The sequence below is a fragment of the Lissotriton helveticus genome, chromosome 10, assembly GCF_964261635.1.
Source record: "Lissotriton helveticus chromosome 10, aLisHel1.1, whole genome shotgun sequence".
Classification (NCBI taxonomy): domain Eukaryota; kingdom Metazoa; phylum Chordata; class Amphibia; order Caudata; family Salamandridae; genus Lissotriton; species Lissotriton helveticus.
The window spans coordinates 887,658,894-887,730,982 of NC_136071.1; positions in this window are offsets into that span (position 1 = coordinate 887,658,894).

Here is a 72,089-nt window from a genome sequence, read left to right on the forward strand (position 1 = left end):
TGATAGCAGGAACTGGCGTGCCTTGCAACACGCAAGCCATATTTGGTCGGTGTTTGTTGCATGAACCGTGTAACTGTATGTGCCTACACATTAGTGAATGATCTGGCGTCTCAGTGCATTCCTCTCCATTCAGATAAACTTCTTGATCATCTTTGAAACATCTGTATGTGTATGGAAGCGACCAGACCTCATGAAGAAAAGCACTACCTAAAGGTTCATAACGACCTATTGGTATATATTTCATACAATTTGAAAACTTATATAAAGCAAAAGGCAGCGTTATTAAACCGTGGATAAGGCACGTTGCCAAAAAACCCGCAATCCTCTGCTGATGATGTCACTGAGCATGTCATGAATGATGTAATATGTGACATCATCAGCAGTGGATTACGGGTAATAGTATCTCTAGTTTACTCCCCTATAGCTGTCTTTCTTTTAACATAAGTGTCTGTTTCCTTCCCTTATACTTACTGTTTTTGGTTCGCTTCCGGTTCGCGTACCGGCGAGCGAACTGGGAAGCGAACTAAGAGAAATAGAGGTTGGCACAGTTCCAAATATTGTACCAATTTTTTAATAACGGGGAGGTAGTTCTGAAAAGAACTTTTTTTTTTATTGTTTTTGTTGTTTTATATTTTTTTTATTATTTTTCGGAATTTTTTTTTACTTTTTTTGAATTTTTCTGAACAGTTTTATATTTTTTTGGGTTTTTCTTGGAGGGGGCAATGAAAACGATTCATTGTAAAGGGCTCAACAGGAGCAACAAAACAAAAAAAGAAGTATTTATTATTTTGGGCGTTTCGTACAAACTTGCATATAATAGTCAATAGCTCTGTTGATCAGAGTGATGCTTCTTTCTCCGTAGGAAATGAATCCATCGCAAAATACGCAGATGTGTTTTACTTCACCAAATTTCATTTGTATATTTGGCACCATCTCCCTGCCCTCTGGTCCCGTTACTTCCGGTACAACAGATCTTCTGGCCATAATAGGGAGATTATCTAGGTCGTTCCGAAACTGTGCAGCACTGTAGTTGTTAGGATGCCACCTAGTCATATGGCGATGCATTGTGTAGTTTCCGAAACTGTATTTTTTCTCGGTTCCTCTGGACAGTCTATCTTGACATATAAGGCAAGTTACGTATCTTGCATTTACTTTTTTCTGACCTTTGGGAATTTTAAAAAATTGCCAAATGAAGTTTTCTTTCCGGTGAGACGTCCTGGGCTGCTCAGGCAAAAACTGCCTCTCTTCGTGCTCGTCGTCCTGTTCCTCTTCTTCCTCTTCTTGTTGAATTATAACTTGAGCAGGTGGTCCACTCTTCCTTGGATGTGGTGGAGGTGGTGGGGAAGCACCAGCTGAAGCTACTAAAGAAGCCATTGCTCAGTGATCACAAAGGGTCTTTCTCTCACAATGATGAAAGTCAGAGTGAGGAAAGAAGGAGGGATTTTCATCATTTGGGAAAAACAAGAGTTCTCAACCAATCAAAAGTGTTCATTTTAGATTATATGACCTAGTCTTACATCATTAGGAAACCAAAAGTGAAATGAACCAATGAAAAGTGTTATTACCAAGTCACATGACTTGCTGTGTTTACGTTAAGCGCTTTGCAGGGCCTCCCGGTTTGCTTCCAGAAACCTGCGCTTTGCGACTCGCTTCGCGTACCAGTTCGCTAACGTAGCACGTCATATGACGTATCACGCGACAACGTGAAACGTCATGCGGACGGGAGGCGTCACGATGTTGTTTTCTAACGCGGCACTTGCGGTAAAGAAACGTTTACCGGCTCGCGGTCTATTTCGCGGCATCAAGGTCAGCTAACGGGAAGCTTCCCGATTCGCGAAGCGGGAACGAAGAAAAAAAAATATTTAAAAAAAAAATTATTCATAAACATATAAAATATATTTTTGGATTTAAAGAAGAATACATTTTACAGCTACAGATATTAGCTGTTAAAAAACCAATGAAATTCACAGAAAAAACCATAGGTTATAGACCATATATAGTTAGGAATTAGCATTTACAAAACCTTGAAAATTCACTGAAAAAACCATAGGTTATAGACCATATATAGTTAGGAATTAGCATTTAGAAAACCTTATTTTACTCACACAAAACCATTGAAATTCCATATATAGTTAGTTGCACTAACTATATATCGCGCACCCGCAATCCACTGCTGATGATGTCACATATTACATCATTCATGACATGGTCAGTGACATCACTGATGACATCACTGATGACATCTCAAATGACATCACTGATGACATCATCTAGTGTCTGTGTGTTTTTGTAAAGTTTAAATACGTTTTACATATTGAAGAATGAGTGGATGTATGGAAGACTGAGTGTGTGTGTGGCTGGCTGGGAGGTGTGTGACTCTGTGCATATCAATGTGTACTTGTATCAGTGATTGTATAAGAGAGTAAGTATGTGTTAGTATATGTGTGAAAAGTATGGTGTTCTGTGTTTAACTATAGATGAGGAAATCGAAGTGTGATTGATTCTTCACAGGACTGACTAGGTGTATGAGTGCATATGATAGTGTTCTAATAATAACTGACTGTATGTATGAGTAATTGTATGGGTGAATGAGTGAATGTGTGTGTAGACGTACGAATCAGTGAGTGCGTATGTAGTAACTGGTATTGGTGTGTCATGATGTCATCAGTGATGTCATTTGAGATGTCATCAGTGATGTCATTTCAGATGTCATTAGTGATGTCATCAGTGATGTCACTGAAGTATGGTGTTCTGTGTTTAACTGTATAGATGAAGAAATGGAAGTGTGATTGATTCTTTACAGGACTGACTTGGTGTGTGAGTAACTCCATGGATGAGTGGCAGTGTGTGACTGTCTGCATAGGTGTATGAGTGCATATGATAGTATTGTAATAATGAGTGACTGTATGTATGAGTGATTGTATGGGTGAATGAGTGAATGTGTGTGTAGACGTAGGAATCAGTGAGTGCGTTTGTAGTAACTGGTATTGGTGTGTCATGATGTCATCAGTGATGTCATTTGAGATGTCATCAGTGATGTCATCAGTGATGTCATTTGAGATGTCATCAGTGATGTCATCAGTGATGTCACTGACCATGTCATGAATGATGTAATATGTGACATCATCAGCAGTGGATTGCGGGTGCGCGATATATAGTTAGTGCAACTAACTATATATGGAATTTCAATGGTTTTGTGTGAGTAAAATAAGGTTTTCTAAATGCTAATTCCTAACTATATATGGTCTATAACCTATGGTTTTTTCAGTGAATATATATATATATATATATATATATAATAGCAATGCGCTCCAGCGCTTTTAGGAGGGCTCACCGCGGCATCCAACCATCGGGTTTAAAGTTAGCACCCAAGCAAGTTCATTGCCTCCCTCCGACCATTAACGGAGTCCGACTCGTTTCGGGGCTGAAAACGCCCCTTCCTCATGGACAAACACAGATGCACACCTTATTCACCTTAGTGATTCAAATGCAGTTTATTTGAATCGTAGACGCCCTAAGTGGGTGTGGTTATTGACAAGGTCGAGTCCCCAGGGATGCTGGTTACTGAAGTCCTTAAGGTGAATTGATTATATCCCTTGAGTAGGCGGCATGTCACTGTGTATAACATTCAATCCTTTGTTTACATCCTACTTAAGGATGTGCTGTGTTATGTCTTACCTAATGTATGTATGAATATGTGGAAGAATGTAGAGACAGTGATTCACCTTACTTTAATGATGCTCATCTAATGGTATGCCAGTCACGGATCTATGATGTTACAACGCGTTATTTTACAACGCAGACCGTTACATCGCAATTTTTACAACGCAGGATCCATTACAACGCATGGCATTACAACGCATGGCATTACATCGCAGATGCTATTACAACGCATGGCATTACATCGTAAGTATAGGTAAGTATACCTTTTTAAAAAAAATGTAATTGTTTTAATTTAATTAAATTATTTTAATTAAAATAATAGTAATTATTTATTTAAATTAATTTTAATAAAAAATGTAATTAATTTTATTTAATTAATATAATTAAATTAATTTAATTTAAATATTTTTTTGATTGTAATTAAAATAAATTATTTAAAATAATGTATTTAATTTAATTATTTTAATTAAGAAATGTAATTAATATAATATAATTAATTTTATTTAACTTAAAAACACCCCTGTACCCCAAAACCCAAACCCTGCCCTGAAACCTAAAAACACCCCTGTACCCCAAAACCCAAACCCTGCCCTGAAACCTAAAAACACTCCTGTACCCCAAAACCCAAACCCTGCCCTGAAACCTAAAAACACCCCTGTACCCCAAAACCCAAACCCTACCCTGAAACCTAAAAACACCCCTGTACCCCAAAACCCAAAACCTACCCTGAAACCTAAAAACACCCCTGTACCCCAAAACCCAAACCCTGCCCTGAAACCTAAAAACACCCCTGTACCCCAAAACCCAAACCCTGCCCTGAAACCTAAAAACACCCCTGTACCCCAAAACCCAAACCCTACCCTGAAACCTAAAAACACCCCTGTACCCCAAAACCCAAACCCTACCCTGAAACCTAAAAACACCCCTGTACCCCAAAACCCAAACCCTACCCTGAAACCTAAAAACACCCCTGTACCCCAAAACCCAAACCCTGCCCTAAAACCTCAGTACACCTATACATATACTCCTATACTCATATTTATTTAAAAAATTACTTAAATTAATAAATTTAATTTATAATATTTAAAAACATAAATAAATATTTTTATTTATTTTTATTTATAATTAATATTAATTAAATCATTTATATAATATTAAATAAAATTAAAATAAATTATATACTTACCAATACTTACGATGTAATGGTATGCGTTGTAATAGCATCTGCGATGTAATGCCATGCGTTGTAATGCCATGCGTTGTAATGGATCCTGCGTTGTAATAGCTGCGTTGTAACAGCATTACGACGTAAAAGTTGCGTTGTAAGTGATACACACCGCCAGTCACAGTATGCTATATAGCCTATTGTGTTTCTGGTGCCGTAAACACTACAATGGGGACACACGCATTAGTCACTTCCTTGTCCGGACATGTACTGAACCACGCCCAGAGCCCCAGAGTCATTGTGGCTATCCCCGCCCTGTTTCTTCAGATGCCACGCCATGCCACTCCGATTACTTTCCTACGTTGGCCCCATATAGCTACCTGTCGCAGGCGTACTCGCTGTTGGTGGGCAGGTCAGTGGTCTAGTTGTCAACATGTCATGGCCACTCCCTGAGGGCAGGTTTGCACACACACCACACCTATCCGTACATGTGTCACAGGCCATGTGACCAGGCAAATATAATGGATCGACAACGTCACATCCTTTATTGCCGGTGGTGACTGGATGGCGGACGCTCAACGGGTCTGAATCGTAAAGAGTCCATGAAAAGTTGTGCAGAGGGTTAGTCGCACCCTGAGCTGTATGGCCGTCACAGGCCTAGCACCACGTGGTGCGGACTTGAGTTGCACACCGTTAGTGCCACCCAAAGATGATGTGGCCTTCAGGGGCCTACTACCACGTGGCACAGACTTGAGTTGCACAGGGTTAGTACCACCTGAAGCTGATGTGGCTGTCAAGGGCCTACCACCACGTGGCGCGGACTTGAGTTGCACAGGGTTAGTCGCACCCTAAGTTGTATGGCCGTCAGTGGCCTACCACCACGTGGCGCTGACTTGCGTTGCATAGGGTTAGCGGCACCAGAAGCTAATGTGGTCTCTGCCATTGATGACTCAGGACTCAGGGACATGTGTGGGTACTGCTGGGCCGCGGAGCCGGTCCACATAATGTGCACCAAGCCATGGTGGTGGGACCGGGCCTTGGAGCTTTCACAGGCACGTGGAGTGCCCACTGGTACATTCCGGTGGCAGCAGGTAATTATTTTGTCATGGATGCGCAGGGGCGGCGGTGTCTCTCTCTCACTCTCTCTCTCTCCTCCCTCTCTCTCTCACTCCCACTCTCTTCCTTCCTTTCCTTCTATCTGTCTCACTCTCTCTCCCTTCTCCCTTTCTCACTCCCTTCCTTTCCTTCCCTCTCTTTTTCTCTCTGGCTTTTTTTCCTTTTCTCTTTCTCTGTGTCTCACTCCTTTGATATGCGCATTACACATGTCCTTATTTTGTGCTTTATTTTCCAGGCTGTGTCTTTCGCCTTGTTGTTTTGTGTTGTTTGTTAAATTTCAATAACGTTTTTTGTTGTTACTTAAGTGCTGTGTGACTCTGTCTTGTTCTTATTACTGTTACTTGGTGGTGTCCACCAGGGTGTTACATTTTGGGGGCAATTACCGCGGGAATACTGGTGATGTCTGCAGTTTGCACCAGCTTTTGAATAGTGTGTTAGATTTATCTCAACTTTAGTTGCGTTAAAGTGCTGATAATGAGATGCAGAGTGGGTGTTCCCCTGCAAAAACACACGAGGTGCACTTCTGCGATTTATTCTAAATACCAAAATCCTGTATTGAATTGCACTGTGGTAGTGGGTGCATTTACAGTGTACACACAAAATCAATGACGAAATCTCATTGTATTTATATTGATTGGGAATAGTGGGTCAGGTGCTGGATCTTGACAGGGTACACTGCCCAGTTCGTTTATTTTTCTGTACACGAAAAAAACACATCAATCAATCAATCAATCAAGACATTTCTAGAGCGCGCTACTCACCCGTGAGGGTCTCAAGGTGCTGGAGGGGGTGCTGCTACTGCTCGAAAAGCCAGGTCTTGAGGTGTTTCCTGAAGGTGAGGTGGTCCTGGGTCATTCGTAGGTGTGCGGGGAGGGAGTTCCATGTTTTGGCTGCCAGGTAAGAGAACGATCTTCCTCCGGCGGTGGTTCTGCGAATCCGTGGGATGGTGGCGAGGGCGAGGCTGGCGGATCGGAGCTGGCGGGTGGGAGTGTAGAACGAGAAGCGGTTGTTGAGGTATTCGGGGCCCATGTCGTGGAGTGCTTTGTGTGCGTGGGTAAGGAGCCTGAATGTGAACCTCTTGTTGACAGGGAGCCAGTGGAGGTTTCTCAGGTGGGCGGATATGTGGCTGTGGCGAGGGATGTCGAGGATTAGTCATGCGGGGGCGTTTTGTATGCGTTGTAGTCGTTTCTGAAGTTTGGCAGTGGTCCCTGCGTATAGGGCGTTTCCGTAGTCCAGTCGGCTGGTGACGAGGGCCTGGGTGACCGTCTTTCTGGTTTCAGTGGGGATCCACCGGAAGATCTTTCGGAGCATGCGCAGGGTGTTGAAGCATGATGACGAGACGGCGTTGACTTGTTTGGTCATCGTGAGGGTGGAGTTCAGGATGAATCCCAGGTTGCGTGCGTGGTCCGATGGTGTCGGCGCGGAGCCCAGTGCTGAGGGCCACCAGGAGTCATCCCAGATGGATGGGGATTGTCCGAGGATGAGGACCTCTGTCTTCTCTGAGTTCAGCTTCAGACGGCTGAGCTTCATCCATTCTGCGACGTCTTTCATTCCTTCCTGTAGGTTGGTTTTGGCGGTGGCTGGGTCTTTGGTGAGGGAGAGTATCAGTTGGGTGTCGCCGGCGTAGGATATGATGTTGATGTTGTGTTTGCGTGCGATGGCGGCGAGGGGGCTCATGTAGATATTGAAGAGGGTTGGGCTGAGCGAGGAGCCTTGGGGTACGCCGCAGATGATCTCAGTGGCTTCTGAGCGGAAGGGAGGGAGACAGACTCTCTGGGTTCTGTCGGAGAGGAAGGAGGTGATCCAGTCCAGGGCCTTTCCTTGGATCCCAGTGTTGAGGAGGCGGGTTATTAGGGTGCGATGGCATACGGTATCGAAGGCTGCTGAGAGGTCCAGGAGGATGAGGGCGGTTGTTTCTCCGTTGTCCATCAGGGTCCTGATGTCGTCGGTGGCCATGATGAGGGCAGTCTCGGTGCTGTGGTTAGCTCAAAATCCGGACTGGGATGGGTCGAACGAGTTGTTTGTCTCGAGGAAGGCAGTCAGCTGTTTATTGACGGTCTTCTCGATGACTTTGGCCGGGAAGGGGAGGAGAGAGATGGGGCGGAAGTTCTTGAGGTCTTTGGGGTCTGCTGTGGGTTTTTTCAGCAGGGCGTTGATTTCTGCGTGCTTCCAGCTCTCGGGGAAGGCGGCTGACACGAATGAGCTGTTTATGATGTTCCGGACATGGGGTGCGATGATGGTGTCGGCTTTGTTGAAGATATGATGGGGGCAAGGGTCCGAGGGGGGAGCCGGAGTGGATGGAGTTCATGACGTTGGTGGTGTCTTCAGTGCTGATGGGGGTCCAGGCGCTGAGGGTGGTGGTGGGGGTTGCTGGTTCGGTGAGTGGAGGCAGATTCTGGGGTCCGAAGCTGTCGTGTATATTTCCGATCTTTCGGTGGAAGAACGTGGCGAGGGAGTTGCAGAGTTCTTGTGACGGTGTGATGTCGTTGTTGCTGGCGCTGGGGTTGGAGAGCTCTTTGACAATGTTGAAGAGTTCCTTGCTGTTGTGGGTGTTGTTGTCTAGTCGCTCTTTGAATGATGTCCTTTTGGTGGTGCGGATCAGCTGGTGTTGTTCGCGGGTGGCGATCTTGAGGGCTGTCATGTTTTCTGTGGTTTGTTCGTGGCGCCAGGTTTTTTCGAGGGATCTGCAGGATTTCTTAGATTCTTTGAGGGCGTCTGTGAACCATGAGGTTTTCCTGTTGCCGGTCCTGCTTGGGGGGTTCTTCAGTGGTGCGAGGTCGTCGGCGCAGTTGGTGATCCACTGTGCGAGGTTGTGGGCTGCGTCGTTGATGTCAGCGGTGTCGGCTGGTGGGTTCTGGCTCAGCGATGAGTGGAGCTGGTCTGTGGCGATTTTGTTCCAGCATCTGCGGGGGGTTAGTTGCGTGCGGTGGTGGGCTGTATTCTTTTCAAAGGTGAAGTGGATGCATCTGTGGTCGGTCCAGTGTAGTCCGGCAGAGTGACTGAAGGATACGTGGTTGCTGGCAGAGAAGATGGGGTCGAGTGTGTGGCCAGCGATGTGGGTGGGGGTGTTCACCAGTTGCTTGAGTCCGAGGTTGGCGAGGTTGTTGAGCAGGGTGGTGGTGTACAGTGCTTTTATCACCCATGCATTATCCTTGCACTCTTTCAATCACGCAGGCACTTCTCTTGTACTTATGTAATCCCTCAGCCAGTACGTATGCACTTATAAAATCACCCAGCCACTACCCATGCATATATAAAACCTTCTAGACTCTACCCTTGCACTCCTCCAATCGCTCAGGCACTACCTGTGCACTGAAGTGGTTGAAATATACCATGTGTTTTTAGATCTCTGTTTGAAATGAAAAGTGCAGCGTTTTAAGTGTTACGGTGTGCATTATCTTGTAACTGAGGTACTACAGATGTATTTTTATATGTGTTATGTATGTAAAGATGGTTGATGTATAAAATACAGGTATATATCTATTTCTATGTTTCTTTTATATATGATGGTACTAGGGAAAGGTAGAGACTCATGAATCCATGGTGTTTTAAATATGGGTTGACCTACAATAGAGATATGTAAAGGGATGTTGCTTTGTATTTTGTTAGGCTGTACATCTGAGTAGTAGTAGTAGGGTGTAGCAGGAGCAGTACAACATGTGACATTGTCACGTGCACTCCGGGAGACACACTAGAACACTGCCGAGACTCACAGCTCCGTGAAGACGGAAGTGGTAGAGACGGAACTACACATCCCCTGATGCAAAGGGGACGTTCCGTTCGTGACGTCGTACGCCACGCTGAAGCTGGGTTAAGGCTTCATGGAGTTTTCATCCGCTGCCGATAATTCTAGGATTTTCCTGTGTTGGAGGCGGTTCAAGATTCCGGTAGGGGTGCAGTTAGCACCAAAACTGTCCCTGATCTCTCTTTGCAGTTTCACTCCATCCCCGAGAGGAGTGGTATAATACAGCCCCGTTGTACGAGTCAGTTCCGACTCTTGCAGAGGCTGTTACCTGTGACCTTTGTTTGTTCCCTGAGAGGGCCTTGCTAGAGCGCTTAATACTTTCCAGATAAGGCTCGTAGCCCCGTTGGTTGAGCCTGATCTGGCTCTTGCGGGGTTACCAGAAGCCTTTCTAGAGATTACAGTTGTCAGAGGGGACTTGTTGGCAAAGCAGCTGCGCGGCCGTGCTGCTGCAAGTATAACACTTCCTGAATTCTATATGTGTACCTATTTCCTTGGCATGTATGAGGTCAACACAGCAAGTGGATGGGAAATGTTCCTATGAAAGACTAGTGTTTTTATTCTATGGAACTTGGAGCCAAACGTTCATTTCCTTATTGATGGAAGTACATTTATTTATATATGATTCTGCATAATCAGTATTCTTTATTCCTGGACAAAGCATAATTAAGTCTGTGTTTGCTTGTTATCTTTCATAGCAGGGGCAGGTTGAGCTCAGCGGAAGATAGCTCATTCCCCTGTTCTCTGTTCCACTTATCGTCTCTAGGTATGTACGGATACCATATTGCCATACTTCTTCTGACTTGACACTGTGGGATTATTTATATGTAGTAATGTCATTCTTTTACCTTCAGATCAAGTAGAGGCAGTGGCTTATCTAATGCTATACCTTGGAATAAAGCACAGTTATTTTCCTTTACAGGTATTTAAGAAGGGTAATTCAGCTCATGATGTATACACATGTTTTCTGTCACATTAGAAGCCACAGCAAGTGGTTTTGATCATTGTGTGTTTTCTCGTTGCAGATCTCCTTCCCTGCTGATCCCTCCCTTTCCTTCCCTCGCCTGATCTCTCGAATGAGTCTGTGGCTATAATCAGACCTTTGAGCTATCAGGAGGTGGACCCCATATAGAATCGTATGTCTCAGAGGATTACAGGACCTGACAGACATTGAAGAACAAACCTTCTGGTAAGAGAACTAAAGAATTTGTTTAAAGAATTTTTAAGAATGTGAATCATTTTCAATATGGGAAAATAAGAAAGAAAAGTTGTGCAATCAATCAGAAGAAAACAAAAAAAGAACACATTAGTAGAAAATGGAAAAATAATCTATATTGAAAGAAGGATGAAAGAATATAAAAGACATTAGGAAGAGAATGTATAAAAGCAGAGTAGTACAGAATTTACTGAAAGATTGCAAAAAATATAAAAGAAGATCAGCATTTTACAAGAAGTAAGAACAGATTGAAAGTGTAGTCGAACAGGCTCTAATGAATTGAAATAAGATTGTTTATATTATAGAAGAGAATGAAGACATTGAATAAAACAATGCAGATTATGAAGGAGAAAAGTAAAAGAAAAAGATTGGTCAATAAAACTAACTTCTGCAAAAACTTTTCGGGTGAATGGAAGCACACTCCTAGTACTGAACCTTTTTTTTTTAATGAAGAAAGCTATTTTCAACAAATTACATTAGTTCATGCAGTTGATTCCACAGGTCATTATTATGAAGTGAAAAACAGTTGTCCGATTGAAAATTAAAAGATGGTTCCTAGAAATGTGGAACAAGTAATAGCTGAAGAAGTTCAAGGCAGACGTACACAATCTCCAGTGTGTAGGTGGTATTGTAGTAGTATTTGTAGTATACAACAGGAATCTATTGATATATTTCTAAATTTCTTATGAGATTATGGTAAAAAAAAGTGTGAAACAAAAGATTAAGATTTTGCAAGGACTAGATCCTTGTAAAGTGAGAACATATAGTAACTTGCAGGGTCATTCTCTGGCTTGTCTTTCTAGAAAACTGTGTAGAAGTACTATTCATCATTTAATAATGTTAGCAGTACATCACTCAGAAATGCAGAAGTTAGTGAGAAGATTGTTCTACGTAAAAAGTCCGGCATTATCTTTAAGTGAAATAAACACAGCTCTTTGGCAGGGTTCAGTATTGGATGTGAAAAAAGTTTCACATGATATAGAGTTTTGATCCTTTGATAAGTGTAGGTGGTGAAGAAGAGGTGGAAGATAGTACTACTGAGAAGTTTGCAGAAGAAATTACAAATGTTAAGGTTGTTTCTTCTGAGAAACCAATCTATGTTTGTATTTGTTGTTGACATACTCACTATAGAACTCAAACTAGGAATGTTGATGCGTATTTTAAAAGTGAAAAGGAAAATAATTATTAATTTTAGCAATCCCCAGACCGTTCATGCCCTAGCAGCCCATATCTCCAGTCCCTATGCACCACACACAAGGGTCAGGGCCCACACATTGGACTATTTTTATTTCCATAGTCATAGCCAAAATAGGACCACAAACACCTGTGCTCCAGCTAACTGGTCTTTAGAACAACCAATAGCGGGTCCATCCCCCAGATCTCTCCTTTTTAACACCCCAATGGCAAATAATTTTGGGGCTTTAGAGGAGGTGGATCGACTTGCCTGGGAAGGTGGATGATACAGGAGCTTCACAAATTGAAAACCAACCGGGAGTCATCGATTCCCATGGGATCTGTATAGACTCGCCAATAAACCCTGTGCCAACAGTGCACAATTCTTTAATTTTTGGCCCATCCAGGACTGGTCCCCCTGTGGAAGATGTGGAAGTAGCCCCCATGGCCCAGCAGAAGAACACCCAAACCCTGACTCTAACAGCCTTATTGCCCCTGGTGAAAACGCTAACCCCGATCATAAGCTGAGGGTCATCCTGGAACATCGCCAGAATAAAAAGAAAACTATATAGCCCAGAATGGGGGTTATTCGTAGGCAATTATGATGAGTGTATGTTTCAGGAAACATGGGCAAGGGATGATATTGTGAAGTTGGGATAGGCAACCATTAATGTGCTGGCCACAAAGGGGGGGAGAGGTAGACCCTCAAGCGGTTTATGTACTTGGGTTGCCACGCACAGGGATTGTACAGTGGTCCAGCTGAACACCTTGTCTAATGACATTCAGTGTACTGTACTCACTTTCTCACCCAGCCTCTCAATTGCCATTATTAACATCTATTTGTGCCCTGTTAGTATTTGCCACAAATCACAGACCTTGGAACAATTGAACACTTTTAATGGTACTGTCCCCACAAACACAAGGCTGGTCATAGCGGGAGATTTTAATTGCCAATTTGATCCCCTTGCTGCCCTTACCGATGCTCTTTCTAGCGATGAGGACCAACATTGGCTAATCCCTGACCCCCAAATCCATCCAATAAAGGCCTGGACCCCGTTGTCACTCCAGATCAATGCAGTAACACTAACTCATTCTCTGAGAGAGTGCAATGGCTGCACTGTCAGCTAGACCAGGGAAGCTAACCTTTAATATAACTGGACAATCCTTCCTGCTGGATTATATTTTAGTGGAAACAAGACTATGGCATTGGGTTGCCGACTTCGCTGTCCTGCCAAGACAGGACAGTGATCACAATGCCTTGACTTTGGAGCTACATCTCCCAGATTTTCATAACCCGGTAGACAGTGGTACCCCTGTAGACAGCAACCTTACACGCGCCAACAACAGAAGGAGAATTAGATGAGGGACACTCAATCAGTCACCAGATAAGGTAGCCGCACTATTTTCTCTAACTATCTTGCCCATACAGGAAATGGGGGAGATTGCTAAGGAAATGGACTCTCTTCAAACCATTGCTAGAATAGGGGCGCTGCATGAAGAATTACCAACTAGCTTGAGCAATATAATGTAATCCCCAGACGCACTCCAAAGTGAAAAAGGGTGCTAATCAAACCTGATACCTGCCGTAAGGCCAAGAGAGCCCTCATAGACTCTACTAAAAGTAATTACAGACTCCTCACCAAACAAATGAGGGCCCTTTACCAAGATTGTACCAAACAAGCAAAGAAAAACTGGGATATAGACAGTTGGGATGCTATTAGAACAGCTCTATCTAACAGGGATATGTGGTTGTTCTGGTCAATTGTGTGCTCAGATAGCAACTTAGGGAAGCCTGCCCTCGAGCCCAACTTCGCCGCAGCAGCATGGAAGTCTCCCTTTCAAGCTCTATACTCTACCGAAGAGCAAATAGACACAGAAGCCGAAAGTCCTCCATTCATTTCAGGGATTGCCTCTGAAGAGGCCCAAGGGTTTACTTTAACAGAGGTGCTAAACGCAATCAGGAAGCTTCTCCTTGGTAAAGTCCCGGGACTAGATAAGATTCCAGGGGACCTAATTCAGGCAGAACCTGAAATATGGGGACCCTACCTTTGGGCACTATTTAATGCCATTCTGAGAGGTATGGCGATCCCGGATACCTGTTTGGGTCTGAAATTTTCCCCGTCTTCAAAAAAGGTTCACCTCTCTTGCCGACCAATTATAGGCCGATCAGTTTGGTGATGTCACCCAGAAACTGTTCGCGAGGATCCTCCTTGATCGCTTCATGTGTGGATGGAGGAGTGTGAAATCCTGAGCCCGTTATCAAGCCGGTTTTAGAAAAAACATCTCCACCATTGGCCAAATTTTTAGGCTTCAATTACTATACTGGAAGTCGGTATCAATAAAGGGTGGCAGCCTCTATTTGATATTTGTCGACATGAAAACGCCCTTTGATTTCGTCCCCAGAGAAAAATTGTGGGAGGTTCTTAAACAACTGGGAATACCCCCCTACCTCTTGTCATTGACCACAAGACTACACTAGGAAAATTTTGCCCAAGTAAGGTACTGGAAATATGGGAAATTAACCCCTCGCTTTCCAGTTAACAGAGGAGTAAGGCAGGGGTGTGTGCTCGCCCTTACCGTGTTTTCTCTTTTGATCAACGCTCTGGTTGCCCAACTAAATGAGGTAGCAGACAACGACGGCCCCAAGCTGCTGCATAGAAAGGTGCCAGCACTGATGTTTGCAGACGACACTCTCCTGTTGTCGAAGTCGCCTATGGGAATCCAGAGGGTTCCTGATAGTTTTGTAACTTTCTGCAAAAACAGGGTGCTGGAGATTAATACACTAAAAACCAAATTTATGGTCTTTCACCCAGCCAATACTTCCCGCTCAAACCCCTCTTTAAATGGTTCCTTGCTAGAGAGGGTGACAGTTTTTGACTATTTTGGCGTCACACTGTGCGAAACTTTCCAGTGAGGTCCACAACTAGCCAAAGCAAGCCTCAAATTAGCCCAGACGGTAGGGGGAGTCTTAGAAACATATAGGAATTCCTCCTATAAACCGGCAGGCACGGTGGTTGAGATCTACAAAGTGCAAACCTGGAGTGCTGCAATGTATGGGGCTGAAATCTGGGGTCATTGTCCCCCTGGCGCTCTGTCAAAAACAGAGAATAATTTTATGAGACAGTTGTTGGGCCTTCCTACAAGTACACCTCTTATCCCCCTACGCATGGACTTAGGAATCAGACCTATTGCAGAGGAGACCGGTCTTAGACCTCTGACCTTTTGGCGTAGACTGTGGGTGACCCCAGAACTAGCAGTCTACCAGTCAGAACTAAAGGAGATTTTGGGCCTCCCGGGTATGGGTAAACTGCCATGGTTCTCACATATGAGGGATGTATGTTATAAGATAGGTCTCCCAAACCTATGGAGCAACCTGGAGATAGCGTGCCTGGTAACTTTGCGTCTAGAAAAAGTAAGAGCATATAGATCTCTCAAACTAGCTGATATTGAGAAAAACACTCAACTTGGTCACTTAAGAACAGATTTTTTAAACATTAAAGCTGAGTACCAGCTCGAGCCCCTTCTGGATGGCATTCAACCTATCCTGGCTAGGAAACTATATATTCAGTTTAGAATAGGGATCCTGACGCTTCGCGCCTTCACTAACAAATGGCTAAAAGCCTCCCCCCTTGGGTGCCCCGATTGTAACTGTGTAGATGAGACTGCTATCCATGTCTTTTTCTTTTGTCGTGGCTATAAAACACCCAAACAATGATGGCTACTCCCACTTTGCAGAAACCTGGGGTGCAGGCAGCTTGAGGGGGCATTTAAAATATTGAGAAAGGATACCCACCCATTGTTTTTGCTGTCTCCCATTTTTTGAACTCCATGTGGCACAATCGCAGGTTGTTGTTAAATTCATCACTGCAAGCATAAAACTTCCACAGTGCTGACCTGGTCACATTCTAATCATTTTAAACATTTTAACTTTTTAACTTATTCTTAACTCATTTTTTAACCTTTTTCTCATTTAAAAAAACAGTCTTCTTGATGAACTGAAACTTAACTAAACTAACATGATATGGGGTAAATGTTGGTTGATGAGAAGAAGCTTTTAAATGTATTAACTCTTGTCTTTATGATGAATTCCAATGCTGTTTAAAATTAAGTTTTGTGTCAATTCTACTTTTATATATTGGTCATTGCTATGTATTCTCTTTGTCATTTTTGTATTTTTGTACTTTTTATGGTCTAGATTGACCGAAATAAAGTTTGTTGGAATTGAAAAGGAAAACAACGATAAGTGGGAGCAATCTGATGCTTATTTGTTAGTGGAAGGTCGAATTGAGTTGGGTAGTGATCAACTTATTTTTAAATATTGTCACAACAAATTAGAAGAGAATAAAATGCCAGCTAGAGCTGTACATAACCTAGAGTTGGTAGCTATTCCTCAGGAACTGGTAGATTTAAATACTTATGATTCCATTCTTGTTCAATCTGTGCATCCCTTTCAGGCTATGGTTCGTATGGAGCCTAACGCAGGTAAGCTGCCTCCAACAGATTTACAAAGAGGTTTAAAAGGGAGAGTTGTGTATTTACCTTTAGATTTTAAGAAAAATATTGAAGCTGTTGGTATAGAGAGAGGGGACACTGAACCTGTAGTTATTCTAGTTAATGGTGTACCAACAGAGTCGGAAAATTTGGCAAGAGTTAGTAGATGTCAGCAACCTTAAAAAGGCTAATTTATATGTTGTACAAAATAATATTTATTATAAAAATGTATATGTGGAAGAAGAAGAATTATTTAAAGAAGATGAAAGAGAAATTTCTATTGGCCAAATATAAAAAGGGGACAACTCGAGGAGAGAAGAAATTTATGAACATTATAGTATAAATCTTCTACATTTAAAAGAAGTGATAGGAGGGGGGGCGTGGCTAGCAGCCGAGCATGGCGGTTGCATAGTCGTAAGGCTCCGTGAGTGAGGCGGCTTCCCCACAGCAATCCGCATACTAATCCGTTTTTTTAAACCTCCAACCGGAGGAACCTGGGTCTAGGACCGAGCGGGTACCATCCGACGAAACCCTGATCAAAATCGGGTGCCGGGAGGCGGAGCGGTGAACTCTGTGAGCGGTGGGCCTACATCGAACCTGAATCACCGGGCTCCGGTGCTTTTGGTGGCCGACCGGAAGTGCAGACGATCCGGCGGAAGGTGACCGGAAGTTCGCGCTCCTTGGACACCCCCGAGGCACAGCTGCAGAATCGGATGCGGAGCTCTCCGCTGCCTCCCCCGAGTGCCTTCTGACAACTAACGGCAACTGGCGGGGGCATGCGGTCGGACGCGGATTACGGAGGAGTGCCGTCGGAGCGGCTGACTGAAACGCGCTGGGGCCGGCGCCCCCGGCGGTGCACAACGAGGGAGGCAAAGAACGCAACACCTGCTCTGGGGGGGGCTGTGCACGGTAATTCACGGACCCTGGGAAGGGGGACACCCTGGAAAGAGGTCACCGCTATTCCCGCCCCCTCAGGCAACGACCGGAGAGGTCCGTTTTGCACCACTACGGGGGCACAGAAGGGCGACCGCACGCCAGATAAAGAAAAAGGCGCGGAAGTCAAAGGCAACGGTGAAGGCACGGCGCAGTAGGGCGCGACTGCATATAACGAAGCCGAGGGCGACCAGACACGATAGGGGAGCCCACAGCCACACTCAAAGGTCAGTGCAAAGGGCGGTGCTGACTATATTGCCTGAAGGAGCGGCCTTTATTAACGCTGGAGTGACGGAGGAATGCTGCCGGAGGAACTATAGAGTGGAGGGGACGAGATCGGCTGCTCGAGATGCAGGGCAGAGACAAGAATTTCCGGCGTGGCGCGACGGCCAGGTGGGAGTCGCCACTGCGACGCGGCCTGAACTCCACTGTTGTGGGGCCCTCCGGGAAACATACCGCGACGGAAGCAACCGGCGGGCGCACCTGAAAGCACCATGGCAGGTAGAGGAGCGAGAGGCGGCGCGGCGCAATCTAAGTTGGAGAAATTTGCCTTTGAGAAACAAGCTCATTCACAGTCGGAGCATCGCACGTCCACGGGGAAAACGCCGGAGAGCGAAGGAACAAAGAAAGCAACGCTTGAAGACGTAATGAAGGCGTTGGCGCAAGTACAGGTGACAGTGGGATCCACAGCCACAGAAGTCTCTCTGCTACGGGCGGACTTTCAAAAGATGAGCGAAAAGGTGAAGCAGGTCGAGGTGGTCACAAAATCCCTGGTAGAGGACGTGTCAGACTTACAATTAGCGATGGAGCGTGTGACAGCGGAGAATAAGGCGCTGACAGAGAAGCTGGACGATCAGGAAGGGCGCTCCAGGCGAAACAACGTGAGAATCCTTGGGGTTCTGGAATCGGAAGGCACCGGAGCCATGGACTTGTATGTGGAAGACCTGATCAAGACACAGCTCAAACCAAAGGGACTATCGCAATTTTTCTCCGTCGAAAGAGCGCACAGAGTTTCAGGGGGAAAACCTAAGCCTGGAGCTCCCCCAAGACCTATAATCGCAAGACTGTTTAACTTTCGCGACCGAGATACAATCCTACAGGCGGCAAGGGTGGCCACTCCTATACAGGTTCAGAACTCCAGGCTCGCCTTCTTCCCAGACTATACTGCCGAGGTGGCGCGCCGGAGGAAGACCTTCCTTGAAATCAAGAAAGAACTGAGAGCCAAAGAATTGCCCTACTCTATGCTGTTTCCGGCACGGCTGAGGGTAGTAGCAGACAGTAAGGTCTGGTTCTTTGACACGCCGGAGTCGGCCCGTGACTGGCTGGAGGGGTGGCGGCAAGTGGGATTGCCACGCCGTTCTCGAAGGACTAACCAGAACCAACGTGGAGACAGCCAACCGAGATCACAGGCTTCGGGCAGAGACGGATCGACGCATTCGCACATGCTAGATGACCTCAACGCACTGGACGGAGTGGAATAATGTACTCCCGGCACACTGCAAGATGAACATTAATGTGACTTTCTCAGAGGGGCCAGGCTTGGACACTGACCCGGGTGAAACCGGAGAGGGATGGGGAACCGTCTGCTCCGGGGGACACTTCACCCCAACAAGCAAGTAATTGTTAATGGGACGGGTAGATCACTCTGCTGTGTTGGGGGGGCGGGCAGTTCGAGATCCGTTAAGCAGGGGGGCAGGGAGGAGGGAGGCAGGGGGGGTTGTTTAATGGTTAAGCGCAAATCGCATGTTGTAACTGACTATGCAATTACTCACATTAAGGGAGGGGAGGCGGGGGGAAGTTAGTTCTGTTAGAATTGGCTCAGAAACAGCACTCTATGGTACACCATGTCACGCTCACTCAATGCGGATGCACAGACGGCGAAAGGTGCAGGTCACAGCTCCTGCGGCGACAAACTGTCGTGATCCTACGGCCGCAGGCTGACCCACCAAATGCACACAACAATCACTGCTGAGGTAACGAACTCCAGGGCGGTGCCCCCACTTCGCATACTTACATGGAATGTTAGGGGTCTAGGGGACAAAATAAAGAGAGGGCTGGTCCTACAAGCGATCAAACGGCAAGACCCCGCACTGATATTATTACAGGAAACACATCTCACTGGGACAGCGTGCCGGGCTCTTGACAGGCGAGGCTACAAAATGGCGGCGCATGCCGAGTTCACGGCGGGGTCCCGAGGGATGGGCATTCTAGTGAAAACCTCTTCCCCCTTTATTGTGTTGCAACATAAGACGGACGACCAGGGCCGCTTCGCGGCAATACAGGGCAATGGGAGGGTAAACTATGGAATGTGGTGTCTGTGTATGTTCCGCCAGCGCTCCACTCCATCACACTGCCGGCGCTAGGTGACTTCCTATTAGGTCTCCCAGCGGGGAATACAATCATAGGGGGGGACTTTAATGCCATCGTAGACCCCACACTAGACATGCTTCCTACTAGGGTGCGAGCATCGGTTCCGCTGCCCTCCCGGGTTTCATGGAGGCAATGGGGCTGAGAGATGCATGGAGGAGCATCCATCCAACGGCGAAGCAATACACTTATCACTCCCAGGTACATAACAGTCTGTCCCGTATAGACTATTTTCTGCTTCTGGGGAAGGGGATAAGAGACGTGGACGACATAACTATACTGCCACGTGGAATTTCAGACCACTCTCCGGTGCTGCTAACGCTCACCACTAAAGAGAAGAAGCGAGCGAGAATCTATCCCCTGTATCCTAATTATCTCGCAATACCCCAGATCAAGAAAGACCTCAAAACTACGACCAAATACTACTTTGAAGAAAACACAACGTCGGTGTCCTCCCCGTCGATTCTGTGGGAGGCTTATAAAACGGTCTTGCGGGGCGCGCAATCACGGCAGTGACCGGCTATAAACGGGCATACCACCAGGAACTCACAGAGCTGGAGCTGGCACTCCAAGAGGCTAACATGACACACACGAACAATCCCACGGCAGTGACGGCGCATGCACTGACAATACGACAACGACAGTATCGAGCCCACCTAGAATCGAAGGTCAGGGACAACATCTCCAACACCGCCCACAGGATCTATGACATTGGGGACAAAGCAGGGAAAATGCTGGCTTGGCTAGACAAGAGGATAAACGGTAGTAGAGACATACAACATCTGTATAATCAGGAGGGGCAGCTACAAACACACCCAGAGGATGTGGTACACACTCTAGCGGAACATTTCCAGAAAGTGTACACTCCGGAACGGGAAATCACTGCACAGGCCGCTATAGACTCCCTCAGCAGTGTAGAGATCCCCACACTTCCGCCGGAGGCAGTTCAATACCTGGAGGAGGATCTGACGAGAGAAGAGATACAAGAAGCAATCCAGGAGATCCACTCCGGTAAAGCACTAGGCCCAAATGGTATACCCATCGAGTGGTACAAAAATATGTCGGAGACCCTTAGTCAGCCATTACTGGCAATGTATCAAGACAGCCTAGCGCAGGCAGAACTCCCACTAGATCAACGTACGGCGACGATCGTCGCCATACCAAAACCCGGAAAACCGACGGCGGAAATCTCCACATATCGCCCCATATCCCTACTTAACGTAGAAGCAAGGATTCTAGAACAGCTCTTGGCTAAAAGACTGTTAAACCATTTACAACTCCTGATCCACCCGGATCAATCGGGATTCATGCCCCATCGGAGCACGGCCCTGAATCTCCGACGGGTACATGGAGCGATTGCCCGTGCCCGGTCTCTACCAGAAGCGGCAGTGATACTCTCATTGGATGCCAAGATGGCGTTTGATCTGGTGGAATGGGAATATCTATTTGCGGTCCTGGCCCGCATGGGCATCGGCCCTAAATACATCTCATGGGTCAGACTACTCTACACCAAACCAGTTGCTCAGGTGATTGCCAATGGGCACATCTCATGTACTTTCCCGCTGGCAAGGGGAACCCAACAGGGTTGTCCCCTGTCCCCCTTGCTTTTTGCCTTAGTAATAGAACCTTTGGCAATACTTATTAGAACGACACCGTTGCTGAAGGGAATAGGATGGGCGGAAGGATGGGAGGATCGAGTGTCTCTATATGCCGATGACATGCTCATCTACTTAACAGATCCCGAGAACAGCATCACGGCGCTTTTGACGCTATGCGACTCACACGGGAAGATGTCGGGCTACTCACTGAACTGGGCAAAGTCCGTGATTTATGTGCTGAGGGGCCCAGAGCCAGTGCTCCCGCCGACCTCCCCTCTGGCGATAACGTCGGACTCCTTCAAGTATCTGGGTATTCATATCACAGACAATGCCTTAGACTTCTTTGACAAAAACCTAAAGTCCCCCTGGAACGTCTCCGTACAGACGTCAAACACTGGGCAACCCTGCCACTGACCCTCCTTGGACAAGCGGCGCTGTATAAAATGATGGCCCTGCCAAGATTTTTATACGCCCTAGAGAATACGCCATACCTAGTCCCGCTGCGCTACTTTAAACAGATAAGGGCGTTGGTGTCCAGTCTGCTGTGGAGCAATGGCCCGGCGCGCATCGCACATGATAAATTGACGAGAAGCTGGTACGAGGGGGGCATTGCCTTATAGGATATACACTTGTACTACTGGGCGGCACAACTCAAGGTTGTGAACCAGTGGACACACGTATCAAGGAATGACCCTGCATATAGAGCTGACTGGATACAGTTGGGAACTGAAGGTATGTTATCACCACTATACAACAAACAACAAATCACACGACTGTTAGGACCCACAAAACACACGACCACTTTATGGCATATCGCACAGGTGAAGCTGGGGTGGAAGGGGAAACTTACCAAGTTTACCCCGCTTTGGGACACAAAAGCCCTCGGACAACTGAGACACAGTAAAGAATTTACGCAGTGGGATAACATCGGTATTTCCACGGTGGGGGACATGTGGGGAGGGGACACAGTCATTGCATTCACGCAACTACAACAACAATATGGACTGGGCCAGAACGAAACGTACAGATACATTCAAATAAGACACGCGCTACTGCAGGCGATACTGTCAGGCACAGACATACCGGAATCATCGCCACTGGAAGATAGGTTGCTTACCGAATTCATGCAGCAAGGAGCTACCTCACTTACATATAAGAAACTAATTAATAATCTGACAGACCCCACAATGGTGCTACGTGAAAAATGGGAGGGAGACGTGGGAGAGATAGATGACTCTGAATGGAACGAAGCGTTGGCGTCCCCAAAGGAAGTGGGTATATCAGCGAAGTTCAGATTGGTACAACTCAAAATCTTACACCGCATGTACTATACACGGTGCATGCTGCACAGGATACATAGAACGACTCACCCCTTCTGTCTTCGCGGCTGCGGAGAAGAAGGTACACTATACCATACACTTTGGGAATGTCCCCGCATATTAGAATTTTGGCGACAGGTGATGCGTACCATCTCCCAGACATTGCATATCTCCCTCATCCCTGAGCCACGCAAATGCCTAATAAACATTTGGGAACCTAATGATCTGAATAGATATGGACTCATCTGGGCCACATTAGCCATCATGGTAGCGAAAAGAGACATTGCACAAAAATGGGGGGCCCCAGACGTACCTACCAAGTCCATGTGGAGTAGAAACATGGACTTATTGATGTTTACGGAAAGAGCGGTATATGTGCTCAGGGCCTGCCCACGTAAATGGAACAAAGTGTGGTCAGACTGGAATAAATATCGAGGAGACCTATGTGAGCCCCTTCCTGAAACCGACGATCTGAGTTCGGATGAGGAGGAGGTGGATGTGTAAGGGGGGTGGAGGGACGGCACACCACGCAGAGGATTGTGAGGACCAGCCGCGACTGGGGTGGTCTAGTGGTCACGGCACAATGTATAAAAACAGCAAGCTGCAGGAGTTGGTGGGTGTGGCAATGGCCGTTGAGTGCAAACAACAATCTGAACCAAAGTGCTGAGTTATGTTCGAGAGAGCCAGATAATAAAAGTTAAAAATACAAAATGATAAGACCAAATACCAGAAAAGCACGATTCCAAAGAGGATAGATAAGTGAAACTTTACTGATGCGCCGCCGGACCCCAGGGTTGCCGGCCCTACGGCTGTGTATTACTGGAACATTACATGCACATGGAGCGGCCGGCCCGATGGGTTGTAGGCCCTGATATGTATATATGTCCTCTGTATCTACGTCTAATAAAGGTCTTTTAAAAAAAAATATATATATATGACCGTGCCAAGATTAAAAAAAAAAAAAAAAAAGAAGTGATAGGAAACACTATTGAATTATTCCAAATGAAGAAAGCGAAGGGAACTCCCATGGGTGTATGAGAAAAAAGTTTAGAAGCTTGTTTTCCACAGCTCTTCCCCACTGGAAAAGGTGGACAATATGATGAACGACCAATACAGATTCCAGCTTCAGAATATCGTACAACAAGATTGTACTCAGAAGATCCAAGATTTCGAAAGTCTATTCCATATTTATTTACTCTTCTGTTTGAAAGTGACTTGTCTGGACTTTTAAATGCAGTGAACCACATATGAAAAACAGGAGTTCGTCTTGCACATCTTTCTGCATCGGAACTTTTGGACAAAGTCAACAAAGAGACGATCATTTAGAATCTCAGTTAATTAATTTGATTGCGTGTCAACGTGGTACTAAAGAGTATTGGTATCGTCGTCATGGAGAACTTAAATGTATGTTAAGGAACTTAGGAATCACTACGTGCTTTGTTATGCTTAGCTGTGCTGAATGCGCATGGGACAATTTACTTGAATCTCTACGAGAAGCAAGTTCAAATGTAAAAAACATTGAATTGAAGACAGCTGGAGAACTTTGTTCTTTGGATCCTGTAAATGTGTGGATATATTTTAATCATAGGTTTCAAGCTATGATGCCTTTTATCTGCAATAAAAAAATCCACCTCTTGGAGAAGTTATAACTTCTTTTGAAGAAAAGAGTACCAAGCCAGAGGTGCTCCTCATATACACATGCTATTATGGATTAAGAATGTACCTAAATTTGGAACCGATTCTGATGAAACTGTTTTTTCTTTCATTTAAGACGGTTTCAAAGTCATCGATGGGGAAAATATTGTCGACGAAAAAACACGTCAAAGGGAAAATGTTATACAAAATGTCGTTTTGGATTCCCACATCCAGTAATTTCAAAAGGAAGAGTCAACAGTTTCATGTCATCAGTAAGACATACTATAACACGAAAATCTCCAAAGAATACTTACAACATAAAAAGAAGTGAAAATTCAAAGTATATTAACGACTTCAATCCAGTGATTTTGTCAATGTGGAATGGAAACATGGATAGCCAATATGTTGCAGATAATTCGATTACTGTTGCTCGTTATGTTACATCATATAATCAAATCAGTTGACCTCTGCAAGGTTGTATTCAAAGTCAAGAGGAATCATTTGGGTAAGTCTAGGTATTGCTGCTACATGAAATCGAGTTTTGAAATCTGTACAAGAAATTGAATATTTAGCATTGAATGAATCAGAGAGTACAGATATTGTTAAAATAAAGGTGTTGGATATGTACTATGCCAAAAGGAGTCCACAGCTGGAAAAAATGTCTCTATGAAGTACTACAAAATTATAGTTTTAAGAGAAATGTTACAGAAAATATAAATGAAGAAAACTATGCAGTAATTGGATGTGATGGATGTTTGGTAAAACATGTCAAAGGAATTCTTAATAATCACAGAAAACTCAGTTGTGAAACTCCAGATAAAATTGAATTTTTCTATTTAGCACTTCTGCAACTCTTCAAGCCTTGGCGTAGTTAAATGAAATTTCTTGGAGATTTTGACTGCTATGAAGATTCCTTTACTGCATGTAAAGATAGTATTGAATGCACAACTTTTCCAAATTATCTACAAATGTTGAATAAAGATATTGAACAAGAAACTAGTATTGCAGCTGAAATCGCTCCACTCCACTTGCTCATGGCTATTAAAAAAGAAGCAGCAATAGCCATGAATGAAGTAGAATCTGCAATGCAACAAGCACAACAGGATATAAATGAGTTGGTAAACTTGGAAGACCAACTAAGTTGTGAACAAAAAGAAATATAACAGCATTGTTTACTTCATGAAAAAAAGGAGTGAAATTCCACATCATTTAAACCTATCCAAATGTATTTCAGTGGTCAAGCTTGAACAGGGAAAAGTTTCCTGATTAAAGTTTTGACCAGTTATCTACATAAAACCACTGAATCATAATTATCTTGTGTTTGTAACAGCTCCAACTGGGTTAGCTGCACACATTTTTTTTTTGAGTCTTCAAAAAAAACTTTATTTATAGTTTAGCAGGTAACACAGCTGTGCGCCTACATCCACTTCGTGGCCGGCAGCTCACAATCCGATCTTTGCGTTCTGTCACGGCGTATTGGCTTCCAAACCATTGATTAACACAGCATGCCGCCTACAACGACACAGGGCCGGCTGCGTATGAAATCAGCGTTTACTGAGCCAGCCTGGTATCCTGCACCATATCCGCGCATCCCCCCCTCTCCCACCTCGCTTGTATTCCCATCTTTCTCAGTTCAGTATACCTTCCATGTATCTTACAGTGAGAGAGAGCACAGCTCTGTAGGCCGGTGTTAGACTCAGCTTTTTTATCAACCTTTTCAACTTAAGATAACTGTTGACCTTAGGTAATAATCCTTAGCCAGTGTGCACACGTCAACTGTGTAAACGTAGAGCAAACTCAAACGGGCACTTTACCGTACACTCCTCGTACTTTCTTATCACGTTCTAGTCACATTCGGGGGAACGTCTCACAGACGTACATACTGTCATCCCCCCAGCACAATTCCCGGTATTAGCTCTGATCCTCACTGCCCCAGGACAGACCCCCTCTCACATCCCTCTCTCTCCAGCATGTACTCATCGTCCCCTGACTGTTCAGCACAGCAGACCTGCAGGTATTCGCGCAGCGGGCCCATATGTCTTTAGGTTTCGACTTTACAGGCAACTCTTCCGCATATGTCTCAAGCTGGTCTCTGCAGAACACCATATCTTATAGCTAGCCCGATACCTTAGGAGAAAGTCTGCTGTCCCAAGTGAATAACACATGCCGCTTTGCCAGTAGCAACGCCACCTGAATCAGTTTGTCCAGTGCACCTTTTGCCACAGACCCGTGCCCTAACAAGCACAGCGCTGGGTCGTTCTGTATCTCAACGCCTGTCATCTTTGCCACATTAGTGACCACTTCATCCCAGTATTTATGCACACGGGAACACTCCCAAGCCAGGTGTATGAATCCCGCATTTTCGGCTCCACACCTCCTGCATTTCCCCTCTTCCCTCAATCCTATTTTCCACAGCTTGTGCGGAGTGTGGTACACCTGATGGAGATATTTTAAATGAATGATCCTCAAATTACTGTTAAGGGTTAATTTCCCTGTTATTGCGCATACCCGTTCCCACTCTACTTCTGTTAGCGGGGGGGTCCAGTATATTATTCCAACGCGTCAGACTTCCATCTGTTGTGCGTGGGGTGTCCGCCTGGACCGCTTTATACAATTTAGTTATCATTTTCTTTTTCGTGGGGGCTGTTATGACCAACTGTAGCGCGAGTGATTGCGCCGGTTCTTCCGGAAAATCAGTGTAATGTGCTCTAACGGCCTGTCTCAACCTGTGGCACGTAAACTTGAACAACAGTGTCGGGTTCGCGATTTATGTTATGTTATGTTATGTTATGATTAAGTCTCTTTTATAGCGCACGGCTACCCCAAAGGGTGTCCCGGCGCTTTAGCAAAGAGAACTGCAGGGGAGAACACAACACGGCTATTCGTGGAGGCCGAAAGAGAAATCAGGCCGAGAAGAGCCAAGTTTTCAGCTCCTTTCTAAAAGAAAGGAGATTATTTGCCTTCCTTAAGGAGACAGGTAGCTCATTCCAACAACGCGGGGCCAGATGACGGAAGGAGCGCCCTCCGATCTGAGCAAATTTGACAGGGGGAACCACGGCTTTGGCCAACAAGGCTGACCGTAGAGACCGCCTCGGCACATAGAAGGCCAGTCGCGTCCCAACATATTTAGGGCCGATCTCATGCAGGGCCTGAAAAGCCAGGGTCAAGACCTTGAAAGTGATTATTTTTACGCTCGGCAGCCAATGCAATCTAGTTAGCAGTTCCGAGGCTCAGGGGGTTAATTTCTCTGTTATTGCGCATACCCGTTCCCACTCTACTTCTGTTAGCGGGGGGGTCCAGTATATTATTCCAACGCGTCAGACTTCCATCTGTTGTGCGTGGGGTGTCCGCCTGGACCGCTTTATACAATTTAGTTATCATTTTCTTTTTCGTGGGGGCTGTTATGACCAACTGTAGCGCGAGTGATTGCGCCGGTTCTTCCGGAAAATCAGTGTAATGTGCTCTAACGGCCTGTCTCAACCTGTGGCACGTAAACTTGAACAACAGTGTCGGGTTCGCGATTTATGTTATGTTATGTTATGTTATGATTAAGTCTCGTTTATAGCGCACGGCTACCCCAAAGGGTGTCCCGGCGCTTTAGCAAAGAGAACTGCAGGGGAGAACACAACACGGCTATTCGTGGAGGCCGAAAGAGAAATCAGGCCGAGAAGAGCCAAGTTTTCAGCTCCTTTCTAAAAGAAAGGAGATTATTTGCCTTCCTTAAGGAGACAGGTAGCTCATTCCAACAACGCGGGGCCAGATGACGGAAGGAGCGCCCTATGATCTGAGCAAATTTGACAGGGGGAACCACGGCTTTGGCCAACAAGGCTGACCGTAGAGACCGCCTCGGCACATAGAAGGCCAGTCGCGTCCCAACATATTTAGGGCCGATCTCATGCAGGGCCTTAAAAGCCAGGGTCAAGACCTTGAAAGTGATTATTTTTACGCTCGGCAGCCAATGCAATCTAGTTAGCAGTTCCGAGGCTCTTGCCCTGCGCGGAAGACCGAAGATGGCTCTTGCGGCCGCATTCTGCACACTCTGCAGCCGGGCCAACAAATATTTAGGCAGCCCGAGATACAGGGCGTTAGCGTAGTCTAATCGCGAGCCAATTAGGGACTGCACAATGATTTTTTAGTGTTGTTAGGGACAGCAGCGGAAGAAACTTCCGTAGCATTTTCAAAATGCCAAAGCATTTCCCCGTCAGTCCGATAATTTGGGGTCTGAAAGAGAGGCCGTCATCACACTGCACACCAAGGTTTTTGGCTTTTATTGAGGCCACATCAGGCGGAAACATGTCCTGGGGCCACCAGGTCTTCCAGCTGGGATCCGGCAGACAGCCAAAGAAAAGCAGCTCCGACTTATCGGAGTTGCACTTCAAACTGTGCCACCGAAACCAGTCAAAGACGGCACCCAGGCATTCCCCGATCAGGCCACCATCAAAAGCCTCTCCCTTCTTACATGTAAAAAGGAGCTGGGTGTCATCAGCATAGGATATGATTCGGGCACCAAAGGACTCCGCTACCGCCGCCAGCGGAGCCATATAGATATTGAAAAGGGTGGGGCTCAGGATAGATCCCGGAGGAACCCCCACCTCTAGCGGCGGCATTTCAGCGGAGAACGGAGTTGCCCAGACCACTTGTCGACGGCCGGTCATGTTAAATCGTCACCTGACATATACGTCCCCTCAGTGTAAAGGTCCCCCATGGTAGCTATTCCCACCTCTCGAAGGGATTTAATCGATCCCTGATCCTGTGCCACCGATAGTGCAGCGTGTCCCTGTATAGGTAAAGCGGGCGCGTATAATGGAAGCTTGTGTGTCCTCCGCCCTATGGCTTGCCAGGCCGCTACCGTAATATCGATAGTGTTTATTTCTGTTTTAGGCGTATGTCTACGAGCATGTGTTAGTATGCCCTTCAGCGGTGTGGGATCTGCATTTCCCTGCTCCAATGCCATGTGCGGTGTGAATGCATGGTGTTTAAACCAGTAATATGCATATTGTGCTTGGCAGCAGAGATAATACAGATATATATCCGGCGCCTTGAATCCCCTTATCGTATGGGAGCGCTAATGTGCGCCAACTTATACGTGGCTGTTTCGCGCCCCACACTAGTCTAAGGAGTTAATAACATCTTAATAACAGCAATCCTGTCTGCTAGCGATAATGGCAATCCCACCCGCCTGTCCACCTATGTAGAAATTGCATTGTATGCCGCTCCATAATTTTCGGTGATCACCACTTCCGGATGTCTGTGTACCCACACTCCCAAGTATTTCACCGGTTCTGCGGACCATATAAGGGGGTATTCCATCACAGGGGATGTGGTAGCAGCAGTCAACGGAATAACCACTGATTTTTGCCAATTAATACTTAATCCGGAATATAGGCCAAACTTTATGTACTCCCTCAATAGTGGTGATAGGTACACTGCTGGTTCACGCACATACAGGACCATATCGTCCGCGTATAACGATATCCCCACCGGTCTATTATCGAACCTCAGCGCCGCAGCACTGTGTAACTGGCGCACCTTACACGCTAAAGATTCTAGGGCGATAGCAAAGAGCCCCGGGGAGAGCGGGCACCCCTGTCGCGTGCCTCTGCCAATTTGTAGTGGCTCAGACGTGTCTCCCCCGATGCGGACCCGTGCAGTAGGTTCCGCGTAGAGCAATTGTATCCACCAAACAAACATAATGGGGAAGCCCATTTTATGCAGCACATGTATCATGTAGCCCCACTCCACTGAATTAAACGCCTTTGCGGCGTCTAATAACACAGAGACTGCTTGTAGTTCAGGGCTTAACACATGCAGCATGGCAAATATGGTGCGTAAGTTCAGAGACGTGGACCGATCTGGTATAAAGCCCGCCTGATCTGGCAGGACCAGCAGGAGCATCAGTGGCTTCAGCCTGGTGGCTAGAATCTTCGCTAAAATTTTAGCATCTATGTTTATAAGCGATAAAGGGCGATACGAATCGCACTTCTCTTGTGGCTTGTCCTTTTTCAAAAGTGTTAAAATTAACGCCTGTCTAAGTGACGGGGGCATTTTGCCCTCTTCAGAGGCCTCAGCATACATTGCCAATAGATGGGGTGCAAGGAGCCGAGCATGCGCTTTATAAAATTCTGCCGTCAGCTCATCAGGGCCAGGCGCCTTCCCATTCGGGAGTGATTTGATAGCCGCCTCTACCTCTTCTTCATCCACTGGTAAACTGAGGTATTTCCTATGGGCATCGGACAGCCACGCGCATGCAACGTCCTCTAGATAGTCATTTAGTGCCTGACCCTCAGTGGCGCCCCTGGAGGTATATAGTGTTTCGTAGAATCGCCTAAACGAATCTCCCACTTCATCTACTATACGATCTATAGGAGGCTACATGGCTCGTCGCGTTAGCTGGGCCGCAAGAGATCTGCCCGGTCGCCCCCCTCCCCCATAACGTCTGGCCATGTAGCGGTTGGACAGGTATTTAATCTCTGAGTCCGCAAGTTCATTATATTCATCCACCAACTCTCGCATATCCAGCAGCGTCTGCGCATCTCGCTCAGCATCATACTGTGTTTAAAGCTCTCTCAGTCTCCCCTCAAGCCTGTGCAACCTATTGCGGATATCCTTCAAAATCCCCGCCTTTGTGCTAATACACACCCCTCTAATCGTCACTTTGAATGCCTCCCATAGTGTCCCTGCACTGTCCACTGATCCCACATTCTCTGCAAAATACATCTCAATGGCCTTCCTAATCTCTTCCGCATATAGAGGGTCTAATAAGGCCTCTTCGCGGAATCTCCACGTGAATGGTGGCCTCTGGTTTTGGGGGATGTTCATCGTTAGCAGTACTGGGTTGTGATCGGAAAGTGTTCTGGGCAGAATAGTGACATCAGCCACCCAACAGTTTACTTCATCACTGACTAGCCAGTAATCTAATCTAGACCACCCATTCGTCACGGGTGTAATGTGGTGCCAGCCAGCGTCTGTGAATGTCTCCTGCGCCATGCGTCCTGTAGCCCAAACTCTACCATACCATCTTTTACACACTTGGCAACTCTGCCCATTCTAACCCCTAATGGATTCGACTTGTCCAATGTGGGATCCAAATGTGTGTTCAAATCCCCACCCCATAATATCGCTGTATCCGGCCAGGTCCGCAGTACTCTGTACATGTTCAAATAAGCAGTCATGTCGTCCACGACTGGGCCATAAAAGTTTATGATTGTGACTCGCACATGTCCTAGCTGCCCCAGCACCATCGCCCATCTGCCCTCCTTGTCAGTTGCTGATTCCAGTTCCTGAAATTTCACCCCCTTCTTTACCAAGATCAGCACACTCCTTGCGTATGAAGAGTAGGAGGACGCCAATCTGTACTCTGCCCATCTTTTTGCAACTCTAGCTTCTGTTACCCCCGTTAAATGTGTCTCTTGAAGCAGCGCTATCGAAGCATTGTGCCTGTCCAACTGCGCCAATACCTGTCTTATTTTCCGTGGCGTGTTCAGGCCGCGCACATTCCACGATATTGCCCTGTATATTGCGCCCCTCACGTTTGTGATGCTCTCCATCCTGGGTGATTCTTAGTCAAATAATTGTGCAATATGCATTCCCCCCTATTACTTGCCACATAGAAGAAAGTACATTCAAGTGCCCCAACACTGCAAACTCTGACAACTTCCCCCCCCTCCCTCCACCCACTTCAGCACACCCCAATTGCTAAAGACATGATCCCCTTTAAACACCCATCAAACCGTAACTTAAGAACTGAGCAGTCCATGTGGGGATTACCCATTGGGGGTCGTGACCGCTTCGACCACTCCCAGATTGTGTAAGGGAGGGGAGCCATCGAATCATAAGTGTTCCCTCTTACCCCTGCCATGGTAATCTCTTTGTCTGTGACCCAGCCGCCCGTGTCCATAGCTCCCCCGCAGGTGTTCCTGGTCTCATACCGTCACTCAGTAAGTAATGTCTTTTATAATACATACTGTACCCTTCTTGCAGGTCACTCATCTATGTCCGAGGTGGGCGCTGCGTTAGTTTGTCTGTTATTCCGCTGCAGCGTCTTGGCATACTCCATAGCCTGCTTGGGCGACGTACATATTTTACCCTTTTCATACGTGCCTATTCGCAATCTCACTGGGTATAGCATGGCGTATGGGATTTGTTCCTTTTGCAGCATTTTTTTCACTGTTTGGTACTCTTTGCGGGCCGCCTGGACCGCAGGTGTGAAGTCCGGATAAAAAGACAGCACATTTCCCTGATGAGTGATGGATCCCTTCTGTCTGGAAATCCTCAGAATCGTGTCTCTATCGCGAAAATTCAACACCCGTGCTATTATCGGCCTCGGAGTCGCTCCCGGCAGAGGCCTCGCCGCCAGTGATCTAAGTGCACGTTTGATCGCGAACAGGGGTGATAGCTCGTCTTTTCCGCACACCTCCTGCAACAGGGTCTCGATGTAATCTTCCAGTTTGCCCACATTCGTGGACTCCGGCAGCCCCAAAATGCGTATATTTCTTCGGGAGCGCGCTTCGCTCTCCTCGCTCCGTGCCTGTATGACCTCCAGCAGTTTGGCGAATTCATTAGTCTTGTCCGAGACCTGTTGTAGGCCATCCTCCGCATCTGATATTCGCTGCTCCGCCTCATTCAAGCGCACTGCATGTTTGACCAACTTCGATGAGAAGTGATCCATTCTGCCTGTGAGCACTTCTATCTTACCGTCGATAGTCTGTAAGCTCTGCTGTATCGCCACTAGCGTTTTGGCAATATCAATGCTCTGCGTTGCAGCTTCTCCGCGCTCCGTGTCCGGCACCGAGTCGCGCCATTGGCGCCCCCCTTTGCGCAGTTCAAAATTCAGTTTTGCCTGCGTTTTGTCCGGTTTCCCCATTGTCACCAGCCGGCGGTCACCCACACTCAGATCCGCGACAGCAGGGCCACCCCTCCGTGTATCCTTGCCGCTGACGATCGTTGCCCTTGTAGTTACGGGCTTTCCGCCAAGGTGTCTCTACAACAGCATCTTTAATACCCCTTTATACACCAGTCTGTAGCACCGCAATGTGGGGAACCAGTATTGGAGCCAGTCGCGCACTCCGCCGTGGTATTCTTACACAGTGTCCATCACTCCCCGGTGTCACCACCTCCAAGCTGCGTGTCCCTGGCAGCCCCAGCGTTAATGCCCTGCTGCACTCAAGGTTGGGCCCTGCGATCCCTGCGGGTGACTGTCCACTGTGTCCGCCGCCTTCCCTCTTCTGTGACAGGCCAGCGCTCCTACCATTAAGTAATTGCCAGTCCCCCCACGACCCATAAGGCCACTGACTGTCTCCTCTTGCCACACGGTAGTCTGGGCTGCGGTCTGTAGCACTCCCTGCAGGGCTGAAGGGGGGGGGGCCCTCCGCCCTGGTTTCACTCAGCTTCGCTCGGGGGGGGGGTCGGAGCGTGGACCCAGTGCCTTCTACTCCCCAGCGCAGCAGCCTCCTCGAGGGAATTCGTGCTATGAAGCGGCCTACCGTTAGTTGTGGCGCCCAGGCCTCGCGTGAATCAGCAGCCGTCCGTGTAGAAGTGCCGCCGCCGGCAAGCTCCGCCCCTCTCTCTGCGGTCGTATCACCACGGCACCTTGTACCTCTCACCAGCGCGATATTAGGGGCCCAGGCTTCCCAGGGTTAATCCGCTGTGATTGCCTCCGGGAGCGCCCGTACACAGCCGCCGTTCTTCCCCCTGGAGCCCGTCGCCCGCCTCAAGCCGCCATTCTCCGCCGAGCCAGTGGAGCCTCTGCGCGGGTCAGTACACCGCCGTGTTGTCACTGTGGGCGATCTGATACGGCAGCTCAGCAGCAGCAGGACCGCAGTAAGAACGGTTTCGCTCGTAGATTTCCCACTTTTAGGGTAATCAGGTCAGGATGTTAGCGAGTGTCCCTCGATGGCTGGCGGAGCTGCACTACAGTGCGGCCATTCGCGCCAAGCTCCAAGCCACGCCCCCCAGCTGCACACAACATTAAAGGGATGTGTTGGGATCTCATGCTTGTGATCTCGTGCATTTTGACCTTATCGTTCTCTGCGTGGAACACAGAATGTTGGGGTTTCGGCGGTTGCTGCCGGAAAGCTGGGAGACTGGAAGTGAATAAAGGAAGCTGATAAACCTACCTCCGTGTTGCCTTCCTTTTCAGTGGCGACGAGGATGGAAAAGGTCTCCACCAGCAGGTTCCGGTGACACTCCGAAGGTTCTCCAACCAGGTCCTCTAGATGTGGCTCAGAAGAATCAGAGCAAGCACAGTATCGGGCAACACGCAGTGGGGAACAGAGCCACGTCTAGAGGACCTGGTAGGAGCACCTGCTGATTGTCACAGGAGTGTTACTGAAGTCTGCCGGTGGAGAACTTTTTCAGGATTACATTACATCGATTACTCATGCTACCAGTTGAACAGGATAATAAGTTGGAATATCATAAACTATCTGGAGAAGCTTGTTACGTACTTGTTATGAAGTTTCAAGAGTACTAAAGAAAAGAAAACCTCTAATCATTTATGAGGTGGGCATGGTCTCAAACTTAATGCTTGCTTTTGTACATTTAAGAATGCAACAGATTATGATGTTTTATTTGGAGGAAAACATGTAATTTTATTTGGCGATCTACTGCATCTGACTCGTGTGAAAGGACAACCAGTTTTTAAAACTCTTGTCCATGAAGGTACTAGGAAATCTTTGGGAAGTATTGGAAATGTAAACATTTGGTCTCATTTTGAATATAAAGAACTTGTTAATAATAGCGACAAGCAAGTGATGAACAGTATGGAAACAATCTTCAAGCTATAAGAATTGTAGCTTTGACACAACATGGAAAAGAAGTTTTACAAAGTCGATGACTAACGCATTTGTTTCCAAATGAAAACATTGCACCTGAAATAATGTACAAAAAAATTGGAGAAAAAAAGTCTATAGTTTCTCTAATGCAAACACTGCAAGTGTTCTACATTCAATCATGAACTTTTGAAATTGGAAAAGCAACCAATACTGAAAATGGAAGCCATTGATAAAATGTAGTTACTATTCTTCTCTCAGAGAAATTACAGACAAAATTGCATTCTTTGGAAAAGTCAGTGTCTAAGGCCCACATGCATCAAGCATTTTTGCAGTCGCAGACGGTGCGATTCCTTAAAATCGGCCGTTTGCGAATGCAAAAGTGCTTGTTGGGATGCATCATGCCATTTTAGAAGTCGCATCTTTTTTACGATTTCTAAAATTGCGTTAGCATTTAAGAAATCGCAATTGTGCGATTTCTTAAATGCTATGCATCATTATAGAAAAATATGCGTTTTTTTCAAATTGGAAGTGCAAATTACCACGAAGTTCAACTTCGTGGTAAATTGCGAAATTGATTCAAAATGCACAAAAATGCATTTTTTAAACTGTAAAGTTACACACACACATGTCCTTAGGACATGTGTGTATGTAACTTATGCTGAAAAGTACATTTCAGGGGTGCATGGGGGGGTCCTTTGGACCCCCCCCTGCACCCATGAAATTTTCTAAGTGCCACTCGCAATTTCCATTGACTCCTATGGGCCTTTTGGCCCATAGGAATCAATGGGAATTGCGAAAATTAAGTTAAGAAATCGGTATTTCTTTGGGATTCGGTAAAAAATGCGATTTTTACCGAATCCCACAAGAATACCGAAAATATTGATGCATATCATTTTGCATTTCTTAATTTGCGATTCCTTATTTTTCGCAAATTAAGAAATGCAAAAAGACACAATGATGCATGTGGGCCTAAGACTGCTTGTTTAGAAAAGATTTTATATGTATGTAAAAACTGTCGGGTAATTTTACGACGTAATTTTGATGTTGAAAAAGGTTTAGTCAATGGAGCAATGGGAAAAGTTATTGATTTTTTTAAATAATCAGAAAAGAGATGAATTTAATTTTTGAACATTAAATTCGATCAGATTAAAGAGGTACAACAGATTGGACGTTATGCTGTTAGTTTTTTGCTTGTAAAAGACTTGTATGTTCGTAGAAAACAGTTTCCTCTTTCTTTAGCATATGCAGTAACCATTCATAAATCTCAAGGTTTAAGTGTGGACAATGCTTTGGTAAATATTGGAATTACAGTATTTAAAGAAGGCATGGCATAAGTTGCATCGTCTCGAGTAAGAACATTATTTGGTTTGTATTTAATTGATTTTGATGAGAAAAAGGTTAGTGCTGATGCAAATTGTGTAAGTGTATAATCGGTTAAGAAGAATGTATGCTCCTAACTTAGGTGAATATCCCGTATATGAAAAGTGTGTAGTGTATGCAAAACGAAAATATGACAAACATTCTAGTGAGGTTGGAAAAAAAAATTGAAAAGAATGATGAAGCTACAAAGAAAATGAAAATGGACACTATTGATGATATTGTTGGATACCAGTTAGAAAATAGTTCAGATATCAACTGCTATGCAAATATGGAAAATCGAGAAAATAATTATGTTGTTTACTACATAATGTTTTTCAAAAGTTGATAACTGATAGAAGTAAAATCCATACTGCTTCTGGCATTCGGCAACTTTTGGACATATGTACTGGTTCTTCACAATTTACACTCAATATACAACAAGATGCACAAGAATTCCTTATGTAAATGCCCAACTCATTGCGGGGCCATACGCTTGATGTTATCTGTTCCAATCTGCCACTAGTGGTGGCATCTCTTGGCACATTGCCAGGGGGACCTACTCGCCCAGGCCACGCTGGGCCGGCGTGGGTAAGGCGACCAATAAAATAGAGCCGGCTGCTTTTTGCCAAGCCCGGATCGAATCCCAGCCTCAGCTCCGTGCGGACTTCAATTTAGCTCTTTCTCATTTTAAATGTTGAATTGGGAAGGCGGTGGAAAATCTTACTCCGCAAGTCAGATTCAAATGTCAGAGTGTGCCGCTGTCCAAACCGTGGTTCTCGCCACAGCTTAAATTACAGAAACAGCATTGTAAAAGGCTGGAAAGAAAATGGAAATAGAATTATAGCGTAGAGGCCAAAACTGCATTGAAAACTGCCCAAGAATCCTAGTATGCTGCTATTGTATTATCAAAATGCTCATACTATACTGATCGTATTGCCCTGTCTGGCAACCATCCTAAAGAACTGTTTAACATTGTGAAAAGTAATGTGACTTAACATCGTGAATAGTAATGTGACCCCTAAAGCAATGAATAATGACCATGTTCCTTCCCTCTCCTGGTGTGAAGCGCTTTCTAATTTTTTTATCAATAAGGTCAGAGCGCTTCAATTGGTTTTCGGCATGCAGGATGGGCCAGGCCACTCTGGTGCATCCTGGCCAACAAGTTTCTTCTCCTGTTAAAGTCACCATTTCCACCTTTGAGGTTATATCATTGATGGACTCTTTGTCTGTTTTGTCCTCTCTTAAATCGGGCTCCCCTAACGATCCCTGCCAAAGTTATTGCTAGTGCAGCTGTTGCTATCAACCCTCTTTTGAATAAGCTGATCAATGCCTCGTTGACATTGGCTGTCAGGAGACACGGCAACGCTGGGGTCGGCTCTCGCTCAGGCACGTAGGATGCCTGGGGGGAGTAGACTGCAACTCCCGGCAGCCTCGGTGGAGCGCTTGACGTCAGACGCACCGCCCCCACTTGACATCAGAACACCGGGATAAGGCGAGGCAGCAAAAGAAGACGCTGCTGATTATTCCTCAAGGTTCGGTTTGGATGCCCGCCAATTCTTGCTGTGGTACGGTTGGGTATGGGTGCCAGAGGCACAGCTTGGCTATATTTACTGCTTGCTACATTTGCATTTACATTTCGATCCATTTATCTAGTATTTCGGGTTACGGTTCGAGTAACCCACTTTCCCTATGTTGGTGAGCTTGCATTCAGTGTTTACCTGCACTAAAGCTGTCAAGCCTTGCTCCACGGGATCCGATTGATGCTTATAATGGTCCACCTCCAAACATCACAATACCTCTTGTTGTAACACACAGAGGGATTGAGCCATTAGGCGAGGGAAAAAAGAACAGGGAAGGGAAAGGGAAGGGCCAGCGGGGAAGGGATATACCTGTAACGACAAGAACAATATACTTAGACATGCATATGTGAATAAATGTCTACACTCATATATTCTCGCTAAAGGACTGCTTTATACCTTATATTCAGGCAGTCAAAGGATACTGGCCTCATGTCTCTGATATCGCCTCCTGTCACGCAAAGCAGCCTATCGGAAACACAATCATAGGTCAGAAACAAAACACACTTCCTTAGAACACAAATACATCAAGTGGTTAGTCCCTGTAGGTGCACATACCAAGACTACAGGCGAGAGACGCTATAACTGGATTCCATGAAGGCACAGCGCAGGGCTGTGCAAGGACAAAGAAAAAGATATCCACTGGAATGAAAAGAAATTGCAAGGTGTTCTTATTTACAGATCACGGTAGTGTGTGGGAAGCAAGAACCACAACACTCCGCTCTGTGTATCATAAGGTAAGGACCTAGTTAGAAACCCTTCCCAACAGGGTATCCAATTGTAGGGTCTTTGCTTGTTGGAACCAAGAAAGGAATAAACAAAAAACGGGCTGCCACAGTTATTGAACAACAGCGCACGGCGACGCGTAGTTGTGACCACCACAGCGCCCGCACTACCACACCAAGAAGCCTTTCCCCTAAAGACACAAAAGAAATATGACTTGTCTCTCCAGTCCTAGCCGAAGTTAACACCACTTCGGGGCTGTTAGAACGGTAACGCGTGGCTGATCACCACCGCGCTCCGCTCTTCTTAAGTCCAAAAAACGTTAAGACACAGGAGCAGGCGAACGCCTGCTTACGCGACGCGCAACAAGCACTGTTCTACCTGCAATGACACCTGCAGACGAACTCCGGCTGCTCTCCTGTAAGTCCCTTCAAGCGACAGCGGCGTGCAGAGTTGCTCGACCTCCACCGACAACGAAGCTCCGGAAATGCTGGAATAACACGCAACAGGATGCGTGAGAGCAATGCTCAAGTACTTCCCCCGTGCCGGGGATTCTGGGGAATGTAGTTCTTTCCCCCTTTTCAGTCTAAACGTCCTTCTCCTCCGCCCTCATCCGTACATATGCACGTACCATGCAGGCGCAAGGAGTTGAATCCTGACAGTACATCCTCCCCCCTAGCGCCTTCTAGGGCCAGGCCGCAGAGGAAACCTACAATGAAAGGAACGGACAGCCTCAGGGGCATGGACATTCTGCACCGGCTCCCAGGAATCCTCCTCCGCCGAGTACCCCTTCCAGGAGACCAGGTACCACAATACACCCCTCCTGTATTTGGAGTCCTTGATACTCCGTAGCACGTATTCATATCCTCCATCACAAAGCACTGGGGGAGGCGCACGCCTCCTGGCACCACAAGCAGGTTTCAACAGGTTGCAATGGAACACAGGATGTATTCGCAGAGTACCAGGCAACTTCAGCTTGTAGGCCACAGGATTGATCTGTTTCAGAACAACATAAGGACCAATGTATCGGGGATGAAAGATACTCCGCAACTTGAAACGAATGTTCCTAGTGGAAAGCCACACTCTATCCCCTACCTCATAAGAAGGCCCTGCTCTCCGATGTTTGTCCTCACTCCGTTTATACTCGATCTTTGCTTTCTGGAGATGGGTCCTGATCTTTTTGTGCATAGCCTGTAAGTCCCGCATCTGCCCCAACACAGTAGGTTGATTCGCTACCCCCTCCGGAATGCGGATAGGAAGTATACGTGCGTCAAAACCGTAGGTGGCGCAAAAGGGGGACACCCCCAATGAACTGTGCCAAGCGTTATTGTACGCCACCTCAGCCATCCACAGCAGATAGACCCAGGAGGTCTGGGCTTCAGCAGCATAGCACCTCAGATATATTTTTTCAGGGTCTGATTGAGTCTCTCTGTCTGACCATCAGTCTGTGGGTGGAAACTAGTGGAAAGAGAAGACTGGATCTGCATGGCCTGGCACCAGGCCTTCCAAAACCTGGCGATGAACTGCGGGCCCCTATCCGAGACGATGACTTCGGGCACCCCATGCAAACGAATAACGTTGCTCAACAGTAACTGCGCTGTCTGACTTGCAGTAGGGAGATTCATGCAGGGAATGAAGTGTCCCATTTTGGTGAGACTGTCTATCACCACCAGTATGCCCGTTTTACCTTGATCAGGGGGTAGTCCTGTAACAAAGTCAATGCTGATAGTCTGCCAAGGCCTTGTAGGTGTGGGCATAGGCATCAGCAGCCCTTTCTTTTTTCCTGTCTCATTTTTGGCTCGGGCGCACTCCTCACAGGCTCCGACCCATGTAGTTACGTCTCTCTTGACAGTCTCCCACCAGAAATGGCGTTGTAGCAACATAATAGTTTTGCTCACACCTGAGTGTCCCGCCAACAAGGTGTTATGACACCACTCAAAGGCCTTCTTTCTCAAGGCTGCACTGGGTAGGTACAACTTGCCGTTCTGCAAAGGTAGTCCTTGTTTTAAAGTGCGACCACTTCCCCTAGCAGCCCACATCACCCATGCCTCTGGAGCCTTGGTTTGGCGAATCAAATCCAAAAAGGTGTTTGCCTGGATAACGCAAACCACCTTCCCAGGATCTATGATCGCCTCTAGCGCTGTATCACCAGGTACGTTGCCAACCTGATTCTGCCTGGACAGTGTATCAGCTTTTTTGTTCTCTACCCCAGGTCTGAAAGTGATGATAAAATCGTATTCCGAAAAGAACAACATCCACCTCATCTGTCTTTGTGTGAGGTTCCGGGCTGTTTTCATATACTGAAGGTTCCTATGATCAGAGAACACAGTGACCGGGAACGCAGCCCCTCAAAGATGTTGACGCCATTCCTGGAAGGCCTTCTTTATGGCTAAGAGCTCTTTCTCGGCTATGGTATAATTCATCTCCGCCGTGCACAATTTCTTAGACATATAAGCTACAGGGTGTAATTGTCCGGTGACCTGACTCCGATGTGACAGGAGGCCCCTATCGCTATGTCTGAAACATCTGCTTCTACGATGAATGGATGTTCCGGTTTAGGATGGGCCAAGATCGGGGCAGTGGTAAAGGCCATTTTCAAGGTCTCAAAGGCTCTGTCCGCTTCGGTAGACCAAAGAAAAGCCACTCCTTTCCTAAGTAGTCTGGACAATGGAGACGCTACCTGAGAAAACTGCGCAATGAACCTACGGTAGTAGTTCGCAAAACCCAGGAAGCTCTGGACTTCCTTCACACTGGATGGAACCAGCCAATCCTGAACAGCCTGAACCTTTCTTTCTGACATCTGCAGACCAGAGGGGCTTAGTATCACTCCCAGGAATTCCACCTCAGTAACCCCGAATTCGCACTTACTCAGCTTGCAGTAGAGTTTGTTTTCCCCCAACCGTTGTAGTATCTGGGAAACATGATGTCTGTGACTCTCGGTCCTGTCTGAATAAATGAGAATATCATCTATATAGACGACCGCACATATGTCCACAAACTCCTTCAAGACGTCGTTAAGAAAATACTGAAATGCCGCCGGGGCGTTACACAGCCCAAACGGCATAACGGTATATTCATATAATCCATAACGAGTCTTGAAGGCGGTCTTCCACTTGTCCCCTTCTCTAACTCGCACCAAATGGTACGCGCCCCTCAAGTCCAAACGAGTGTATATTTGGGCATCCTTTACTTGGTCCAGTAGGACCGACACTAGGGGCAGTGGATACCAGTTTCGTATCGTGTTCTTATTAAGCACCCGGTAGTCTACACAGGCTCTCAAGTCTCCATTTGCTTTTTTAATAAAAAACAAAGGAGAGGCTGCAGGGGATCTAGAGGGTCTGATAAACCCGATCTCAACGTAATGATCTAGGTATTCCTTTAAGTGTGCAGTCTCCGGTACAGATAGTGCATAAATGCGACAGGAAGGTAGTGTGGCTCTCTCCACCAGGTCTATACGACAGTCATAAACCTGGTGTGGGGGCAGTTGTTCTGCCTGGCTTTCACTGAATACATCCCTGAAGTGTTGGTATTCGGAGGGTAACGCAACCTGTTTCTCTGCAGCAGTGGCCACCACTACCGGGAGGAGTAAGGCCTCGGCCAGTGGTGTCCGGATTGCGCTCAAATGCTCCTTGCATTCCTCTGACAAGAACCGGACCTCTTTGGTTTTCCAATCGATCAACGGGTTATGATAGCTTATCCAAGGCATCCCTAGTATGACCTCATATTGTGGGGCCTCTATTATGTTGAGTGATATTTCTTCCTTATGCAGACCCTCCGGTCCCTTAAAGGACAACACTACCACATCTGTTTGTTCAGTTATGAGGCCAGAAATCAGAGATTTCCCATCCACTGCCAGTACTTCCTCCGGGGTGTCTCTGACTACTCTATCTAAGGACAAAGAGGACACAAAGCTGCTATCAATGAAGTTCCCTGTAGCCCCGGAGTCAATCATGACCTTAACTTGATGTGTCTGTAACCGGCTTTCCAAACTCATAGGGAGAACAATATGTGTCTCCGTATCCTGCAAGGCCAGAACAGTTAGGGAAGGTATTGTTAACTGTGGGGATTCCCTTGGTTGTTCCTGTGAAGTCACTGTCTCTGCCTCAGAGGCAGCCACAACAGAGACTGCTATCCTTTTGCTTCAGTTCCAGACTCCAGATGTTTTCGGTTTTGTGGGGCACTCTTTAACGAAATGCCCCTTTTTACCACAGTATAAGCACAACCCCAGGGCTCTACGGTTCTCTTTTTCTTTCCTAGACAAGGGTGCACGTACGGCTCCTATTTCCATGGGTTCTGAACTAGCATCTGAGGAAGACATTGGTTTGCGAGGCATAGCCTCAGACCCAAAAGAAACCCTGTCCCACCTTCTTCTTTCACCTCCTCTCTCACTTATTCTGCCATCTAAACCTAAGGTTAGATTTATCATATCTGTACATGTTACAGGTTGAGGGTCGATCTGGGCAATAACGTCTTTTAGTCCGTCTCTCAACCCTTGATAAAAAATTGACATCCTCTTTTCCTCTGGCCAGGAAGTCTCTGCCACTAACCTGTTAAAATCAGTCAAGTAGGATACCAGATCCCTCCTACCCTGTCTAAGGGTGAGCAATTCTCTGTCTGCGCTAAAGGTGGTAGCGCGTCTATCAAAAACCCTTTCGAACTCCGCACGAAAAGCGGGCCAGTCAGATAGGATGGCGTCATTGTTTCGCACCAGGGGTACAGCCCAATTGGCTGCATGCCCTATCAAATATGAAATGGCAAAAGCCACCCGTGAGTGATGATTAGGAAACGAGGCCGGTTTGCAAGAGAAATGCAGCATTATTTGAGTCAGGAAGACTTGGGTTTTAGTTGGATCACCAGAATATCATTCTGGGCTAGCCAACGGAATGGGTGGAGGGACAGTCACCTGGACCTGTGAAGTCGATGCATCAAAGGGGTTTCTACTGAGCCTATCGACCTTGTCTCTCAAGTTAGCCGCCTCAATCTTGGAAGCAGCTAGTTCTTGCTGGACCAACACTAAGGCCTGCATAACATCCTCCATAGTAGCCATTATAAGCCCAAACGGATCAGGTAAAGCAGATTTCGTGGGCGTGTTATTCTGTCAAGCCTTGCTCCACGGGATCCGATTGATGCTTATAATGGTCCACCTCCAAACGTCACAATACCTCTTGTTGTAACACACAGAGGGATTGAGCCATTAGGCGAGGGAAAAAAGAACAGGGAAGGGAAAGGGAAGGGCCAGTGGGGAAGGGATATACCTGTAACGACAAGAACAATATACTTAGACATGCATATGTGAATAAATGTCTACACTCATATATTCTCGCTAAAGGACTGCTTTATACCTTATATTCAGGCAGTCAAAGGATACTGGCCTCATGTCTCTGATATCGCCTCCTGTCACGCAAAGCAGCCTATCGGAAACACAATCATAGGTCAGAAACAAAACACACTTCCTTAGAACACAAATACATCAAGTGGTTAGTCCCTGTAGGTGCACATACCAAGACTACAGGCGAGAGACGCTATAACTGGATTCCATGAAGGCACAGCTCAGGGCTGTGCAAGGACAAAGAAAAAGATATCCACTTGAATGAAAAGAAATTGCAAGGTGTTCTTATTTACAGATCACGGTAGTGTGTGGGAAGCAAGAACCACAACACTCCGCTCTGTGTATCATAAGGTAAGGACCTAGTTAGAAACCCTTCCCAACAGGGTATCCAATTGTAGGGTCTTTGCTTGTTGGAACCAAGAAAGGAATAAACAAAAAACGGGCTGCCACAGTTATTGAACAACAGCGCACGGCGACGCGTAGTTGTGACCACCACAGCGCCCCGCACTACCACACCAAGAAGCCTTTCCCCTAAAGGCACAAAAGAAATATGACTTGTCTCTCCAGTCCTAGCCGAAGTTAACACCACTTCGGGGCTGTTAGAAACGGTAACGCGTGGCTGATCACCACCGCGCTCCGCTCTTCTTAAGTCCAAAAAACGTTAAGACACAGGAGCAGGCGAACGCCTGCTTACGCGACGCGCAACAAGCACTGTTCTACCTGCAATGACACCTGCAGACGAACTCTGGCTGCTCTCCTGTAAGTCCCTTCAAGCGACAGCGGCGTGCAGAGTTGCTCGACCTCCACCGACAACGAAGCTCCGGAAATGCTGGAATAACACGCAACAGGATGCGGGAGAGCAATGCTCAAGTACTTCCCCCGTGCCGGGGATTCTGGGGAATGTAGTTCTTTCCCCCTTTTCAGTCTAAACGTCCTTCTCCTCCGCCCTCATCCGTACATATGCACGTACCATGCAGGCGCAAGGAGTTGAATCCTGACAAAAGCTCTTGCGAGGGAAAAGATTACTGTGCCTGGTATCTACGTGGGTAACTGCTCATTATAGATTCATGATTTATCTTATGTCTTCCCTGTTGGCGAGCTAGGACAGTAAGGGAAGAAGTTGGTTTCATTTTACTTTTGTTTTCATCATACTGGATCTAAGAGTGACTATCAACTCTCCATAGTTCTCATATGTTCATTCCGGAAGTTTCTGGGAATGTGTTCTTTAGAGTACGTTCTACTTCATCTCATGATCTACTATTTGGTCCTTTTGAATGTGCTGCCATAATATTTACGGTTTACGTAGCTCATTGCTGGTAATTCTTCTGCTTTCACAGCCACAGGGGTGAATCAAGGCAGGAGTTCCTTCTGAGCAGAAGCCCTCCTCTCACCATATCAGCGTAGGTATTAGATATAGGAGTATAGGCACATGTTCCTCTGTAGAAGAGAGGTATACAAGGATACAAGATGGTGTTACTAATAGGCCTGGGCGGTAAATTCCGTTCCGCTCGTGGAATTTGGGTAATTTCACGTTCTGCGTAGAACGTGAAATTGCCCAAAATTCTACGTTCCGCAGCTTCGCAGAATTTTTTGCTTGTTCACGTTCTCAAAATGTGTGTCCGCGAGATATTCCCCCCGAGCACGCAAACAGCGATCGCGAACAGGAAAAAAGCATCGCGAACAAGCAATTCCGCGTGCTCGCGGAATTTCTGCATGTTCGCGTAGATTTCTTACCATTTTGCGGAATTTTGCATAGCGCGACTACACAAATTCCGCCCATCCTAGTTACTAATATCTTTTGTATTTTGGGGTATAAGGTAGGAGAAATGTGATTACATGCTCAGCACCCCTGTTAGACGGCACTCTTTTCTTTCCTTACAGGTTAGTGGAAGTATAGGTACACATATGGATGATGGGTTTAGGGAGGTGGTAGCAAGGTTTAGGTGGTAATTTGTTTCTTTGTATTCACAGGTCTCTCTCCCTGCTGTCCCCATTCTTCCCTTCCCCTGCTTGACCATCCTTTAGTCTGTGTGTATAATATATCCAGACTTGGGACAATCGAGAGGTCGACCCTATAAGCATCGGTTCGATCCTGAGGATACGTTCTGGCATCGGGACATTGGCCTCTGTTCCAACAGATTGGAAACAGGCACTGCTTATTCCTCTTATTAAAAAGACAACTCTAGATCCCAACCTACCGGCCAGTTATTGCCCTATTTCTCTGTTACCCGCCATTGCCAAAGTATGTGCAAAAATGTTTAATAAGCAGTTGACCTCAGTTATCGAACTGCATGGCTTGTAAAACCCGTCTCAATCTGGCTTCAAGGCTTCATACAGCACAGAGTCAGCTCTGGTGGAAATCACGGAAGCTATCTGTGAGACCTTGGATGCTGGGGGCAGGGCAGTTTTGGTCCAATTGGACCTTTCTGCCAACTTTGATACTGCCCCCATTTGCTTCTTTTAGCCCTGCTGCAAAAACTAGGTTTCATGGGTGCCACCAGTGAGTGGTCGAAATCCTTTTTAGTCTGGATCCCATCTTTTACGTCTACTTCCCAAGCCCTCCAGACAGGGGGCCCACAAGGGTCCGTACTGAGCCCTCTTTTGTTTAATATCTACACGACTCCTCTCATTAGGCTGGCGGAGGAACTGAGACCTAAAGTTGTTGCTAATGCCGACGACACCCAGCTCCTGTTCACTCGGAAATAAAAGGAGACTTCCACTGCTCATGTTAAATCTTGCTTGGCTGTAGTGTTCAAGTGGCTTACGTCCTCCCAGCTGAAATGTAATGAAGACAAAACCGAGATTTTATTCTTTGGGAAGTTCCCCCCTCTGTTCTGGCATACTTTTTGGCCGGATGAGTCCCCTAGGCCCTCACTTTCGGGTCCCCCAGTAAAAAATCTGGGGATTTGGTTTGATGAATAGTTTAGTTTCTCCAACCACCTTAGTAAATTGACAGGCACTTGTTTTGGAATCCTGAAGCTTCTTACATTTTTTTTGCTTCTCCTGCCTTTAGAGGCAAAAGAAACGATCATCCAAGCTCTCGTTACCTCATGCATTGATTATGCGAATGCACTTTATGTTGAACTCTCTGGTCACCTAATGGACAAACTTCAGGTGGTCCAAAATGCTGCCGCTCATTTGCTTTTTGACCTCCCCAAACGGATCAATGTCAGGCAGCATTTGAGCGAGCTGCACTGGTTACCGGTGACGGCAAGGGTCACTTTTAAGGCTCTGGTAACGGCTCATGATGCACTCTATGAGTATGGCCCTCTGTATCTCAGAAAACGCTTCTAGTTTTATATTCCCAGCAGACACCTACGATCCTCTAACATGCTTATGGCCACCATCACTAGGTTTCTCCTGAAAAGAAAGGGTGGCAGCTCCTTGTCCTATCTGGCAGCTATGGCTTGGAACTCCCTTCCTTTTGACCTGTGCTGCTTACAGAACTCTACTCAATTTAGGAAAAAACTTAAAGCTTTCCTTTAACTAAGCGGGTTCTGTGTCTTGACTGTCCTCTTTCCCTCTTTAGCGGACTCTTGTGCTTGCGGTGGGACACTCTTGAGTAGCTGTGCACTAATCATTCTGATATCATAACATAACATTATGTTTATGCGTGGTGTATTGGAAGATGAAGGAATAGAAATTGAAAATGTATTTGGACTAAGTTATAGATGGGATCATAAATGTGAAGAGTGTTCATTTTCTTCCACCACTGGAATAGATACTAAACAATCCATATGCTTGACGATACCAGATTGCAAATCAATATCTTTTAAAAAATTAGTAAAAACAGCTAATCAATATATGAAATGCTCCCATTGCAAACCAGAAATGTTATCAACGTTATATATAGAAAGATTTGGAAAATATGTCATCTTAATGCTTCAACGTTGTAGAGCAAATGGAAGAACATTGGAAACAAAAAGTAAAAAATTTGAAGCAAGTCAAGTGTCAATTTCAGGAAGAACTTTTAAAGCTGTGGCTATTATATTCCATAATGGACCTACTACAACATCTGGCCACTATACTGTGTATTTAAAGTGCAATAAAGGATGGACACATTGACACGATGCCCATTTGCAATTTAAATGTAAGATGCCTTTCGAATTGCCAGATTCATATCTGATATTTTTGATGGCAAAGTTTTGGAAACATCATTCGGCCTATTGGAAAGATGTAAAACATTACTGTTCGGATTATTGTTTTTTGCTAATTGTTATTGCCTTTGCAAATTGTGTTTGGAAGAAATAGTTTATATATTTGATCTTTATATTATATGTGATGTAAATGAAAATGTATATTTCAGAAATGTACTTCAGAGAAAGAAATGATTTATTGCATGGGAAACATATAATTTGGAAACTGTACATAGGTAAACAGATAGTTGAACTTTTAAATATTATCAAAACAGATTTTTTTTTTTTTTACAATCTCATTGATTGTATTTTTTTTCCCGCTGTTACATGATGATCTACATTGAAATCACTGTAAATGGTGAAATTCAATAGAATCTGACAACAGCAAAAAAGGGAAACTGAATATGTTATGTAATTATAAAATTATGTTGTGTTCTTAAAACTATAATATTATTAGCAATAACAGTTTTTCTTGTTTTTTTACGGAAAGTACTACTAAAACTTGAAAAGATTTTAAATTCAGTTTGGAATAAAACTACTGTAAATAGTTTCAATGAGTTTGGTATCTACTTTAATGAAGAAGGTAAGATGAAATAATGTAATAAGCATAATAATATGAAGTCATGTTTACAGTCACTTTTATTGCAGTCATCCATTTTTTTTTAAACACTACCCATGCACTGATCTAGACCATTAGGTACTATTCCCACACCCATGCCATCATCCCTGCACTATCCCTATATTTCTTCAATCACCTAGCCTGTATTCATACAGTTATAAGATCTCACAGACACTGCTTATGTACTTTTCAAATCACCCAGGTACTATCTGTATACTTGTGCAATCAGCTACACATTATCAGTACACTCTTCCAATCATCCAGATAGAAGCTTTACACTACTCCAATCCCCTAAACATTATCCTTGCTCTGATGCAATCACCTAGACACTACCCTTGCTGCTGACTTCCAATCATCCAGGCAGTATCTATACAATCCTCTATTTATTCAGGCAGTACAGATACTTTTAAAATCATGCACGCTCTATTTATACAGTCCTCCAATCACCCAGGTACTACTTGTGAACTCCTCAAATCACCCAATCAGAATGCTTAAAGTTATAAAATCACTCAGGCACTACCTATGTACTCCTCCAATCACCCAGGCCCTACCTCTACACTTGCAATCAGCAAGATATTACCCCTAAACTCATGTAATTACCAAGGTATTAACGATGCATTCCTCTAATCCCCCAGACATTACCCCTGAACTCATGCAATCACATAGGTATAAGCCATGCACTCCTGCAATGCCACAGACATTCCTCTGCACTCATGCAATCACTTAGGCATTACACATGCACTCTTCCAATAACCATGATATTACCCCTACACTCATACAATCACCCACGCATTACCCATGCACTCCTTCAATCACTCAGGCAGTATCGGTGCATTTATAAAATCATCCAGGCACTACCTATGCACTTAAGCAATCATACAGGCATTACCCATGCTGTCCTCCAATCATCCAGCCAGTAGTCATGCACCTAAAAAATCACCCAGACACTACGAGTTCAGTCATGCAACAACACAGATATTACTTTTGCACTCTTGCAATAAGTCGTACATTTCTCTTGCACTCCAGTAACTACACAGTACCCATGCACTCATACAATCATGTAGGCATTACCTAACTACTCTTTCAATGACCCAGACATTACCCCTTCATTCATGCAATCACCCATGCATTACCTATGCACTCCTTCAATCTCTTAGGCAGTGCCCATGCAGTCTTCCAACCATCCAGGCACTACCTATGTACTTATGCAATCACCCAGGCACTACCCTTGCACTCCTTCAATGATCCAGGCACTATCCATGCACTCCTCCAATAGGCCAGCCACTACCCATGCACTTACAAAATCACAGAAGCACTACCTATGCACTCGTCTAATCACTCAGACACTACCCATGTACTCATTCATTCACCCAGACATTACCGCTCCATTCATGCAATCACCCACCTATTATCCGTACACTCCTTCAATCTCTCAGGCAGTGTCCATGCAGTCTTGCAATCATCCAGGCACTACCTATGCACTCATGCAATAACCCAAGCACTACCCATGCACTCCTTCAATCACCCAGGCCCTACCCATGCACTTATGCAATCACTCAAACACTACCCATGCACTCATACATGCACTCATGTATTTCTGCTACACTTATTCAATCACTCACACACTACCCATGTAGTCTTCCAATCATCCAGACACTACCCGAACACTCAAGCAATCACCCAGGTACTTCTTATGTACTCCTCCAATTACCCAGAAACTACCCATTCACTTCTCCATGCACCAAGGCACTACCCATGTACTCTTCCATGCACCCAGGCATTACCCATGCACTCTTGCAATCACCTAAATATTACCCTTGCACTCATGCAATCCTCCAAGCATTACCCATGCACTCCTTCAATCACTCAGGCAGTACCCATGCACTCATCCAATTACAAAACATTAGCCATGCAGTTCTCCAATCATCCTGACATTACCTCTACACTCATACAATCACCCTGGCATTACCAATGCACTCCTCCAATCACTAAGGCGGTACCCATGCACTGCTCCAATCAATCAAGGCATTACCCATGCACTTCAATTGCTCAAGCACTACTCAGGCAGATACAAAATCACCCATGCATTACCAAGCCACACCTTTTATCACCCAGGCAGTACCCATGAACTCCATCAAACACCCAGACATTACTCCGACACTCTTGCAATCACCCAGGTATTACCCATGCACTCCTTCAATCATCCAGACATTACCCCAACACTTATGGAATCACTCAGGTATTAGCCATACAGTTCTGCAGTCACCCAGGCACTACCTATGCACTCATGCAATCACCCAGACATTACTTATGAAGTCCTTCAATTACTTTGGCAGTACCCATGCACTCCTCCAGTCACCCAGACATTGCCATTGCCGTCGTACAACCACCAAGGCACTACCCATGCACTCATGGAATCAGTCAGATATAACCCATGCGTTTCTTCAATCACTCAGGCAGAATCCATGCACTTTTCCAATCACCCAGGCATGACCCATGCATTCATGCAATCACCCATGCATTACCCATAGACTCATGCAATCATCACGCGTTACCCATACACTCCTCCAATCACCCACACATTACCTCTACACTTATGCAATCACCCAGGCGTAACCCATGCACTTACAAAATCACCATGCACTTTCCCTGCACTACTCCAATCACCCAGGCAGTGCCTAAGCACTCATACACTCACCCAGACAATACTTATGCACTCCATCAACCATGTACACAGTACCCATGCATTCCTCCAGTCACTCAGACATTACCCTTGCCCTCATGCAATCACGGAGGCACTACCCATTCACTCATGCAATCACTCTGGCATAACCCATGCGTGTCTTTAATCACTCAGGCAGTTCCCATGCACTCCTCCATTCACCCAGACATTACCACTGCATTCATGCAATCACATAGGCATTACCCATGCACTCGTGCAATAAGCCAAGCACTACCCATGCAGTCATGGAATCACCAAGGCACTACTGATGCACTCATTCATTCCTTCAAACACTATCCTTACACTCATCCAATGACTCAGACATTACCCTTGCACTCATTCATACAACACATACGAGTTTGTCTATTTTTAACCAATTAGGCAGTTCTAAAAAGAACCATTTTTTTCTTCTTTTTTTGTTTTTACATTTTTTGTGTTTTTTGAACTTTTATTAATTTTATTATTTTTGAATAAAGGAAATGAACTAAAAAACTTTTAAAAACATTTTGCAATTAGAAACCCATTGTAAAAACAAAACAAAAAATTAACAACAATGATTGCTTGCAGCAAAAACAATAGCTGCAACAGATTGCTCACCTGCACAACGAAGTTTCTTGCACTGTATGCAGTGCTGTTCCAGTCCTCCAAACTCTGGAAAATTTAAGAATATGTAGTACTAGGTCCTGCAAACCTGATCATCTTGCTGAGACTGTTCCATTTGGCGCCGATGTTGTTCACAAGCATGACGGTTTGAGTGCATGGTCTGAAGGTGTTTTAGCATTGATAAAGTGCTGCAGGAGTACTTCTTTTCAGAAAAATTAGGTAGGATGTTTTTGCAAATAGTACAGGTGACTTTGCAAGCATTCACATTTTTTTCTCCTTCTGGGATACAGAAGACAGCCCACACAATACTTTCCTTCCTTTTCTTAACAGGTTCTTCCATTTCCTCTTCATCTACAGGAATATCCTGAGCTGGATTTTCAGATGCCATTTCCTTTGTTAAGAAAAAAACACCCAAAAAAATCAAGCAAAGAGGGACAGAAAACACAAGAGGCGTTTCTATAAAAGATGCTCCTGGAAGAATGAAAGAAATGAGTGGGGTCCTTCAAATTCCAGAATAGAAAACTTGAAAACCAATAAAATTGTTCCTTTTAAAGTAACATGGGATTCGCTCAATCACGCGCGAATGCCCAAAAATATATTAAACAGTAATATATGTTTATTACAACTACAAATATATTATATTTACAGTTATATTAACTAACCTCTTGGTATAATATATATAATAAAGTTAGATACATATACTTTTAAAACTTAAAGATTTGCAATGGATTTGCGCACCCGGCGTGACCCCCGGAAATACGTATGTGACGTTACGTGGGACCGAGAACCACGCACCCATCGCTAACTGAACGAGCATTGTACACGACTTAACCAAAACGGCGGCAACATTCTTGGATTCGAGAACCCACCGTGACTGATACAAGATCGGTACGCAAATCCACTTTTCTTTAAAAAAAAGAAAGATAAAATCATATTTTTGAAAGCAAAAGCATCACATTATTTTTTTTAAAGTTACAATTTTTAGAAAAAGTAGTTTTTAAACATTTTAATTAGAAATTAGCATTTAAAAAACCTTAGAAACTCACTGAAAAAAACATAGGTTTCAGGGACGTTATAGTTAGAAATTAGCATTTAAAAAAAACATAGAACTTCACTGAAAAATCCATAGCTTTCAGGGATGTTATAGTTAGAAATTAGCATTTGAAAAAAACATAAAAAATTCACTGAATAAAAGTTAGGTTTCAGGGATGTTATAGTTAGAAATTATCATTTAAAAAACCTTTGAAATTCAATGAAAAAAACATAGGTTTCAGGGACATTATAGTTCGAAATTATAATTTAAAAAACCATAGAAATTCACTGAAAAACCATAGGTTTCAGGGACGTTATAGGTAGTTGGACATTTAACTCATACAAAACCAGAAATGTGCCAGTTATAGTTAGCTGAGGTAACTATAACTCGCGCCCCCGCAATGCACTGCTGATGGCTTCATATATTACTTCATTTATGACATGGTCAGTGACATCACTGATAACATCTCAAAGGACATCACTGATGACATAATCCACATGATCATCTGATGCACCTCATCACAACCTAATATAACCTTTGATACACCCACTCTAAAATACAGACTGCCATTCTCGAAACCATAGTGTTACAGCAAACAAACGATGGACGGAATGCTAACAATGCAAACATTCCCCCCCAGTCAAAAGATCTGGGTTAAATCCATCGTTCTTTTGCCCACTACGTCACCCCAATTTGGCCCAGTTATATGCAAATCAGTCTTGACCCTGTGCCTCATGGGAACAGTCCAGACCGAACTGCCAGGGCTTGTCCTCCCTGGACCGGAAACAAGCGTCCTGGGACCAGTTTCAGGGGATGTCACCCATCTTCAGCCAGGCTAGCTTGAATCCAGTGGCACAGTGAGCAAAGGACCCACGTCTGGGCATACCCATCCCACTAAGGGCGAAAAGTGTTACAGCAAACAAATGATAAACAGAATGCCATTCTCGAAACCATAGTGTTACAGCAAACAAATGATGGACGGAATGCTGACAATGAACATTTTCTCCCCCACTCAAAAGATCTGGGTTAAATCTATTGTTCTTTTGCCCACTACGCCACCCCAGTATTTGCCCAATCATATTCAAATCAGTCTTGACCCTGTGCCTCATGGGAACGGTCCAGCCGGAACTGCCAAGCCAGGTTCTCCCTGGACCGCAAACAAGCATCCTAGGACCGACTTCACAGGAGTACACTGCTGCCCTGCGATCACAGGAGCACAGCGCTGCCCCGTGATCACAGGAGCACACTGCTGCCCTGCAATCACATGGGTATACCACTAGCACTACACTCTTACAGGTATGCAGTTCACCCTGAACTCACACATACATAACACATATTCTGCACTCACACAAACACTACTCTCACACCCTGTACTCAAAAAAGCACACTACTCAGCCGGCACTCACAGGCACACTTTGTTGTGAATACTGTGTTTTTATTTGCCAAGTACCGTAATTTCTTAAATGAAATATGCGTTTTTCTGACAAACGACAAGTGAAAGTAACTGTGCACATCCTAGCATGTTCATCTATTCTGCAAATGTGACATGAAATGGGACTAAGTAAGCCTAAGCAAATACATTCCAAATAATTAGATAATTCTATTTGAAGATACTGTTATTAAGTACTAATACATGTCGTATTTGGAAAGTTAGTATCTGCAAGATGGATTTGCCACCTGATGATTATTGTTTATTCTAACAAGTGTTTAACTTGCTCTTGAGCTCAGCCATATTTAAAGTTTATTCTGGTGTTTTTGAACAAGCTCGCTGACTAAACTCTGTTTAATGTTTATGTTAACAGTTTTCAAAAAGTTATTTGACCAAACTATAAAACCTCTCATGTCAAACTGAAGGTTACAGAGGAGTTTGCTACAAGGATATTCAACAAGACAGGCACGACTTCAGCACCAATAATGGGGTGCTGTGTGTTGGGTGGTCTTCACAGGCGATTCTCGGCTGTGGGCTTTATCCATAGCTTTTGACCAAGACAGCAGGCTAGCTATCTTGCCACGGCAATAAGTACTTGCTCTGAAAACAGGTATTCGATGCTGACCCACCTTTGCAACTCAGAATTAGGCAGCTTATTTATTGATATTTTAGAACTCGCATCGTGCCTCGAATAAGCACAAACAGGGTGTTAGTGCAAAAAAAAAACAATAGCCATGTTAGAATTTTTTGTATTGTTTTCATTACTTAGCAATTGCTTTGTTGCATTAATGCATACTTTGAAATCCTCTCAGTGTTCTACACCATTACTGTACAAGGTCATGGGGGAGGACTTAGTGGAAAAAGTATACATCATAAGGAAAATTAACCGAAGCACCCGCAGAAGCCCTCTGATCTCTCTGATTTAAGGCAGGAAAGGGTTAAGGAAATATAATGGGAACTCTGGAGGGAGTATAGCAGAACAGATCGCTGCTAGCTGTGTGACTAGATTAATTAGGAAGTTTAGGGCCTGATGTACAACGTTGTTCTTCAGTCCAAAACACTGCAATTGGCAAAATGACAGAGGTTGAATCCATAACAATTGGGTTTTTCACTAACTTCTTTTGGGAGTCAGAAAAGTCTTTCTTACCCAAAAAGAAGTTTGCCGTACATTCCAATTCCAATTCCATTTCCCAGGTATGGGGGGGCACTAAAGGATCAGCTCCTTCTTTAGGATCTATTGCACCCTATAGTGCTCGTTGTTGCACTATTGGGTGCAACAACAAGCATTAATGTTTTACGACCGCTGACTATTGATAAGATAACGACATCCAAGTTAGCCTCATACCGGACCATGTTGGATGGCCGTGGCAGGGGGCAGGCAGGGACCATAGCATATTTCCTCTGATATCTTCCCAAACAAACAGAACATTTTCTATTTATTTTTTAACTACATAGGCCCGAGGAATTCACGTCACTGTGCCATGGTTGTGTCTTTTGCGACTCAATTACATTATTTCCTGGGCCGTTTCTGCAGTTGAGACTTGGCTAGGGCCAGTGCTTTAAAATGGTAAAACAATAGTGCAGGTACTCAATTAAATGTGGCAAGTGGGCGTGGCTAGGAACAGGGCTAAAGGCAAGACATGCGATATTGTCTTATATACTAGTTGCAGCACATACCAAAACACATCAAATTCGTTTCTATAAACAAAACAGGTTAATTTGTTATGCAAATTCCTCAACTTTGGAATAAGCTGCTGGTAAGCCTTCATAAGGAACCGTCCTCCTCCCATTCAGGAAGAAACTAAAAACACTCCTTTTTACTGAAGCCTGGGGCACAACCTAGGCCAATTTGGGTTGCACTCTTCTGGCAGATGTGCCGAGGTTGGGCTCTCTCTCATAGCGCTTAGAGACGGTGAAATGCGCTCCAGAAATCCCAGTTAACAATAACAAAATGAAAGCCAAACACAGTGGTATTTTAACATTTCCTTATTTTGTAATATTTCTCCCGCTTTTGTCTCACACAAAAACACACACACACAAGCAGGCAAACAGACAAACATAAGCAGACGCTGACACAAAAGAATCAGGTGTGATTAAAGCCCTTTAAACCTCCTTACCTTACATGGCTTTCTTCGTTGTCCTGTCACTGGGCTGCTTCGATGTCTTGCAACACAGCATGATGGTGAACACCCTGATATCATGCAAATGAGCCCACGCTGAAGGTAAACAACCATCACCCCACATGTTGTTACAATGTGGTCGTAACAACAAACGCGTTGTGACAATGCATACCATTACCCCGCAAGTCGTTACAAGGACTTGCAGAGGGGGGAAAAGGTATTGGATTTAAAATCCAACACCTTCCCTACAGTCCACACAGACTGGAGTTGGAATAGTACATTTTACTATTCCAACATCCAGCGCCCCCTCCGCAAGTCATTGTTACGACTTGCAGGGTAATGGTATGCGTTGTTACAACCTGGTAGTTGTAACGACCGCGTTGTAACAACATGCGGGGTAATGGTATGTGGAGAAAAGAGGCATATTCCACGCTGAATGGTTCAGCGGGAGCTCAGCTCTGGGCTATAAAAGAGCTTTGGCTGTCAAGGAGACAGGCTACCACCACTAGAGGCCAATGTGCCTACCCTTTCATGAGCCGTAGAGAAGTGCCGGTACACAGAGTGATAAAAAATAAGAAGTGCCGGGGGCGTGGGTAGCAGCCGAGTTAGATGGCTGCTGAGTGAAGGAGCTCAGTGGAAGCCGAAGCCTTTCACGTAAATCTGGCTAATTATCAGACACACTGATATATCCCAGGGGCCTGCGCTGAAGCCCAGGACTGAGCGGCGGCAGCAGGCGCAACTCCGGTTGACATCCGACACCGGGTTCCAGCACCAGCAGACGACGAGCCACAGCGGCCTACTTCCTGTGCAGAGACCGGGGCCTAAATTACCGGATGATCCTGGTGCAAGATGTGGCGGCGGCGGATCGGAGTACACAGTGAAGGAGGCGCCGGGCACACCCCTGGCCGCAACGGGAGGAGGAGCGACCCACACAAGCACCGAAGAGCTGGTAACTGCCTGTGGCACCAGGGAATCAACGAATGGAGCGGCAGAGGCGAGGTGGGGCCTGGTGACTGGGGCAGAGCCGGGGACTAAATTACGCGAGGGCCGCACCGGCTGCGGGCCCAGGGCACGGTGGCCCACACACTAGCGAACACTGAGAGGGCACACAGCAACGCCGGTAGGAGACCATGAGGCACCGGCCCCCCCTTAACTGCCCGTCAATAAAGTGAACCCCGGCACTATAAGCGACCCTGAGGGCCTGCACGGCCTGGCACCACGTAACTGGAGAGGAGCGCACTATTTGTATATGGGCAAGTGGTTCAAGACAGTGGCTGTGTGTTGAGCCGGGCATAATAGAATACAGTCAGTCACTGACCCATCCACCGACACTGCGCACCCAGATAAGCCCTAACAAAACCAGCTATATTGAGTGACGAGCCCTCCATAATTTGCGGACCCCAGGGACCAAAAGCCCGAGCGAGACGGCAACACCGAATAGCGGAACACCCTGGCAACCTCAGGCAGCACCATGGCAGGCAGGGGCCCACGGACTCAGAACACACAATCCAAACTGGACAAATATGCCTATGGCAAGGACTTTCCGCCACTTCCTGAGGGACGAAACTCCTCAGGGAAAGCTGCAGAGGGCGATGGGTCCAAAAAAGTGACGCTAGAAGACATCATGGCGGCCCTTACGAGTGTCCAGGCAACGGTGGGGTCGATCTCCACGGATGTTTCCCTACTAAGGGCAGACTTCCAGAAAATGACGGCCAGAGTCACAGAAGTTGAACAAGTCACCAAAACTTTGGTGACGGACACAGTTGCACTGCAGAAAGCGATGTCCCGGTTCGAAAATGACAATAAGTTGCTGGCGGAGAGGCTTGACGACCAAGAAGGGCACTCTCGCAGAAACAACGTTGGCATTCTTGGAATTCCAGAGAGTGAGGGCGTTCCTGCAATGGATCTATATGTTGAAGATCTGATCAAGACCCAGCTGCAGCCCAAAGGCCTTTCACATTTTTTCTCTGTAGAGAGGGACCATAAAGTCCCGGGCGGCAGACCTAAACCGGGGGCACCCCCCAGACCGGTGCTCGCCCGCCTGTTTAACTTCCGTGATAGGGACGCCATACTACAAACAGCGAGATTCTCCCCACCGATTAGACTCCAAAACTCAACGGTCTCCTTCTTCCCGGACTACACAGCAGCGGTCTCACGGCGCAGACGAAGTTTCTTGGAGGTTAAAAAAGCATTAAGGGCTCAGCAGCTGGCCTACTCAATGTTATTCCCTGCAAAGCTTAGGGTGGTGGTGGAGGGCAAGATGTGGTTTTTCGAAACACTGGAAGAGGCGCATGACTGGCTTGAAGGTTGGCGAAGAGTGGACAGGCCATGCTGCGGAAATAGAAGCCAACACCGAAGGGACGAGAATGCTGATACAGGCAGCCAAGATCCGTGACAATCAGACCCGGACTGTTCGCAACGGTCAGATGCAGACGACCTTGGCCATGGATAGAACTGCCAGCAGAACGACAACCGGGCAATAGGCACGAAATAGCCACAGACACGCCGACTTTGGACACTGGACTGACGCAGGCTCTGGAAGGAAGGAATGGGCTGCACTTCTCCTTGGACTTCTTACACCCATCAAGCAAGTACACTGTTCGGGGTTGGGATGAAGCACTCTGCTGAGTTGGGGTGGCGGGCGGTTCCGAGTCCGTCAGGCAGGGAGGCAGGGTGGGAGGGTGGCATTTAAGGGGTTGGGAAGTTTGGGTTCAGATTTTCTTTGTTTTAGTTTGTAACGGCACAAATGAAGAGGCAGACTACCTTCTGGCGGGCAGGTCTCCACATAACGAGGTCAGGAAACAGATTCTGCTCCTCAAGAACCAAATCCATGGCAACACACACCCCAGCTGACCATGCCCAGGGCACGACCCCTGAAGCTCAGGTGACCCCCTCACCCTCTTAGCTTGGAATGTCCACGGGCTAGGGGACACAATTAAGAGGGGACTGGTATTGCAGGTCCTGAAACGTTAAGCTCCCATATTACCGATCTTGCAGGAAACACACCTCACGGGAACGGCATGTATGGCACTAGAAAGGTGGGGGTATAAGATGGTGATACACTCCGAATTCTCGAAGGGCTCCAGGGGAACAGGCATCCTGGTGCGGAAAAACTCTTCCTTCATAATACTCCAAACAAGGAAAGATGATCAGGGTAGATTTGCAGCACTACAGGGTCAATGAGAAGGCAGGTTTATCAACTTGATATCAGTATACATCCCCCCAGTGCTCCACGTGGTGGCGCTACCAGCAGTTAGCGACTTTCTCCTTACACGGCCGGAAGGGGACCTTATTATTGGGGGGGACTTCAATGTCACAATGGACACTAACCTAGACAGATATCCAGTTAAGACACAGACACCTGGAGTCTCTCAATTGCAGAGCTTCGCAGAGGCACTGGGGTTTACTGACGTCTGGAGACATGCCCATCCCGGGACACGCCAATACACGTTCCACTCTAATGCGCACAACAGTCTGTCTAGAATAGACTATTTTATGACATTAGGCACCACCCTGCAGAACGTTGAGGATATTGCGATCAAACGCAGGGGCATATCCGATCACGCACCAATAGTGTTGACCTTCTCCTATCACCATAAGTCCCGTCGGAGTATTTACCCTATTTACCCCGGGTACTTAAAAGTCCCAAAAATTCGGAAAGGAACTCCGCAAAGCCACAAAATACTTTTTTGCGGAAAACGCTGCATCTGTTCATTCCCCGTCAGTGGTTTGGAAAGCTTACAAAACTGTCATTAGGGGGCAAGCAATAGTATCCATCACAGGGCATAAGTGAGAAAAACAAAAAGAGCTAATAGACATGGAGCTAGACTTACATTCGGCCGAAACAGATTACTCGGCAGACCCTACACCTGACACAGCGCACACTTTACACCTCAAACAGCAGCAATACATGGATTATCTGCAAAATGAAACAGTGACTAACCTTACAGCTACCAGACATAAGATATATGACGTAGGGGACAAGGCAGGGAAACTACTGGCTTGGCTGGACAGGCGTGAGGGGGGCACTAGGGGCATTGTGCAAATACGGACAGTGGAGCGGCGGCTCACGACGGACCCCTGGACCATAGTAAGCACATTAGCAGGGCATTTCCGAGAGGTTTACACGTCGACATCGGAGATATCAGAGGCTGAGGCCGCGGCAACCATAACCCATTTAGAAATGCCCAAACTCTCGCAGGAGGCGTCTCTGGAACTGGAGGTGGATCTTACAGAGGACGAGTTGCAAATAGCAATCCGTTCGCTGCAGTCAGGCAAGTCACTCTAACCAACGGGATCCCGATAGAATTGTACAAGCAGATGGCGGAAAAGATTAGTCCACACTTACTGAAGATGTACACTGACAGTCTCGAGAAATGCGAGCTACCGTTGGACCAACGGCTGGCCACAATAGTGGCTATCCTGAAGCCCGTTAAGCCCCCGTCCGAGTGCACCTCCTACTGTCCAATATCTCTGCTGAATGCGGAGGCTAAAATTCTGGCTAAATTACTAGCAAACAGATTGATGGCACACCTTCCACACTTAATCCACCCGGACCAATCCGGCTTCATGCCAAATAGAAACATCGCACTAAACCTCAGGCGCTTGCACGGAGTACTGACTAAGGCACCATCCGTGTCGGAGCCGGCAGTTATCATATCCCTGGATGCGAGGATGGCTTTTGATATGGTAGAATGGAATTACCTCTTTGCGGTCCTTCCACATTTGGGATTTGGCCCTAGGTTTTGTGCGTGGATCCGACTCCTTTACGCAGGGCCCCTGGCATATGTAACAGCTAATGGACACCTATCGGATGCTATAGCGCTGGCGAGAGGGACGCGCCAGGGATACCCCCTGTCGCTGCTCCTTTTCGCATTAGTATTAGAACCCCTGGAGACATGGATTAGAAGTGCTCCATTATTAAAAGGCATCCGATGGGAAGAGGGGTGGGAGGACCGGCTATCCCTGTATGCTGATGACATTCTGGTGTACCTCACAGATCTCGAAAACTCCATACCAGTGCTCCTTGAGACGTGTGACAGCTTCGGAAAGATATTTACATGTGTTACCAGTGGAATACTGCATGCATCCCTGTGGGCACACAGTTATTCCTCACAGAAAATGAGGATCCTATGTACAAGCTTTGGTGTTTCAATAAACGATTTTTTATTTCACACAATATTTTTAGTTGTTTGAGATTTCATCAATTTTCAATGAATTCCATGATTTATGTATTCATACATGTGCGACATCATTGATCACAAATCCAATGCATTTCGGGCATATCTACCAGCCCTTCATCAGGGAATAACACTGCAACAAAAAAAAATTATTCACATGATAAACAATGGTAATGAGATGCCTGTGAACAGCCTTATAAATGTGTCATGTACTCGAAATGTTAAGTCAAACATAGCGTTCCTGTGTTCATTTTCTCAACCTTTATAACCCATGAGCTCCTGACTCTTAGAAATAAGTAAAAGAACAAAGCACTTACATGCCGCATTCTATCCGATCATAAAGCACGATCATAAAGCTAAAAAACGTAAGAGAAAACTTGGATTTAGTAATGACCTCTACAATTCACTCTCTGTGCGCGGTTCCTGAACGTTATTGCGTACTCTCAACTGACCTTATGTCTGATGCGCCCCAGACAACGCTTTGTCCGTGTTTGTTCCGACGTTAGTCATCCGTGAGGGTGCCAAAGTGCTCAGCACTCTTAAAATTTGAAAATCACCGCCGGTAGGAGTAGTTTCTGTCCTGTAACTCCAATTCTGTAGTAGGGGTATCTTTGTTATAGTCATAATCTAGTGAATAGTCCCGCCCATGTGCGTGGACCCCGGAGCAATAAAAAATAATCTCTTATGGTGTCGAAAAATGCAGAATTGCACAGACACTTAAGAGAGAATTTAAAGACAGATAATGCAGCCTATATCCACAGGCTACACTGTCCAGTACTTCAACTAGAAATTCCACCAAAAATCCACAAACAGCAAAGCCTGTCCAGATTTCCCTTGCTTTAACAGCAAAAACCCTCTGGAATGATAGAGAGAAAGACCTGGACAGACAAGCCCCATAGGCTGCCATTATGTGGCTCAAAACAGGATAATGTGCCTTTAAGAGAACCTTTCAGAACTTCACAGTTTCCCAGAATGCACTGCAGGTCCCTTTTACTTTCAGTTCTTTTTGAAGGCGTAACACGCCAGACCTGTAGCATTCCTTACATGACTATCTCTCTCCACCGGGGAGGAGGGCGGGCGCTTATGACTATAACAGAGATACCCCTACTACAGAACTGGAGTTACAGGACAGAAACTACTCCTTCTGTAGTAGGGGATCTCTGTGTATAGTCATAATCTAGTGAATAGAATGGCAAGCCCATCCCCACACCAAAGCGGCGGTGGAGAAAAGAGAAACAACACCACTACTGTGCGAACAGATTTCGCAGCGAAGCCTGCCCAACCTGAGCGTCTGCCCTGGCATCAGTGTCCAGGCAGTAATGCTTAGCAAAGGTATGGACCGACTTCCAAGTGGCCGCCTTGCAGATTTCTGCAATTGGAACATTATGGAGCAAAGCAGTCGTGGCAGCTTTGTCCCTGGTGGAATGAGCCTTAGGTTTACCCCCTAAGGTCTTACCAGCTTTTTGGTAACACAACTGTATACAGGACACAATCCACCTAGAAATGGACTGTTTAGAGGTAGCAAGATCTGTCCTTACTGATCCATAATTGATAAACAATTGGTCTGACCTACGAATATCCTTGGTTTTATCCAGATAAAATTTCAACACCCTCCTGACATCCAGGGAATGCAGGGACCTTTCCGCTGGAGAGGAATGATTCTGAAAAAACGTAGGTAAAGTTATGGTCTGGTTAACATGAAAGTCAGATATAACTTTAGGAAGAAATTTAGGGTGAGTACGCATAACAACCTTAGCAGCATGAAATACAGTATAAGGTTCTTGGCAACACAACGCCTGAATTTCACTCACCCTGCGGGCCGATGTAATGGCCACGAGGAACGCCGCCTTCCAGGATAGGTGCTGCAACGGAGCCTTATGAATAGGTTCAAAAGGCTCCTTCATCAATCTGGACAGCACCACATTCAATTCCCATGAAGGCAAAGGAAGCCGGACAGGAGGGAACACTTTCTTCAAGCCTTCCAAAAAGTCTTTGATCACAGGGATCTGAAAGAAGGAAGTCTGTGAAGGGCATTTCCTGTAGGCATTCAAAGCAGCCAGATGAACCTTAATGGAATGGACATTAAGGCCAGACTGCGCCAGATGTAGAAGATATGGAAGGATGACATCTTCCTTGCATGTCGTCGGGTCATAGTTCTTAGACCTGCACCAGATGCAAAACCTCTTCCACTTGTAAGCATAAGAAGTCCTAGTGGAAGGTCGCTTAGCCTCCTTCAGTATGTCCATGCAATCTTCTGGTAGATTCAGATGGCCATATTGCACTATCTCAGGAGCCATGCCGCCAAACTCAAAGACGAGAGGTTGGGGTGCAACATCTGCCCCCGAACTTCGTGAGAAGGTCCGGCCTGCACGGCAGCCGAATGTGAGGAAGGAGTGACCGGTGAAGTAGGTCCGTGAACCACCACTGTCTGGGCCATTCCGGGGCAATCAGGATCATCCGTGCCTTGGACTGGGACAGTTTGATGAGCACCGTCGGAATCAGGGGAATGGGTGGAAAAGCGTACAGAAAGCTGTTCGACCAGTCGATCCATAGCGCATTCCCCAGCGTCCCTGGTTGGTAGTACCTGGAGGCGAAGTTTCGGCATTTGCTGTTTTCGGCGGTGGCGAACAGATCCACGTCTGGAGTCCCCCACCTTGCGAAGACATCTCCTAGTACTTCGTCGTTTATGACCCATTCGTGGTTTTCCTGGATCAGTCTGCTCAGTGCGTCCGCCTGAACATTCTGCACACCTGGTAGATGGGTGGCCGTTATCGTCAGTCCTCTGGCCAGAAGCCAGTGCCAGATCGCCTGCGCCTCCTGCGACAGAGTGCGCAATCTCGACCCCCCCCCCCTGCTTGTTGAGATAATACATCGTTGTCGTATTGTCTGTCTGAACAAGCAAAGAGTTGGTCCGGAAGGACCGAAGAAAGGCCTTCAGTGCCAAGTGAACAGCTCTGAGTTCCAGGAAATTGATGTTTTACGTGGACTCCATCTGGGACCACGTCCCTTGAATCTGTAGGTCTCCGGAGTGCGCCCCCCAGCCGTGGAGAGACGCATCCGTCACAATAGTCTGCGTGGGAATGGCCTTGTGGAAGGGAACCCCTCTCAGGAGATTCTCCGCTGAACACCACCACTTCAGAGACTGAAGAGCATGCAGAGACAGTCGTATCTTTTGTCGTCCCAAGATCCTTTCCTCTGATCCCACTGATCCTCCAAGCACTCCTGCAATGGTCTCATGTGCAGCCGTGCGTGTGGCGTGAGGAAGATACAAGAGGCCATCGACCCCAGTAGAGAAGACACCGTCCTCACTGTTGTAGATGGAGCGGTCATAAGAGCCTGAGCCTTCCGAAGGAGTGATAACCGTCTCTCCTCCGAAGGAGACACGCTTGCTGACAGCGTATTGATGGAGGCTCCCAAGTACGGTATGCACTGGACCGGAGTCGGGACAGACTTGGACATGTTGATGTGCAACCCCAGCTTGTTCAAGAGAACGCACGTCTTCCGGAAGTGCGCTTGAGCTTCCGAGAATGAGGAGGCCTTGATCAACCAATCGTCCAGGTACGGGTAGACAAACACCCTGTTCTTCCTTAGGTGTGCGGCTACCACTGCCATGCACTTCGAGAATGTCCTGAGCGCAGACTTCAATCCGAATGGCAGTACTGTGTACTGATAATGATTGACGCCGACTTGGAACCGCAGGAACTTCCTGTGTTTGTGTGCAATGGGCACATGGAAGTATGCATCCTGAAGATCTATGGCACACAGCCAGTCTCCCTGTTGCAGCTGAGGATAAATCTGATGCAACGACAGCATGCGAAACTTCTCTCTGCGAATCCACTTGTTTGCTTGTCGCAAATCCAGAATGGGCCTGAACTCGCTCTTGTCCTTCTTGCGGACCAGAAAGAACCGGGAGTACAGACCTCTTCCTCTTTGAGACAGAGGTACGTCTTCTATCGCCTTCTTCCTCAACAGGATATCGGCCTCCGCCTGGAGCTCGCGCAGCTGAAACTGCTAGCTGACTGGAGGGATAGATGGAGGCGGGCCGGTGAACCGAAGACTGTATCCATTGCAAACAATATTCAGCACCCACTTGTCCTGAGTAATTTTTCTCCACTCTGCCAGAAAAAATTTAACGCTTCCCCCCACCGGAGCGGGTAACGGATGAAGGGGAAGTAACAGCTCAGGGTCGAGACCCGGCCGCACCCTTGTTCACTGTAGAGGACTGCTGACCTCCTCTACCCTTCTGGCGTTTCTGGAAGGGCCTCCGGAACTGCTGCTGTTGTTGCTGCTGCTGTCCCGAAGCCTGTCCTCGCCCTCGGCCCTGCGCCCCGAACCGTCTCTGGAACGGGCGGTAGGCTTTCTTTTCTTTGGGCTTCTCCAAGCCCACAGCCGTCAAAGTCTCTGCCTCCGCCTTCATGCGGGCCATCTCATCATCCGCATGTTTTCCGAACAGGGTCTCCCCCGAGAAAGGCAGATTAGCTACTCGCTGCTGGGCCTCCGGCTTGAGTGATGTGAGCCTGAGCCATAAGTGTGGCAGGGTATGCTCAGACGTGAGTCCCTTGCTCACTTTGCCACTGGATTCAAGCAAGCCGGGCTGAAGACGGCTGGAATGCCAGAAACCGGTCCTCGGAAGCTTGTTTCCGGTCCAGGGAAGACATGGCTTGGCAGTTCGGGCTGGACTGTTCTTATGAGGCACAGGGTCAGACTGATTTGCATATAGCCATGTCTGAACAGGGGTGGCAGAGTGGGCTAAAGAACGGTGATGGATTCAACCCAGATCTTTTGACTGGATGTGAGTGTTTGATTGATTCAGATGCTCCGTCCATCACCACCCCCTTTTGTAACGTGAGCCTGAGCCAAGCATGTCGTCGCTGGTTGATCCCATGACAGTAACCATGGGCCGCCAACAGGGAACCATCTGCAGCCGTGCTGATAACCTGGTTCAAAACCAGCATCCCTTCCTTCAGGATCTCTAGGAAATCCTCCCTCTTGTCTCATGGCAGGAGTTCCGTGAACTGCTGGAGCGATTCCCACAGGGAACAATCATACCGTCCCAGCAGAGCAGTATCGCTAGCGGTCTTCATGGCCGTAGCTGCTGTCCCACAAGCCTTCCTGCCATTAGAGTCGATTCATCGGCTCTCCTTATCCGGAGGCACGGTAGAAGACGGAGAGGTAGAATGTTGTTTTCTGGCTGCCGTCACTATAACGGAGTCCGAAGCCGGGTCGGAATCCGGAGCCCTATATTTCTTCAGCAGACGGGATGGAGCAGCTCTCGTTACTGCAGGTGTAAGGAACAGCTCCTCCGCTGGCTCCACCAAGCCTGGCACGAGCGGCAGCAGAGGGCAAGACAAATGCTTCTTGTGAAGTGTCTCAAAGATCACGGACGTCGTAGGTGTGGGAGCCGTCACCGTGATACCTAATTTCGCTGCACCCCTCAGGAGAACATCCTGGAACGTGCTGATGTCATCCACGGGAGACAACCTAGTCCCCTGGGAGTCTGACAAGGTCGGGGAATAAGACCTCGTCCTGGAAGAGCCCGTGCGGGACCGTGATCCGTGCCTCCTGTGGCGCCGTCTGGACCTCGTCGAGGATCTGTGATGACTGCGCGACCGCCCTCTCCATCCGGAGCGGGATCGTGACTTCCGTGGCTTCGGTCGCCCTGCCGGTTCCACCGGGACAGGAGACTGTGGCTTCGATGGTCCCCTCGGCCGAGGGGTCCCCTTCGGAGGAGTCGGGTACCTGGGCAGGGAAACCGACCTCGGAGGAGGCGGTGGAGGCTTGTCAACCGGCAGCTGAGGTTGAGGCTGAGGCTGGGGCTGAGGCCGAGGTGGTAGAGGTGGAAGAGGCGGCGGGGTAGGGATCCGCGGAGGAAGCCCTCTCGGCAAAGGAGGCGGAGGAGGCGTCACTGTCCCCGGTGACCCTCCCTCCTTGTCAGGCTGGGAAGTGGGAGAGTCTCTCCTAGGCACTGGACGCCTGTCAGACTGACTCCTGGCGCCCAAACTCCTTCTGCGCCGTTCCTGCGTCGAAGAACGGCGACCCGACGGCGAGCGTCGGCCCCTCGACGGCGAACTGCTCTTCCTCGACGGCGAACGCCTGTCCCTCGACAGCGAACGGTTCCGCCTCGACGGCGACCTCCATCGCCTCGACGTCGATCGTCTTTGCCTCAACGGCTTCCTGTGCCTCGACGGCGATCTCTTCCTCGACGGCGATCTCGTGTGCCTCGACGGCGATCTCTTGCGCCTCGACGGCGATCACCCCCTCGACGCTGAGGATCCCCTCAACGACGATCTTCTCCTTTTCGCCGACGGCGAACGGCGGTGTCGCCACGACAGCGAGCGCCGACGCCGGGCCACCCGTCGACGTCGAGTACGAAACCGTCACCGGTGATGTCGATGGCGGTTTGTTCAGACCCCTCGACGTCGAACGTCGACGCCGCTTCGACCCAGAGCCCTGGGGAGACGGGGAAAAGACTGTAGTCATCCCTCTCGACGCCGTAGTCGGTGCAATCGACGCCGACGGAGAATGGGGATGCTTGCTGGACTTCCTGCCTCTGGGGAGCCCCCCAGAGGCCTCAGCATGGGCAGATGAAGCCCCTCCAGACCCACCTCGTGCTTGCAGTCTTCTCTCCTCCATGCCTTGAAGCCTGATCTTCTTTCTGTCTCTCAGGGTCCTGGTTGTAAATCCCTGGCAGATCTCACACTCATCAGGGTTATGAGAGGAGGGAAGGCAGTGGATACACACTTCATGTAGGTCAGTCTTGGCCTTCTTCCTGGACCACTCCGGGCATTTGTCAAATAATGTAGGCATATTCGACAAAAAGACTGCCCCAAAAGCACACCAAAGAAGAATTAACCAAAGTACTTTGAACAAAGTACCAAAAAAACACTTGAAAAAGTGAGAAATCACAAAAATAAATCCCAAAAGGGAGAGTTCAATGCTCCAGGGTCCTGCTAGCAGGAGCCGGAAAAAAGAACTGAAAGTAAAAGGGACCTGCAGTGCATTCTGGGATACTGTGAAGTTCTGGAAGGTTCTCTTAAAGGCACAGTATCCTGTTTTGAGCCACATAATGGCAGCCTCTGGGGCTTGTCTGTCCAGGTCTTTCTCTCTATCATTCCAGAGGGTTTTTGCTGTTAAAGCAAGGGAAATCTGGACAGGCTTTTCTGTTTGTGGATTTTTGGTGGAATTTCTAGTTGAAGTACTGCACATTGTAGCCTGTGGATATAGGCTGCATTATCTGTCTTTAAATTCTCTCTTAAGTGTCTGTGCAATTCTGTATTTTTTGACACCTTAAGAGATTATTTTTGATTGCTCCGGGGTCCACGCACATGGGCGGGACTATTCACTAGATTACGACTATACACAGAGATCCCCTACTACAGAATTTTAGTTCTGGTCAAGTGACCAATAGCCACTGAAGAGTTATTCTCAGTGTACTAAATTCCGGGCTTATCTGGCACTCATAATATAAGTCTCGGTGCTTATTTTGGTACACGACGAAAATTACTAAATGTAACCTACAATGAGGAACGTAAAATGAGCTAAAAAAGGGGAAGCTGGAAAAATTTGAAATACGACCTGAAACTAGAAAAGAGGGACTCGAACCCTCCACCTTGAATCTATGTTAGACTCAGTGCATTGGTGTGTGCTATATTAGCAGTGTGATGGATGCTGTGATTTTTTAACCATTCAGGCAAAACATTTAGTCAAAGGGATAAACTAAAACATGTATGTACATTTAGACAAAAAAAATAATATACACATTTAAACAAAAAACGCAGGGGCCACTTTCTGGACCAAGGAATGTTCATAATGTTCGTAGTGTTCATAAATAACAAGATAGTTCAATTCGGTCATTCAGACCGTTCGGTTTCTGTGAAGACAATTTTTGTATCCAAAAATTCTCCCGCTGTAGGAGATATTTGGTGTTGTCTCTACCTTCTTTTTTCTCAACTGTCTCCAGTATGATATACTTTAGTTGGGATATATTATGTTGTTTCTCCAAGAAATGTACAGCTTTGTAGATTTGATGTTTTTCATGCGTATGTTTGATTTGTGTTCCGTTAGTCTTATTTTTATGCGTCTCTCAGTCTTGCCAATCTATAATTTCCCGCAAGGACATTTCAAAGCATATATGACATTAGCTGTGTCACATGTTGCATTGACTTTAAGTTTGATTTCGTACCCTTTCATCGGATGGTTGATTTTGTTTCCTTTGATAATGCTGTTACAATTACCACAACTTAAACAGGCTTTTGTGCCCTTGTATATTTCCACTTTAGGTGTTTTGTTCTTAAGTATTTCCCCTACGTTGCGAGCTCGTGTGTATGCAAATAGTGGCGGGTTGTCAAAAGATTTGTTGAAGTCTGGTTCTACTTTTAGTATTGTCCAGTTTTTTTTGGATGATGTTTCTGAACTTCTCACTTAGTGTAGAAAATTTAGACTCTGCTACGATCCTAGTTTCTTCTTTTTTAGTTGTTGGTTTTAACAATTCTCTTCTGTCTATTGCGTCGACTTTCTTTCTGGACTCCTCTATGATATGTTTGGGATAGCCTCTGTTTTCAAATCTCTTAGCCATTTCATCCATTCTAGAATCTGCTTTGGTCCTGTCAGAAGTTATTCTTTTAACTCTCGCCATCTGAGAAAAGGGGAGATTTTTTTTAGACTTGGCTGGTGGAAACTTAAGAAATGCAACATATTGTTATTATCTGTGCTTTTCTTAAAGATATCTCTTTCAAAACCTTCATTTGTTATCGAGATCTTTACATCCAGAAAAGTGACTACTGTTTCTGAAATGTCCCAGGTAAGTTGAATTCGATCATCTATGTCATTAAATTCACTGAGAGCAGATTGTAATTCTTCTTTTGATTTCTTCCAGATGATGAATATATCATCTATGTATCTCACCAGGAGTTTTAGATTGTCTCGCCATTCTGTTTTGGAGAAGATGTTATTTTCCTCGTATTCCTGCATGAAAATATTCGCGTATACCGGTGCCGCTGAATTTCCCATTGCTGTTCCAACTAGTTGTTGGTACCATGTATCTTTGTACCGGAAATAGCTCTGATATAGAATAAACAACATTAGTTCCATTAGGAAAGTCTGGAAGGACACATCCAGGTCCGTATTCAATATTGCCTTTTCCACTGCTTCTATCCCTAGAGAGTGAGGTATTGATGTGTACAGTGAGCGAACATCCGCTGTACATAAGATCAAGTTTTCGTCCGGATCGATTTTGACTGCTTCCAATTTAGTTAAAAAGTCGGTGGTATCTTTAATATATGTTCTCATATTCCTTACAGTGGGTTGAAGATATTTGTCTATTAGTTGACCAATAGGTTCGTGAAGGCTGTCACATGTTGAAACAATTGGTCTGAAAGGAGGGTCCATGAGATTTTTGTGAATTTTAGGTATCATATATAATACCGGACTCTTTGGATTGGTTTTGAGTAAGAAGTTCTTAGTTTTGGCATTGATCGTTCCCATCTCATAGGCATTTTCAATGATGTTTTTTAAAAGTTTCATGTATTCCATGGTGGGATTCCCTTCTAGTCTCATATATGTATTTGTGTCCGTTATATGTTGCATCACTTTCTCCTCGTACATTGTACTATTCATGATGACTAGAGCGCCACCCTTATCCGCTTTTGTACATATGATTTCTGGGTTAGATGCCAAGTTTTTAAGAGTATCTAAATCCTTTTGGGTAATTTTCTTCCTGCCATAGGTCCCATATTTCAATCTCGAGAGATCCTGTTTCACCAATTTTTCAAATACGTCCAACGTCTTGTGGCTCACTGGTGCCTGAAAGGTACTCATAGTTCTCAATCCTCGTAATTGGTCTAACTCTCCACTATCTTGCTTCAGAAGTACATTGTCAAAAAAATGACAAAGTCTCAATTTACGCATGAGTTTGAAAAAACTCACCTCCAACTCCAATGCGTCAGTGTTTGTCGTTGGCACAAAAGATGTTCCCCTTTGTAATAATTTCGTTTCGTGGGGGCTCAACTTATAGTTACTGATATTAATAACTAATTGTTCTGTGTCTGAATTTGCGTCTTCTTCCGTTCTT